This window comes from Magnolia sinica, chromosome 16, assembly GCF_029962835.1.
Source record: "Magnolia sinica isolate HGM2019 chromosome 16, MsV1, whole genome shotgun sequence".
Lineage (NCBI taxonomy): Eukaryota > Viridiplantae > Streptophyta > Magnoliopsida > Magnoliales > Magnoliaceae > Magnolia > Magnolia sinica.
The window spans coordinates 28,379,281-28,451,369 of record NC_080588.1 but is presented as its reverse complement, the minus strand read 5'-3'; the positions used below and the strand labels follow the sequence as shown (position 1 = coordinate 28,451,369).

Below are 72,089 nucleotides of genomic sequence, written 5' to 3'. Positions count from 1 at the left end.
TTACAGTCTATTTATCATACATGACCTTTTTGTCGATCTTTCTATTTTTTAACTGGTTCTTTTCATCTTTTTTAGGTGGATAAAATTCTCCAGACTTAATTCTCAATATCTATCAATGATACACGTGCTAACAATCAGAAATTCTAGCACTACTCACAAAAAGTAAATTGAATGTGTCTTGTGATTTAGATCAACATGATCTTCAAACTTCCTCTTAATCAATTAAATGAAAGAACTTAAGTGATAGTCTACTTAATTGATTAAACTCCAACAATTCAAAATTCAATTTTCATCTTATCATCATGCTTAAAACATTCTTAAGTGCAAGACCTATCGCTTTCCAAATAGGTTTTTAATTTAAAATTTGAAAATTTCTAAAATTTTGCTCAAAGACTAAGAAAATACTAATTAGCTTACCTAATCCACACCCCCAACCTAAAATCTACATTATCCCTAATGTAAAGAGATAAGCATGTAATGCATATGAGGCAATGAAAGGGAAAAGGGAAGTGATGGTAAGATACTACCTGAAATGGAAATTTGAAGCTTTTCCAAAGTTCTAAACATGTAAATGGGTTAGTACAAAGACTAAATAAATTGAAATCAAACTATCATAATCCTAAATCATATGAAAGCAATAAACCTAACTACACCTCCATTAGACTAGGAGGTCAATCCTGGTACACAGGATCAATCAGAGGTATGGACATATCCTCTGAGTCAAACTTCTTAACAAATGGCTTGAGATGATTTCCGTTTACTTTGAAGACATTTCCATTTGTCAGATTCTTTATCTCGACGACCCCATAAGGGTAGATGTTCGTAACAGTATAAGGGCCGGTCTAACAAAACCTAAGTTTATCCGAAAAAAGATGTAACCGAGAATTGTAAAGAAGGATTTTTTGGCCGGTTATGAATGATTTCCGAAGGATGTTCCGATCATGGAACACCTTCATATTGTCCTTGTAAATTCTCAAGTTCTCGTATGCATCGTTTTGGATTTCTTCGAGTTCATTCAATAGAAGCTTGCGTAACGAGCCTGCATTGTCTAAGTTAAAGTTTAGAGTTTTGATAGCCCAGTAGGCCCTATGTTCTAACTCCACAAGCAAGTAGCTAGCTTTCTCATAGACGATTTTAAAGAGAGACATTCCAATGGGTCTTAAAAGTTATACAGTGAGCCCATAAAGCATCAGTTAAGAGGACTGACCAATCCTTACAGTCTGAGTTAACCGTTTTTTTCCAGAATTTATTTAATTTCCTTGTTGAAAATCTCAGCTTGCCCGGTTGTTTGCGGGTGGTATGGAGTGCTCACCTTATGAGAGATATCATATTTCTTCATTAAGTTCTTGAATGGCCTATTGCAAAAGCGTAACCCTCCATCACTAATGATAGCTCGAGGTGTTCCGAACCGGGAAGGGATATTTTCTTTTAAGAATCTAGTGACCATTTGATGATCATTGTTCCAGCATAGGATCGCTTCTACCCACTTAGTAACACAGTCTACTGCTAACAAAATGTAAATATTTCTAAAGGATTGGGGAAATGGCCCCATGAAATTGATGCCCCAGCAATCAAAAGCTTTAATAATTAGAATGGGGTTTAATGGTATCATATTTTAATAGAACAATCCGTCCAATTTCTGACAATGCTCATAAGTTTCGCAAAAGCCATGAGTATCTCTGAACATAGTGGGCCAATAAAAGTTATACTGTAGAATTTTAGTCATGGTCTTTTTAGCAGAAAATTGACCACTACAGGCTTGAGAGTGATAAAAGGAGATAACATTCTGATGTTCATTGTCTAGCACACATCTCCTTAGAATTTGGTCTGGGCAATATTTAAACAGATAAGAATCATCCCAGAAAAACTTACAATTCTCGGCAAAGAATTTTTTCTTATCTCGCACAGTCCAATGTGTCAGTGTGAAACCTGTGGCAAGATAATTTGTAATGTCAGCAAACCAAGGTAATTCGGAAAGTTTAAACAATTGTTCGTCAGGGAACATATCATTTATCGGTGTCGGCTCAAGGGAATCGAGGAGATCAAGTCTAAAGAGATGGTTAGCTACTACATTTTATACTCCATTTTTGTCTTGTATTTTTATGTCAAATTCCCGAAGTAGAAAGATCCATCTAATCAGGCGAGGCTTGACATCATTCTTAGAAAGAAGGTACTTCAGTGCCGCATGGTCTATATAAATAATGATCTTGGATCCGATCAGGTAGGATTTAAATTTGTCATAGTGAACTACTCATATTTGACACTCATATTTTCATAAAACCAAACATTGTTATTTTCATAAAACCAGTTAAGCATTGTTATTTTCACCTCGCAATACAAACATGCAATATTTGACACTCATATTTCCTCCTGTTTATATCTTGGTTTTATAAAAATAACAATGTTTAATTGGTATATTTTATACATGTTTGTATTGTGAGGTGAATATGAGAGCTTGGATTGAAAAGAATATCAAAAGCTGGATTTAATGCTTAAGAATCACCAAAGCAAGGAGTGAATATTAGGAGACCAAGATTGAAGATTTCATGACCTCAAGATCTGGGAAAACTAAGTACAAATGATGAAGAAAGACCGGAGAAGATTACAAAGTCCACAGCAAAAAAACAGGCCAGTTCAATCCAACCTAAGTCAACTTCGGTCCGACCGAAATCGCACAAAACAGCCCAGCAAGAAATTGTGACTTTCATAATTAATTTAGCTCGACTCGGTCGAACCGAAACCAAATTCGGTTCGACCTGAGCCAACTTCAGTCCAACCTAGGTTTGACAGATTTTCGGCACAAAATTTTTAGACTTAATTCGGTCTGACAGAAATTGTGCAGAATCATCCAGTAAGAAAGTACGATTTTCAACCTTAATTCGGTCCAACCGAAGCGTAACTTTTTACGAAAATTTGAGGCGGTTTCAAAGTCAATCCAAGAAAATACTATAAATATGAGTTTCTTAATTATTTCTAAGCACGAATTAGGGTTGGAAGAGTGAAGAAAAGTGTTGGAGAACTTCAAGGAGTCCTTTCCTTCTTCTCTAATCTTCTTCTTCTAGTTAGTTTTTATATTTTCTTTAAGAGTTTTGATTTCAATCATGTCATTGGTCGGCTAATATCTTTACTAGCTAGGTCTAAGAGGTGAAGCTTGTAGCATGTTGGGATGTTTATCTTGCTTTGATTCTTATTTATATTGAACTTCATTGATTTGTAGTTTGAATTTAAGGAATATTTTCAGTTTTCTATGGTTTATTGTGACACAAATTACAATAAATGTTGCGATAGCTTTGAATATCTTCTTTTCAGTTTTGAGATTGTGAGATTAGTAAAATTCGTGATTCACTATTGTCTCTTGGGTAGGGCGGATGGATGAATTCCCTTCCAATCATCACAATACTCCTTCATGTGTGAAATAATTCAATGAGAAGTTCAGCTTGTGCTTTAATTGCTTATCTTCCAACTGGACAAGATAGGATTTCAATTCCAATCGTGTTTATTGAATCAAATGAGGTAGTATCCTGATAGCTACAAGTGGATCCTTGGCGCTCTAGTGTTCTTTTTCTTATTGATAGTTTATTCACAAGTAATCTTTCTGATTCCATATTTTAGTTTACATTCTTATTCTAGTTTTAGTTTTAATTTATTTCAGAATACGTACTAGTTTAGTCCTTGTGGATTCGACCTCGGTCTCACCGAGTTATTACTACATTGTGACCCTACACTTGGGGTTATGAAGGGAAATAGCTAAATTCAGAAGTGGCCAAAGTTAGGTCGTCCACCCTAAGATTAGTCGAAAAATAGTCTATGTACTTATAAAGTGAGCCAATTAAATTATGTATTCAAAATGACCTATCTTATGGTCAATTTAGGGTCATTCATACCTTGTAAGCAATATACGAACATTGAATCTTCTTTTGCTTCAATTGATAGTTGTTCTTTAAAGTTCACGAAGCTTGAGATCTTGACATATGATGAAGCTTGAACTTGAGACTTTTGAAGCTTGAATTTGACTAACATTGAAGCTTGATCTTGAAGTTCAAAATAAAGAACTTTGTCTTGACTTGGACGAAGCTTTGAAAACTTAAACTATTGAAGTTTGAAAGATTGAATTAACACTTGGTGTTATACTTGAACATGAACATGTAATCTTGCATTTGAAGTTCTTGAGGTAAAGACCTTTGTTTTTGTACATGAGATGCATAGTCTTGAATATGTAGATGCGCTATACAAGACACAGATTCTAAGAGGTTTTGGGGCACTATAAAATTTGACAATCATAGGAACTACAAACTATAACACTTACAATCTCCCCCTTTGTCAAATTAGTGACAAAACACACTTCATTAAAATAACATAAGCATTATACGCACAATAAAGAATCATGCACTAGTTATCAATATAAACCAGTTACAACCTGGTTAAAGAATCATGCATCAGTTATAAACAGGTCAAAACAAATCACATCTACTCCCCAACAATACTTACCATCACCACATCAATATCAAAAAAATGGAAATATGGCTCATCAATATAAAAAAAATGGAAATATAGCCAAGCAAGATAAAATTCTCCCCCTTTTTGTCACAATATCACAAAGGAAAGAATCATTAAATGAGAATGGAAGTAGATAAATAAGGAAGTAAATAGAAGAGTAATGAAAAAGAAGTTCATATAAGATCAAGATTACCAAGTAATTAGAACCATAAGAAAGCATGTTCAAGCATGTCCAACCACATAATCCAAAAGTAGTTCAAGTATCTTAAAAGTTATTATAAACCACATATTCAAATACTAATCTGAACCCGATGAAGGAGCAGGTATGGTAGGATCAATCTAATGAAGTCTCTTGTTAATGAGCTTTAGATACTTATGCATATATTTAAATTGTAAGTCATAGGACACATTCATATTTTCAACCTTCTTCTCAAGTGAGCGCAAACGCGTATTAAAGTTAGATGGCTGATAATCAGGATCATCCGCTAAATCAAATTTGATCTCATCAAAAATATCATCCATATTGATGTCATGTGGAGGCAAATCACCCTCCTCTTCATTTGCGGCATTAGCTCCACTAGCACCCACATTGACTTGGCCTGGGGCCAGCTTCAAATTCATCTTGTTAATATTGGAGTTGTTGAATGGTAGGTGGTGAATAGGAGCTTCTCCAATAGGCATAGCCACTAAACTATGGGTGGCCAACACAGTCATAAGATAAGCGAAGGGAATGTCACTGTGTCCTGGATGGAGACAGAACTGAATGATGCAAAGACAATTCAAGGAAGAAAGACATATATAAAGGTACCAGAGATGATGGAATGAAAATGTGAACCATGAACGTAGTGAGTTTGGTTTTATTACCAGAACAAGGATAGACATTCAAAATGAATATCCTATGAAGGATTCTGTATCTGGGTAACAAAAACTTTGAGCAAGCGCATTTCCAGCAGTATTCTATTCCGCATCTATATTGCATAAATCTCTAGTAAGCATTCGCTTCTCAGTTTCAGATGGTTTTGCCACTAGAGTACTAATGGGAATACCTTCATCATTGACAGGAAAATCCATTAATCCAGAGATAAGGTGACAGTCCACATCAATTGGACCTTCTCTGGTTGAGATAGTGAATATCAGATTTTGAGTAGAAAAATCAATAATGCAAGCATACATAGCCTGCGCAATGGAGCGGTATGCCGGCCCACCCCAATGTAGTATGTTATCCCATCCTACAGACTGAAGGAGAGGAAGGAGATCAAACGGAGCCAAATGATCAACATTCACGGGTCGTTCTACTATAACATTGCGCAACCGAATATCCCACACATAAGAGGGATCATCTTCGGGCGACCGAAGGTGGCGCACTGTGATAGGAGTCGACCTAGAAGTTGAGGGACCACGAGATCCTTTCTTTCTAGTTCTACCTTCCATTTGCAATAAAGAAAGCAATGAATAAAGAAATTGCAAAAGAGGTAGAGTGGGTTTCCAATAAATCAGAATTTTGAGAAGAAAACCTCAAAAACTACTATAAATTAATAAATAAATCACACAAATGATAAAAAGGGAGTGCAAAGGACTTAAATCTACAAGAAAAACGAAAACAATGCACTAACCTTGAAGAAATAGAGGATGGGTTCGACCGATCGACCTAGGAGTCGTTGGAGAAGATAACTAAAATGAGGAAAAAGGGATTTTGTCCCCTAAATAAAGCATCAAACCCGCGATTCACGGCTAGTCAAGTACATGCTCGACCAGTCGTGCCACGACTGGTCGAGTATGTACTCGACTGGTCGTACACAGCCCAAAATGTGCAATTTTACACAAAATTCAAAATTTAAACATTTAAAATAATAATTATATACATTATGATATAAAAATGTATGAATAATCAATTCATATTACACATACCAAGATCAAATTTCAATTTCGCAAACCTGCTTTTGTCGAGCAGTTTTGTGAATATATTCCAAAGAAATTAATTCTCGGTTGGAATATATTTCAAAGAAATTGTCTTTTCTTCTACTAATTCACGAATGTAGTGATATCTAATGTCAATATGTTTGGTTCGTGAATGATGGATTGAATTTTTAGATATATTAATTGCACTGGAATTATCACAATATAAAACCATAGAATCTTGCGCAATTCTGTAATCGCTTAGCATTCTTTTCATCCATATAAGCTAAGTACATGCATTACCTGCCACAATGTATTCAACCTCAGTAGTTAAGAGCGATACAAAACTTTGTTTCTTACTTTGCCAAGAAACTAAACAGTTCCCTACATAAAAATAATCACCACTGTTGATTTTCGGTCATCAATGTTACCAGCCCAATCAACATCCATGTAATCAACTAATTGCACACTAGTATCATGTGGATACTAGAGACCAAGATTTGTTGAACTAGCGACATATCGCATGATCCGCTTAACAGCAATTAAATATGACTCTTTAGGGTTAGATTGATATTTAGTGCATATTCCTATACTAAATGTAATATCAGGTCGGCTCGCGGTTAAATAGAGCAAACTTCCTATCATACTGCGATATAGTTTAGGATCCACACTCTTACTTGTAGAGTCCTTTGAGAGTTTTAAAGTAGTACTCATTGGAGTATCAAAGTTTTTTCCACTCTCAAATCCAAACTTTTTAACTAAGTTCAGAGCATATTTAGTTTGAGAGATAAAGAAACCATCAGGTAGCTGTTTAACTTGCAACCCTAGGAAATAATTCAATTCTCCAACCATGCTCATTTCGAACTTAGACTTCATATGATCTACAAACTCAATAGTCATGTTAGCACAAGTAGATCTATAGATAATATCATCAACATAAATTTGTACTATTAAAATGTGATCATTATGTTTCTTTACAAATAATGTCTTATCAACACTTCCCATTATAAAGTTATTACTTAGTAGAAACTTAGTCAATTTTCCGTATCATGCCCTGGGAGCTTGTTTCAAACCTAGAGTGTCTTTTTTAAGTGATAGACATGATCAGCATTCTTTGGGTCTTCAAAACCCGTTGGTTGTTCAACATATACTTTTTCATGCAAATCACTATTTAAGAATGCATTCTTTACATCTATTTGATATATTTTGAACTTTCTAAAGCATGTAATGGATATAAATAGTCTGATTAATTCAAGACGAGCTACTGGGGCAAAGGTCTCATCATAATCGATGCCTTCAATTTGAGTGTACTCTTGTATAACCAACCTAGCCTTGTTTTTAATAATATTACCAAGTTCATCAAACTTATTTTTGAAAATCCATTTTGTTCCGATAATGTGTTTATCTTTCGGTCTTGGAACTAAGTACCAAACATCATTTTTGACAAATTGATTGAGCTCTTCTTGCATTGCAATAATCCAGTTTTCATCAGAAAAGGCTTCTTTAATGTTAGCCGATTCTATCTAAGATGTAAAGCATATATAATTACACATATTTTCTAGTTGTTTACGAGTGCGCACACCAGTCAGAAGGTTTCCAAGAATCTGATTAGTTGGATGGTCTTTAACAGTCCTTAATTCATAGTTGTTTTGACTTAATGAAATATCCGGTTTATCAAATAGAAGTACTTCATCATTTTCTGAACTTGAGACGGGTGTATTCAAGTGATCGTCAATAACCACATTAATGGACTCTTGAATTACACCGGTTCTCTTATTAAGAACCCGATATACTCGACTATTTAAAGCATACCTAAAAATATTCCTTCATCACTTTTGGTGTCAAACTTACCTAGATTTTCTCGGTCACATAAAATATATCACTTGCTGTCAAAAACTCGAAAGTATTTGACAGTAGGCTTCTTATCGAACCACATTTCATAAGCCATTTTACCATTTGATTCTCTAGTATAAACGCGGTTAATTATATAACATGCAATATTTACAGCTTCGGCCCAAAGATTTTTAGGGAGCTTCATACTATTTAGCATTACATTTTTCATTTCTTGAAGCACTCTATTTTTTCTTTCTACTATACCATTTTGTTGTGGTGTTTTGGGCGTAGAGAATTCATGTAATATTCTCTGATCATTGCAAAACTTTTCAAAACTGCTATTCTCAAATTCTGATCCATGATCACTACGGACCTTACAAACTTGAGATCTTATTTTCGTTTGGATACGTTTAAGTACCCTCTTTACTTCATCTAGAGTTTCTGATTTGTCCCTTAAGAAGACTATCCAAGTATATCTGGTAAAGTCATCAACAATTACCAGTATGTACTTCTTGCCACCTCGACTCTCCATTCTGGTTGGTCCAATAAGATCCACGTGGAGAAGATCGAGTGGTTTAGATGTGGTATTCGAGTTCACCTTTTTGTGAATACTCCTGATTTGTTTGTCAATCTGACATTCGCTACATATTTTGTCTACTTTCTGTAATTTAGGTAGACCTCTTACCAACTCTTTTTTGCTCAATCTATACAAGTTACAATAGTGTACATGTCCGAGGCGTTTATGCCATAATTCAGTCTCATTGGTATGGACCATGTAGCATGATAGATTAGATAAGCTTGAATCACTCACAATGTAGCAGTTTTCAGAAGTTCTGTGACCAGTTAATATTATAGAACTATTTTTATTTAGGATTTCACAACCTTGGTTAGTAAATTTTACACTATGATTATTATCGCATATTTGAGAGATGCTTAATAAGTTGTGTTTTAACCCTTCTGCATATAAAATATTCTCAAATAGAGGGAGGTTAAAGAGTTGAACCGTACCTTGGCCAACAATTCTACAGTTGCTACCATCACCGAATGTAACTAAACCATCAGTCATGTCTTTAAAATTGGTGAACAGACCTTTGTCACCAATCATGTGTCTGGAGTATCCACTGTTTAGGTACCACTTTGAATGGCTTGAAGCTTTAAAAGCACTGTGGGCAACCAAGCAAGTAACCTTAGGAACCCATTTCATTATAGTCTTGGGTTTAGGAGTATAGTTAGTCTTCATATGTTTGTAGTTGTTATAAAACCGACCTATTGAGTTAGATTTTAGAGCTCCTTAAGTAAATCAATAAGTTTCTTAGCTAAAGGATTACGATTCTGATTTTTATAGTTGATATGGTTGCTTTTAGGTTTTAAGGTTTGAAAAGTCTTAGCATTTTTAGAATAATTTTGATTCAGACTTTTCCCTTTTGAGTTTGAAGACTTCCCTTTCACAAATTTGAGTGGAGTATTCTTATGTTTGGAATGAATGCTTTTATCGTAGCCCAACCCAGATCAATCACCACATTTTCTGGATCTGGATAAGAATTTTTCTAACTTAGGATTACCTTGGGCATACCTCCATGTGTCTTTGAAACTCAGAAGTGAAGAGACTTCAAGTTTTAGCTTTTTATTTTCAGATTTTAAGTTTTTAACTTGAGAGTTTTTGAAATCTAAGTCGTACTTAGTTTTTTCAAAACAATCTGAAATGTAAGATTTTTCTAAAATAAGATTATCAAAAATTTCTTTAAGTTTTGAAAACTTTTCTTTCCGAAGTTTTAGTTTTACAACAATTTTGCAACTTTCCTTGTATAGGGCATTATAAACATCTTGAAGATCTTCTTCATTTTTATGATCACTATTCAGATTTTCTTCAATAGTTAAATCATCATTATCTGAAAAAGTGAACTTGGCTAGAGTTATAAGAGCTTTAACTTCATTACCCGACTCGGTTTCAGAATCTTCTGATTCAGAAGAGGCTTCAGAGCAAGAAGATTCATCCCAAGTAGCCAACATACCTTTCTTTTTTCGGTTTGTCCTTTTTAAGACACTTGTTTGCTAAATGCTCATATTCATGGCAGTTGTAACATTAAATGTCTTTTAAAGATTTCCAGGTTTTAGATTTAGATCTTTTCTTTTCATTAGGTTTTTGTAAATCAAAACTCTTTTTACTTTTGAAAATCTTATAAAACTTTTTAGCTAAAAGGGTCATATCATCTTCAGAATTTTCTAAATCAGAATTATTATTTTCTTGAGAAATACTTTTAAAAGATTTAAGGGTGATGGATTTACCTTCAGGAGCTTTAAAGTTTAACTCATAGGTCTGTAATAATCCAACTAATTCTTCTACCCTCATATTATCCGTATCACGAAGTTCCTGGATCGCAGTCGTCTTTGAATGGAATCGTTCAGGCAGTGAGCGAAGTATCTTTACACAGACTTTACTTTCTGGGATTCTATCACCGAGACCTCACATAAAGTTGACAATGTCATTTAATCTTGTATACAAGTCTATGAAAGTTTTACTTTCTTCCATACGTATTTCCTCAAATTTAGTTGTGAGGATTTGGACTTTAGATTTCTTGACAATTGTTGTTTCCTCGTGTGTCATTTCTAAAATATCTCAGGCTTACTTTGTAATATCACAGGATATAATTTTCTTGAATTCATCTAGTGATAGTGTGCACGTGATTGCATTTAGAGCATTTACATTGACACTACTCTCACTTTTCTGAAGAGTGGTCCAAGAAAAATAAGGTGTGACTTTCATAAATTTGGATCCATCGATACCAGTTACTTCAGTGGTAGGAGGGGTCCAGTTAGTCACTGTAGCTTGCCACACGCTTTCATCCATGGATTTTAAGAAAATCCTCATTCTGGCTTTCCAATAGGCATAATTGGAGCCTTCAAATGGTGGAGGCCTGGTGACTGAAAGGCTATCAAAATTTAACATCTTAAAAAGCTCAGATCGATTAGCTGAGGAAATAAATCCAAAGAAAATAATTAAAGCGAGCTATTAGGCTTTGATACCACTTAAAAAGGCTGAGCTAAGAGTCCTAGAGGGGAGAGGGGAGGAGTGAATAGGATTATGCTAAATTAAAAATAAACTGCTGAATTTAAACAAATATAAATAAAGATAGCACTAAACAATCGCACAATGCAGAAATGTAAAACATCCTCAAGTGTATAAGTATTAAGAGGTTGATACAGATGTTGTTCTAAGGACAACCTTACGCCAAAAACCAATGGCTTATGGTAGGACAACTCGATTCCTAGAACGGTCCGTGTGTCAAAAACTCAAACTGATATAGAGGAATAAAGAAATAAATAGCAAAGAAAGAAACTAAGGTATTACAACATTTCCACACTTGCATAAAAGAAATTACAACATTCTCCACAAATGCATAAAGAGAAATTACAACATCCATAAAATAAAATAATTAATCAATCACCACAAGACCAGAAATTATAGTGATTCACTTGTGTGTATACCAACTGTTTAGAAAAACAACCACACAACTACTCCACTCCTAATATCCTCACACAGTGGATATTAGCGTTCACTATGAAATAGATTTTTCAAGGTTCACCTAAAACCCTCACAATTGTGTCTTTCAAGTGGGCTTACACAATTCAAAAACCCCACACTCTGAGTTTTCTGGCTCACCTCAGACAAACAAAAAGAAAGAGATTTTTCTGGCACAATCTCAAAGAAATCAAAAGAATGAATTTACAAAAACTATAAAATGCTCATCTGGATATTCTTCTTTTGATGCAGCCCGGTAGAACCAATCCAGAGTAGAAGTTCAACGTCTATGTTTAATTTCACACTCTCTTAAGAAATGGTTCTAGGTTCTAAATAGATTTTAAATTAAATCACCTTGGGCTAGCTTAATTTGATTTTGATTCCAAGAAATGGAAAAACTTCAATCCTTCTTTCAAATAAAATTGGAATGCAGAATACAAAATCAAATGCAGAAAGATAATTAAATAGATTATAAAATGAGCACTAAATAGCTTAAGAATATCATTAACTTATCTCTCAGAGTGGTGTCTTAATCTTACTTGAATTGAATATTAAACTCTGAAATTTGTACTCTATTTATAAGTGCAGAAATCGCACCTTCAACTGGTCCAGAGGTCGGCTCGACTGGTCGAAGGACTAACAAACTTTTGAAAATTTGGGCGCGATAAGATCAGACCGTTCCACGACTAGTCGAAGGACCTACTCGACCGGTTGAGTGGCCTCCACGACCGGTCGAGTCTTGTCCACGACTGGTCATGTGGGACAATTTTTAGTTGCTAGACTTTGAGTCGAGCCTGTAGGACTGGTCGAGTACTGTTCACACGACTGGTCGAGCAGTCTCTAGCACTGGTCGAGGCAATAACAAAAAATCCTGAAAATAAATAACAAACTTAGAACTGGTCGAGGATTTCTTGGACTGGTCGAGCCAGTACTAAGACTAGTCGAATATAGTCTAAGACTAGTCAAAAAACAGTCTATACACTTATAAAGTGACCCAATTAAATTATGTATTCCAAATGACCTATCTTATGGTCAATCTAGGGTCATTCATACCTTGTAAGCAATATATGAACATTGAATCTTCTTTTGCTTCAGTTGATAGTTGTTCTTTAAAGTTCCCGAATCTTGAGATCTTGACATATGATGAAGCTTGAACTTGAGACTTTTAAAACTTGAATTTTACTAACATTGAAGCTTGAGCTTGAGGTTCAAAATAAAGAACTTTGTCTTGACTTGGACGAAGCTTTAAAAACTTGAACTATTGAAGTTTGAAAGATTGAATTAACACTTGGTGTTATACTTGAACATGAACATGTAATCTTGTATTTGAAGTTCATGAAGTAAAGACCTTTATTCTTGTACATGAGATGCACAATCTTAAATATGTAAATGCGCTACACAAGACATAGATTCCAAAAGGTTTTGTCACTACAAAATTTGAAAATCATAGGAGCTAGAAACCATAGCCCTTACAAATGTTGTCATGGGTAATATTCCTAAAAACCACATAATTATTAGTAGAGTGGGAATGAGTTCCATGTCACTTATAGTATTAAGTCTTTTTAACTCTTCGACCATGTGTATTTTATGGTTAATATGATTTTTAATGAAATTTTCAGCCAACATGATATCAAAGATTTCGTCAACCCGGGTAATATCGAAGCTATATATTCTATGAGTTTTCTATGTGATTGACACAGTTGCTTCTGTTCTAACAAATGCCAAACACACAAATGACTTCTTGGCCACTACCTTGACTGTAACCACCTTGTAGTTAGGATCACAGTAGTATGTTCCAACTAATGAGTTCTTTTTCATTGCTCTTTGAAGAAGGGCTTCATATCAGGATACTTTCCCAATCAAATTACATAAGTCTACAAACTCCGTCCTGATAAAATTTTTATGGAGTCTATATTCCAAATTATCTTAGGTGAGTAGCACAAAATCGACCTCAGTTGTTACTACATTGCATCAGCCTTTTACTCTCTTGAACATGGCAATATAATTTTTGATCGATTCACCAGGCAATTGTCGGAAACCCGAAAGACTGGCCGTAGACATTTCCCATTCGTTATGGAAGAATTGGGTGTGAAATTTATCATCCATCTCTTGCCAGGTTTGGATGAAGTTTAGCAACAAATTAGAATACTAAGTGAAGGCAACTGCAGTTAAGGAATGTCTAAACAATTGTAACTTATGATAATCATTGTTAGCCAATTCACCACATTATATTGTAAATTGGCCTATGTACTCTATGATTGATAGACCAATGTCACCGATGAAAAGTACAAAGTTTAGTTGATAATTCTTGAGCAATGGATATTGTTAATTGATCCATTTAGGATAAAGTTTGTAATATATTTGAGTAGTAGTATGGCTAAGAATTTGCCCCGCCACTTCTTGGACCAATTGCAAAATCTAATCTCAATATAGTTGCTGAGGATTGGCAATTGGTGGCAGATCTAGACATACCGGGTATGGTCTCAGGTTGTAAGGCGGGTTTCTAGAGAAAGGGTGCCCCTATGTACTCTTTGATTTCTAACTTAAGGAATGAAGTTTCTGGCCTCTTACTCAGGTTGCCTGAATTCAGAAGGCAGATGTGTATTCCACAAACCATATGTTGGAGCTGGATGCGTATTCCGTTGTGGGAGTGGTGATCAATTCCGTTGTGGGGGTGGTGATCAATCCAAGACAACAATCCTAAATGCAAGGCCACGATGTAGTTTTAATTCAATGAGACCTATATCGAATCTTCCATGACTTATATTTGTGCATTTCTAAACACACTCCAGAATTGGAACTAAACTTAGGATTAAATATTAGGTAGATCCAAAGCTCAATTGGACCCCACCCTAGAAAAGTGGGACAGTGACACTCACTGTTGAAACCTTCTTAGGGCCCACTGTGTTGTTTATTTGACATCCAACCTGTTAATAAGTAAATCAAGACATGGGTGAAGGGAAAACACAAATACTGACTTGATCCAAAACTTCAGTAGCCCTCAAAAAAGTTTTTAATGGTAGGTATTCAATCCCCACTGTTCCCTGTGCGGGGGTACACATGAGCTTGGGATCTGCCTCATTCTTTGGCTCATGCCATAAAATGGTCTCTCCAAATGGATGGACGGTGCGGATACAACACATAGATCATGGTGGGGCCCACAGAAACCTGGTGACATCTACCGATTCTCTCCTCGCGAGATTCGCTATAGCATTCATCGAAGACTTACGGCACGACTTGGACTCATATTCTCCTTCACTCAAAATCACGGCTGTGTAAAAAGGAACTCCAGAACTCCAAACGCTAGCTTTTGCTTCAGCAATGGCGGAAACCCTAATCTTCAAAACCCTAATCTCTCTCCTCATCTTCTTCCCAATCCTCAGCAACGCCTTCTCTCCAGAGAACCCCACCGATCAACGGCTCCTGGTCCTCCTCGACGATCTCGCCATCAAATCGTCCCACTCGATCTTCTTCAACTCCCTAAGATCCCGAGGATTCGATCTGGATTTCAAGCTCGCAGAAGATCCGAAACTCTCCTTGAAGAGATATGGGCAGTTTCTGTACGATGGACTCATCCTTTTCTCGCCATCCATCAAACGTAAGAACTGCAAGCAATGCTTTTCTACTGTTTTGATTTTTACAAGCCCCCGAAATTGTTATTTACGCCCCCAAAAGCGCATTTTGATCACTGCAGTTATCGTTCAAAATGCATGGGTGAAAGCTTTTCATAATAAAATTGTCACTTTAGGGGGTGGGATTTTCAAAATTTAAGGCGTGAGATGTCATTGTCTTGGTTGAATTCTTGCTATTGAAGGTTTTGTTGGCATTGTTCCAAAGTGCTCGACACTTACGCATCCGTATCTAGGCAAGCATTTGGTCGGTCTGGATCACTGTGACGAGCAACTGGTGGGCCCCACAGGAAATTGAAATTGTAGTGCACAGGACCCTCCATTGACCGTTCATGTGATGGGCCACCAAGATCCCACATTTGGATCCCCATTTGTTGGCAAGGGTTGACCATCCAATCAGTCTTGTCTTTTTTCTTTTTTAGTTAAATATCATCTGCTAACCACAATATGGTCCACTACATGGATGGTTCTGATCACGGAGGGTGGGTGCCATGCATTATGGATGGAGCTGCGGACGGCAAATCTCAGAAGCCTTCTCGACTATCTCCTTTCTCCTATTGTTGTATGGCTTTTAAAGTTTTAAAAATTCTCAGGTTTTGGGGGTTCGTTGGACTTGGCTGCTGTTCTGGAATTCGTTGATTCCGGGCATGATCTGATCATCGCGGCAGATTCTTCTGCATCTGATTTGATCCGTGACATCGCTGCCGAATGTGGTGTTGACTTTGACGAGGCAAGTAGCTCAGTTGATTTTGGAATGTCTATTTATTTTTATTTTTTAAATTTCTTATTTTAAGTTTTTGCATTTGTTGTTGAGTACAGGATGCTTCTGCTGTGGTTATTGATCATACTAGCTATGCAGTGTCGGTTGAAGAAGGTGATCATACTTTGATTGCAAGTGATGATTTCATTCACTCAAATGTGATGTTGGGGGACAAAAATATGGAGGCAAGTGTTGATCTATCTTTATTCTTTGCTGCTTCTTTTTTGGTGCGTTAAAAATAATAACAATAAGAATTGGAATATTGCCGTTTCATCATCAATGTAGTGTAACTGGAGAAGGGCTGTCAGCTGTGAAAAGCATGCATTGTGTTGTGACAGAAAATGCACACAATGAAGGATGGCAATTAGTGTGTATGGTTTTGGGATGATGGGATAATCGATGGTGGAATTAGACTGGACAATTGCCAGTTTTGTAGAAAATAAAGACCTTAAACATTCATATATTCCTGGTCTTATTGAAATCTAGCAAATAAGTGAGTTGACGATGTTTGATGTGAGTAACGGCATGCTTCATCCTCGTTGAAACACGAATCATTGATCTTGAGGTTTCTATGGAAATACCTAACAGTGCCATACTTCAGAGGATCTTGTCAACCTTGCATGTATAGCTTTCAACTTGTCGACCTTGCATGTCAATTGCACAAATGGCTGCCAATTGTATTTTGGATGAAAGTAGGACTGCAGGATCAGGTTAAATGGAAGAATAGTGGTGCAGGATTCTTGTAGTAATAACTGATCATCATTCACCACTTATAAACCATGCAGGTTGATTCTATTGACTGATAAGGGTATTTATTTTCCCGAGCCTTTTCAGCCCCCCATTGTCATCTGTAGCCTTGAATTTATTTTATTTATTTTTTTATCAAAGATTAATCTGGATTTGATGTGTTAGGCTTATGACATATTTTCTGGCTAGTTTGTTTGGTTACGTATATCTGAATAGACTTTCAAATATTACCAGGACCTATTTTACCTAATGAGCTCGGCAGTGCTATGAACTGCATATTGGTTTGTTTCATTCTGGCTGCAATTCATAATGAATAATTAAGGATGCAAATCACTAGTATCATCATCATCTAAGCCTTATTCTAAGTAATTGAGTTGGCTACACAAACTTTTCCACCATTCCACCCAATCAAGGACAACATCCTCAGTTAAACCATAAGTCATAAAGTATTTTCTTACTACTTCCACCCACATCCTTTTATGCCTTCCCCTTGCCCTTTTTGAGCCTTTAACTTGAACCAATTCTCTCCTACTAGAAGTTGCACAAGATTTGATCTGTATCAATATCAAGGTATTCAAAATCGGTTACATTAACTATAGCAGTCATAACCATTACATGTTATAGGGTCGAAATTGCCGTTACAGAAAAAATAGGCCATAGCGATGCTATAATGGTCCCGTAACAGCTTTGTAACGGTTCCATAACAGTTTTTTTTTTTTTTTTTAAAATTTTATTTTTAATTTTTATTTTTCAAAAAAAAAAAAAAAAAGAGGCATAACGTCCGATACAGGAGCTGTAACGGCTGTCACGGCCCGTATCATAACAGTAACAGTTGTGGCCGTTACCATTACAGAACACCTTGATCAATATCAAGCATTTTTAAGGAATAGCATGCAGATGCTAAGACATGTGAGGATGTCCTTGTAGTAGGGAAATTCAGGATATGGTTTGAAATTGACTAGTGTAATTCTTAAGAATAGCGTCATTGCCATCAACTCTGAAAAAGAAAAAGAAATGGTCTGGTCTTTTCTGTGGGAAATTGTGAGACATACCTACTTCTCAGTCTTATGGAAGTTATGAATATACCCAATATCCATATATTTTTTAATTGATAACAATACCCATAACTTTTATTGATTTAGACCAGTGAAGATTAGGGCTATACACGAACCGAGTTAGCTCGCTTGACTCGACTCGAAAAAGCTTGATTCGACTTGGTTCGAAATTGAGTTTGAGCTGAGTCGAGCTGATTTTTTGAGCTCGAAAAAATTTCGAATCGAGTTTGAGCTTGCCCAAGCTCGACTCGACTTGGATTGAACCCAACTCGAATTGAACTCGGATTGAACCAGTTCGGTGACTCGGTTACTTTGATATTGATGTTGCTCACCAAGTGTTTGATGAAATGACTCAACAAAGTGTCGGCTGGTGGCAAGGCAGGTATGTTTCATCAAACAAATCCCCTTTTTTTCTTGATTTTGATGTTGCCTACAAGGTGTTTGATGAAATACCTGTAAAACTGCTACTAGTGCTTTACATTCAGTGAGAATTTAAAGATGCAGTCCATGTGTTTGTGAAAATGCTGAATAGGCGAACTCGGCTTGATCTTGGCTCAAACTCGGCTCGAACTGGCCCGAGCTACTGACCGAACGAGCTGAGCTGGCTAGTCAGGCTCGAGGACCGAGTCGAGCCAAGTTCGAGCTGAGATGAGCTAGCGGCCGAGTTGAGTCGAGCTATGCCAAGCTCAACTTGGTTCGACTTGTGTACACCTCTAGTGAAGATGATCATAGATGCCTACACCTAGTGAACCGTGTTCATTCAAATATAGGAACCGTGAACCACCAATTGGTTATCTGAACCAGCTTACTTGGGCCAAGACTTAAAGTAAAGCATATATTTGGTGCTGTAGGTCGGATGGTTTGTAAATGAATCATGTTACATTGAGAATTTATTTTGAGACCAGCTATTGAATTTTGCCATTTTTTTTTTAATTTTTATTTTTGTCTTTCAAGAGGCAGGGAGGGTGTGAAGGGATTTGATCCATTTCCCTCATTGTGATACATTTTATTTTCTTGTGTGACTTGTGAGTCTGACATTTTATTGCACAACGTTGACTGTGAATGTTTCCAGCTGTGCCTTTAGATGATTTCATCTCTTGCTATGGTAGAATAATCAACATACTGATTAATGTTTGTAATTATTTTAAAATAAAATGACACAGGCCCCTGTACTTTTTCGAGGAATTGGTCATTCCTTAAATGCTGCAAATAGCCTGGTAAGATTTTCAAGTAATTTATTTGTCTTCCTCTTGTAAGATTTTTTTGGGCTTCCATTTGTATCAGAACTGCAATTTCTTTATCTTGATGTATTCTTTTGCTTCCTTAGAATGAAATAGTTCTCAAAAAAATAAAAAATAAAAAAAAATAAAAAAATGCAAGAAATATTTTACATAGGCTGATTTTTCAGCCAAACTATCTGAAAGCTACAAAAATCAGTGTGCTGTCTTCAACTTCACTTGTTTCGTAGGATTCATGTTCTTTTATTGCTTGCTCATGATTTGCACACTATTTAATAGGTTTTGAAGGTTCTCTCAGCCTCTCCTTCAGGATATTCTGCAAATCCAGAGACTAAGTTGTCAAAGCCTCCATCCCTCACTGGATCTGCAATTTCATTAGTTTCTGTTGTGCAGGTAATTTGATGCTCTGTTGAGTTTGATCTAACTATACACGCACCACTTCTCTATGTATGCAGTTTGTTTGTTTCTAATGCTTTTTTTTTTTTCTTTTTTTTTTCTTTTTCTTTTTATATCATTGCTGGTTTTTGTTGGACAAATCCTTCCATATGTTCCAAGTAACCATTATTTAATTGGACAAATGCTTCCCTTCATTCCAAGTAACCATTATCTACGTATATTTTAAGTTCCTATTCTACCTCCTTAGATCTTCCATTATTGTGGCTTGTAGTCAGATTATAGGCCATTTGACATAATAGCAATACCTTTACTTAACTGATCCTTTTTTGTCCTGTCTGACATAACGCTTCTTTACATCCCCTGTACACAAGTGGTTTCTAGGTTACTAGCACACATGGGACCATTACATTTTTGCCACCAACTTACAACCCAGCTTCTAGACTGACTTCTTTATAAAGATGCCAATATGTGTCTATTACTTTGCATAGGTCTGTTAGTTTCTGTAAGCTACTACTTTTGTTGCTCTGTTATTAGTTTGCAAATGGCTACGATTTTTGCTGTCTCTATAAACCAATCTTAATATGCTTATTAGAGTTGTTTTTTTTTTTTTTCTTTACCTTTTCTTCTTCTTTCTGTTATCAGGCAAGAAATAATGCACGTATCTTGATCTCTGGCTCGTTAGATTTGTTTAGTAATAGGTATGCTGTATTTTTCAGTTATTCTAGATTTCAGTTTTTCCTGTTTTTTCTCTGCCATTTACTCCTTTCCTCTTACAAACCATAGCATTGCAATTCAGATTGTTCAGATCAGGTGTGCAGAAGGCTGGAAGCTCAACCAAGTGAGTTGGAGTGTTTTTTTTTTTTTTTTTAATAAATATTTTCTTAATTTGTGGATATACTTGGTCTTGCTTTGGTAGCTAGAACTTTATATTCTTTGCCTTGGTTTTCATCCATTGATGTTGGTGGCCAGAAAGCGTCTACAGCCAATACGATTGCTATTGTTCAAGAGAAGTATTGGTAAGGGGTTCCCTGTGATACGGAGTGTTACCAGTATTACCTAGATCACCAATCCCTCCTATATATTATGTATTCTGGATTGTGCAATCTGGATTTTGGGCCATTTGTTATCTGGATTTTTTTTAAACCTTTTTTTTTAAAAGATAACATAAATTTTATTTATCAAAAGAGCTTAGCTAAGGGAATAGAGTTTCCCATACAAAGGGCTGATTGGCCAACACTCTCCTTAGAATCCTTAGCCAAGCCATTGGTGCGAAATTGGCCTCTCCCTGCACTGAACGAAATGTTTAGCCTGGTGATGAGAGAGATATTTTTGAATATAAAACACGTCTCTTCTTTTGCCCATTTTATGACATTTGAAGAGTCACCTTTGACAATAATCTTTTCGGTCAACTCTCTAACTTAAAATGCAAAGAGTTTCTCTTAAGGCCAAGGCTTTTGAGCTGCACCTTGTGGATGGGACCCAAGAAAGCCAACATGATATGTCCTCTATCATCCCTTGGATGCCCCCTATACCCAAATGCCCTTTATCATCTGGATTTGCTATTTCTACTGATTTGAAATTATGGTCTATACTCTTATTGTTGATTAGGTTCTACTGAATTTATATCTAGAACGTATAGACCGATACTCTGATTTATGCAATTGTAGGAAAGCAGAGTGCTATGCATGCATGATCTCCTAGCACTGTAGCGGACTGCGATCCAGGTTACCTTGCTGTGTAGTGGCTTATCTCTGAATGATCTTCTCTCCAATGCAATCTATTGTTAGCCCACCAGTCATAGTCCTTGATTATTGGCTCACCTCTTTGTATCATGTGTAGATCTACACAGGGTAGCATCTATCCTGCTGTACTTTGTCTCCATTGAGCTGTTGCTCTTAGGGCCCATTTGGTGTTGCTTCTAGCAAGGGAAAAATTCATTCCAAATGAACAATTCTTTGGGATTGTTTATTTAGAATATTCTTATGCAAAATTGATTCCTAGTAAACTTGTTTGGGTAAGTGATTAGTGGCCTGTATGAGTTTTTGGATTAGGCTGATTTTTGGAGTGGCCCTTCATCTTGGTGAGGCACATGCAAGGTGTATTAAGGCTTTAATGGCTGTTACATAATGGTATTCGCAGTGTTCGAAGTATCGGTATCACTACCAGTTTCGTTGGCCGGGGATACAGAAACAATATCGATATTGCTGATAATATCGTTGATAACCAAAAATGCAGGGAAACATGGGGAAAATGGTAGAATTTTCAGTGAAACTTTAAGAGATACACATATTTGCTGATAATATCGTTATTGCTAATAATATCGATATTGTTGATAATATCGATATTGCTGATAATATCGTTGATAACCAAAAATGCTAAAATACTCATATTTGCTTATTTAGGAATAAAAAATTGCAAAAAGAATGCATATATAATAAGTTTCCATTTAATTGGGGCCTCAAAACATGTGTAGTAAGAAATTAGTCCAACCATCCCATCTAACCATCCAACCATCCATCCAACCTTCCATTAAACATCCATCGATGTTTCAAAATATCGACAACACATGATATTTTGCTAATAAATCATCAATAACTGGAAATGAAACAAAAGATTGTGGTCTTGATATCGCGCATGTTGCCATAACGATAATATCGAGATATTATCAATATTATCATTGACAAATTGAACACTACATACAAGCATGTGCTCACAAAAAAATTGAAATGATTTTTTTTCTTTTTTAAATAAACAAATTTTGTGATATCAATACGTTGGTGATATTATTGAAATATCGCCGATACAATTGTGATACAAGCGACACCTAGAATTTACACAGTCGAAAATATTGGTGATGCATTGCCGATGTCGGTACATTGGCTATCTAGCAACTCCTAGAATTTACGCAATTGAAAATATTGGCAATACACAAGCGATACTTAGCGATACATTGCTGATACCTGAAATTTCTGATACTACTTGTGTTATCGGTCTTGCCGAGCTGGAAATAAAGATAATATTGGGGATATTTTGATAATAATGTATATACTTCGAACAATGGGTATTGGTCATACCCTTTATGCATTACGGTCTAGCATGGCGACCCTTTTTTCCAAAAAAGAAAAGAAAAAGCATACCTCTTCTCCTTCTTTGGCATGTAGCCAATCCATAGGGTGGCCCATTGGTTCAATAGTCCCGATGATGAGAAATGATCGCCACATGTACGGTGAGGATGGAACTGAATAATATACAAGGAAATGTGAAATGAGAGAGGAAAAACTCTTCTTTTTCTTATTCTTCTTCTCTTTTCTCCTTTCTTCTTCTCTGCTGCTCTGCAGTCTCTCTTCCTCTCCCTCTTGTCATTCTAAAAATGAAAAAAAAAGGGATTTAGAGGGGTGACATGGCTTAATACTAGCCAAGCGTTTAAAAGGACTTGTATGATACCCTTGTGGTGTATGATGCTTGATACACTTTCCCTCAGAAACGGCACACGTGGCACTTATTAAATCAAACTAAACTGATTAAAATATGGGACCCGTTTTTACCAAGGTGTCCCGTATCGATATTTTCGAGATCATTTTAGAGCACCCAAAAATGAATTATATCGAGAGATCATCTAGACCACACCAAAAATAGCGGGATAATGATTTTCACTAAATAATGTACAGGTAATGTTTATTTTCCATCTAATCGATTCCACAGTGGGCCCCACCATAATATATATGTTTTATCCATATCGTCCATCCATTTTGCCACGTCATTTTAAGTCAGGATTCAAAAAATTAGTAATATCCAAATCTCAGGTGGACCACACCATAGGAAATAGTGGTTATAGAATGCTCACCATTAAAAATTTCCTAAAATCCACTGTAATGTTTATTTTCAATCTAACATATTAATTGGGTCATATTGACGTGGATGAAGGGAAAACACACATGCCAGCTTGATCTAAAACTTTTCTAGCCCCCAATAAATTTTTAACGGTGAATGTTTAATTATTATTGTTTCTTACGGTGCAATTCACCCGAGCTTTGGATGTGCCTCATTTTTGGGCTCATGCCCTAAAATTATTTGGCAAAATGGATGGATGGTGTAGATATAACACATTCATCACGGGTGAGGCCCAAAAAACTTTGACACGTGTGCTGCACTTTACATCCAAGTCCCTCCTAATTCAAGCCTTAAAAAATTGTACACGAGACATATATTAACTTGAAATTTGACAATTAAATTATGGACTGCAATTGCTAACTCACAATGCCAAAATCAAATTATTTGAATAGTTTTAATTGTTAATTTGTGAACTTTTATTTTTTAAAATAGGGCCTTTTGATTTTGATTTTTTATTTTTTATGATTCACTATCCAATAAATGTCCACCAATTTATAAGTGGGATAATGACAATAAATTGCATGAATTTGAGGCTGATTTGGAGAATAAATTGGTCGTCCAAGTCAGCCCCAAATTAGCAACGCCATCTACCTGAATTTAATTTCATTTTTTTAAAGAACTATTGGGAGAAATGATATCAAGATGTTAAGTATATAAATTACATATTTAAAAAATTAAATATATGAATTTTGTAGTCATATTCAAATTACCTAGTTAAAAAATTAATCAGACAGTCCGATACAACTTCTCACCAAAGAGTGGACCGTTACACCACCATAAACATGTTCCAATTTATAAATGAATGCATATTTGGAATGCTTAGAATATTCTGGATTTAATCCATATTTTTTCATATTTTTTTGGCAAAAAAAAAAAATTGCGCCGTTACGGGCCGTTACGCCCCCGTATCGCCGTTACGCCCCCGTATCCGTATCGGTTTCGGAGGGCACCGTTACGCCAACCGATATCGATATGGGACACCTTGTCTAGCATGGTGACCCTTTTTTCCAAAAAAGAAAAGAAAAAGCATACCTCTTCTCCTTCTTTGGCATGTAGCCAATCCACAGGGTGGCCCATTGGTTCAATAGTCCTGATGATGAGAAATGATCGCCACGTGTACGGTGAGGATGGAACTGAATAATGTACAAGGAAATGCGAAATGAGAGACGAAAAACTCTTCTTCTCTTTTCTCCTTTCTTCTTCTCTGCTGCTTTGCAGTCTCTCTTCCTCTCCCTCTTGTCATTCTAAAAATGAAAAAAAAGGGGATTTAGAGGGGTGACATGGCTTAATACCAGCCAAGCGTTTAAAAGGACTTGTATGATACCCTTATGGTGTACGATGCTTGATACACTTTCCCTCAGAAACGGCACATGTGGCACTTATTAAATCAAACTAAACTGATTAAAATATGGGACCCGTTTTTACCAAGGTGTCCCGTATCGATATCGGTTGGTGTAACGGTGCCCTTCGAAACCGATACGGATACGGGGGCGTAACGGCCCGTAACGGTGCAAATTTTTTTTTGCCTCCAAAAAAATGAAAAAATATGGATTAAATCCGGAATATTCTAAGCATTCCAAATATGCATTCATTTATAAATTGGAACATGTTTATGGTGGTGTAATGGTCAACTCTTTAGTGAGAAGTTGTATCGGACTGTCTGATGAATTTATGAACCAGATAACTTGAATTTGACTACAAAATTCATATATTTAATTTTCTAACTATCTACTATCAATGATAAATATATTAGAATGAATGTAATATGAAAATATCTTACATTAGGTGTTTGCAATTATTTTTGAGGAATTTCTCGAACATATCTGTGCACGTGACTGTGATTCCTGTCTATGACTTGTCATCCTCAAGTCAAAAATATTAAAAAAAAATTTAGTAGTGTCTGATATACTCCCCTGCAACTTAATTAAGGATTACTTGATTGGTTGTCAGGGGAACTATTTTAAATACAAGTTCGGCAGTGTCAAGTGTCTACCCGGCTTCTTACAATAATACTGTTGTGAGCTGTTTGCTACAAATACTTACCTTAATACAAATATATACTCACAATCACAAGTCACCACCAAAATGAAAATCTGCTTTTTTGTGGTTGCTCGACCTCCACATCATTGTCATCGTCACCATCAGGCGGAGGCTGTCCAATAGGTTTAGGTGCTGTATATCCATAATATCTAGTGCCAGAAGAAAATACTAGATCAACGAAACCAGAGGATGACTAATCTTGACTAGGCAACGACTCTGATCCCGAGTAAGGATATCCACCAGTGCCCGTCGAATAACCATACTGGTGCCCATACTCAGGCTGTTGAGAATCTTGAGATTGAGAGTGCGTCTGCTGTGATGAGTAACTTGGATTTGGATCTGGATATCTATAATCATATGGATATTGATCGGGAGGACTACTTCAACATGAATGTGATGGAACAGGCTCAGTATAACCACCATAATCATAATCCAATTGACTATAAGAATATCCATCATAATAACCAAGATCATGAGCCTGGTGATGTTCCGGACCTCCCGGACCTGGTGCACCACTAGATGTACCCTCCTCCTGCTGGCTATATCGTGACTCAGTACACTCATAAGTCCGACCTTGTGTACTACCTCGTCGATGTTCATCGGTATCGCGATCTGTAGACGACTATATAGGGTGCTGAGCAATACCAGAAGTGCCAGCACCAGGGGCAGGGGGGTCATCATCACCATCATTCGACACGGTCACGCTACCACTGCTCGTACTCTTTTGTTGATCTTGAGCTGTACCCTACTTGGCATAAACGATGCCCCTCTTATTGGGTCCAACACATCTGCACGACTCTCTTGTTGCGCTCTACGTATTTCTGGGTCATCAATTTCCAATTTTTCACTATCCTCTTCAATTTGCTTTTCTCTTATTTCCAACCAAGGTAGAAGCGGGTCATCCTCATCATAAATATTGTCCAAGTTTATTGGACAGTACTCTCTGTCATCGACAGCTGTAATGCTCCTATGATGTCGTCGCATTCTTAGTTTTATATTGTAGTGCATGAAGGCAAGTCTATCTGATGTTCTAGTCTGTAATCTATTGCTATTCTTTGAATGAATAAGCGCAAAACAACTCCAATTCCTTTCACAGCTAGATGAAGATGTTGTCTGGCTTAAAACTTTTACTGCAATTTTTTGAAGAGCCTTTGTACTCTCTCCGAAATTAATCCACCATTTGACCGGTTGCAACCTAGATAGTGCATGCTGTGCAAGAACATCTCCAAAGTACCAAGATGATTTCCAAATGTATCTAATTCATTCAACGCCTTTATTTACAGATCTAAGTTAGGGTCTAATCTCTTTATCACATTTTTTAGCCCGACATGAACTTCATCATCCTTAACGAATGATTAGGCATATCTATTCCTAGGATTTAGATAGTAACTTGCTGCATAAAGATTGTGATGGAGTTGTCTTGTCCATCTCCTGTCGATCATCCTCCAATAAGATTCCCAGCTTCCACAATTACGTTGAATTGCCAACTTTGCCTTATCCATGACATTGTATAGGAAGCCCATGGTAGGTGCTTCGTCGGTTTCAATAAGACGGAGTACCCTCATTAGTGGCTCCATCACCTTTAGGATCGACTTGACCTTCTTCCAATATTTATTGTCCCGTATGGTGTTCACAACTTCAACCGGTGTCTCTGATGTCTTCTGCTCATGTTTTGTGTTAAGCCATTCTCAGGAAGCGAACATCTCACTCAACTCTTCCCTATGCTGGAATAAACTCCCTAATGCTATATAAAGTTTGTTGCAAATTTAGTCGCCGCAGGCCTCAACAACTCTCATCCTTTTGTGAACTTTCTCATTATTGTGACTACTTGATTATGATTGTAAATAAACGTCGTCACTTCTCTTGTCCTTTCGACCATTTTCTTAACATTCTTCTTCTTCCTAATATCTTCCAATATAAGATCAATACAATGGGCAACATATGGTGACCAAAAAAGATGATTTCTCTTATTCATCAACATATGTCCTGCAAGCTTATATGATGCTTCATTATCTGTCACAATCTGTACTATATTCCCCAATCTTGTCCACAACTTTATCCATTAGTCCATTAATATAAGTAGAATTTTTTGTTGCCTCTGAGGCATCAATTGACTTGTGGTGTATAGTTACTAAGTGGCAGTACACCATGAAGTTGATCATGCTGCGTCTGGTTGGGCCAGTCCAACCATCACACATGATCGTGCATCCTCTAGCTTGCCATACGGGTTTAAAGGTAGCCACGAATGCTTTCCAGTGTTCGAGTTGTCGGTATCGCTACAAGTTTCGCTGGCTAGAGATAAAGATATAATATCGTTATCGCCGATAATATCGCCGATAACTGGAAATGCAGGAAAAAGGGGGAAACATGGAGAAAATGGTGGAATTTTTCAGTGAAACTTCAGGACTTACTTAATACACATATTTACATATTCAGGAATAAAAAAAAATTGCAAAAAAAATACATTACATAATAAGTTTTCATTTAATGGGACAAAAAAAGCATGCGATGCCATAAAAAATCACTTTAATAACAACCAAAATGAGTTTATATATTACAAATGCAGCTGGCATACAGTAATTAAGACATGTAAAAGTGAATGAATTCAAAGATGCTAAATCAAGGATGGATTGGATTATCCAATCAGTGTGGTTTTTGCATGATAGAGATGTACGTCACAAATCTACTCCTACCATCTGTTTTGAAAGGCCACAATAGGACTCTAAAAGTTAGGCAGATCCAAAAATCTGGTGGTGGACCATACCACTGTTTTTAATGGTGGGCATTTAATCACCACTGTTTCCCTTAGTGTGGTCCACCTGAGATGCAAATATGTCTCATTTTGGACTCATGCCTTAAAATTATCTATCAAAATAAATGGACGACATTGATAAAATATTTATCATTATGATGGCCACACAGAGCATCGACCCATCAATCCAAAGATACAAATAAGTGACACATGCGCACCGTATAAATAAGCATGCTTATCATACCGAGTCAACTATGTGGGGCCCATTGTGATTTATGTATTTTATCCACACCATCCATCCATTTTACAAGATAATTTTAAGGCTTAATCCCAAAGATGAAGCATATCCAATGCTCAAATGGACCACACCATAGGAAACAATGTGAATTGAACATGCCTACCGTTGAAAAATCATTAGGGGCCACAAAAGTTTTGGATCCATGTCATTTTTGTAATTTAACTTCATCCATCTCGGTGTGATCTTATGAACAACTTGGATGACAAATAAATACCACTGTGGCCCATAGCTCCTTGGAAGGTTTCAACTTGGAAGACAAATAAACCTCCCTAGTCCACCACGATGTTTATATACATTCAAATAGTTCATGGTCTCATTCCTGCTGGGATGAATTGAAAATAATAATAATAATAAATAAATAAATAAATAAAAATAGCCCTGGCCTACTGACTCCCACCCACTTAGTGGTGTAGGGGAATAGAGTGGATTATGTGCAACCTTAGCCTTCAGTAAGACAGTACAACACTTATGGTGGGGCCCACCTTGATACATTTATTGTATATCCATCCTGTTCATCTATTTTTAAAAATCAATTTTGGGTATAATCTAAAAAATGAAGTAGATTCAAATCTTTGGTGGACCTTTACATAAGAAATAGTGGTGATTGACCATTAAAACCTTCTCATGGGTTACAAAAGTTTTGGACCAACCTGATATTTGTTCTTTTCCATATAAAGGTTTCCGTGACCTTATCAAAGGGTTGGATGACAAATAAATGTTACAAAAATATAAAAACATTAATATAGGCTCAAAGAAGTTTTTAATGGTGGAGGTTCAACCACCACTCTTTCTTAAAATATGGCCCAGCTTAGATTTCGATCTGCTTCATTTTTTGGGCTAGTGTCTTATAATGATCTGGAAAAACCTATGGGCGGCGTGGATAAAAAATAAATACATCAATGTGGGCCCCGCCGTGAGAGACGCACCACTGTTTGTAAAGCCGTAATTGCACCGAGTTCATTCTCTCAAAAGGGAGCTTTCATCTTGGCTGGTGTACCAAGTAGCTGGGTGTATTGACGTAAGTTCTGTGGGTCCCATCATGAGGTATGTGTTATATCCAAACCGTCCATTCATTTTATGAGCTCGTATTAAGGCTTGAGTTGAAAAATAAGACAGATATAAAGATCAAGTGGACCACACCGCAAAAAGCAGTGGGGGATTGAACGTATACCATTGAAACCCTTTTGGGGGTCACATAAGTTTTGGATCAATATTATACGTGTTTTTCCTCTTAATCCAGGTATTTTTGACCTTATGAACAGATTGGATTGAAAATAAACTTTATGGTGGGCCCTACGAATGTTTTAACGGTGAAAATCATTACCCACTGCTATTTCTGGTGTGGTCCATTTGAGCTTTGGCTATGATTTATTTTTTGACTCATGCTCTAAAATGATTTTGAAAAATGGATGAATGGTATGGATGTAATAAATACATCATTTTGGGGCCCATTTAACTTTGATCTCCTTTGAACCGTTCGTACAACTCGGAGCTCGAGGAGCTTCAGTGCTCGTCATCGCATGACATGTACCCATGCTGGTGTATACACCAGTCCACTTGCTTCCCTTTCGTCTCATCTTCAACGAAAAATCTTCAATCGTTTTTTCCACGTAAAAAAAATCCCAAATATCTTTCCCCAAATTTCTCTCTTTTTCAAATCCCAACCCAAATCCCCTTCAACCTCGCCGAAATTGGGTTTCTTTCAAACCTATTCTTTTCAAAGAAAAAAAAGAAGAAGAGATTTCTTACCTTTGAAAATCCGGCGCTGTAGACCGTGATTGGCCCACCAAATCCATCCGAAAGCCACTCCTGCAGGCAGATTTTGAGAAAAAAATGGTAAGAGATTTTTTTTTTTCTATATCTATTTTGTTTTCTTTAAATAATAGGGAGAGTTGTCGCTGATAATTATTTTTTTCCCGATAAAATCGAAAATATCGTCGATATTTCGTCGACATTAGGAAGAGAAACGAATTTTTGGTGTTTCGGTATCGTCGGTCCAGCGACACCAATAATATCGGCGATATTATCGATTTTTTGTCGACAATGAAAACACTGATGCTTTCACATCCGCATACTCTGCATCTGTCCATTTTCCCCTAATCTCCTTAGCCGTGGGAGCTTTTATTCCTTCATCTGCTTCTGCTGCTGCATCAATTATCACCTGCCAATATGGAGAATTGGCCGCGTTAGGAGGTATGTTGGCATGTATAAGTAACTTTGCTGCTGCTCTATCTAATTTCTCAACGGACGTTCTACTCCACATTTGTCTTATCTTCTTTTGTTTAGTTGATTCTTTCCTAAACAAGATTGGATCAATAGAGGGTCTCATAGGCTCATTTACTTCTTCATCCAAACGTATAGGGGCATCATGTGAAGATGTCTGCCAAACACACGTCGTAACCCACCAAACGTATAGGGGCTCATTTACCCTTTCGATGTGCCAAATGTTGTTTGAGATGGGTAATTCCACCAGTTACTATTTTATCACAATACTTGCACCTCATTTGGTGCCTAGTACCACCAACCCTCTCACAATGTTGTCATCCAATATCCTCACTCACTTGTTGTTGGCCAGACCCAGACATTTCTTTAGGTTTAGGTAGATACTAGATAATTAGATATAAATTAGATATGAGTATGACCTATGTCAATAAAGATGACTTTATGTTCTAACCAAACCCTAAGAAGCTTCAAAACCTGTCCAATATAAGCAAATAAAAATATAAAGTCATTAATTTGAAAATAGAAAAAAATATATAATGACACCACAAACCTGTAAAATGCACATTAATATGTTCTACTATGATTAACACATCATATTGTATGATTAAAACAACAAAACATACATTAAAAAATGATTTTTCGAATTTTTTTTAAAAAGGGCCATAATTATTGCATAAATAGAAAAAAAATATAAAATGACACCACAAATTTGTACAATACACATTAACATGTTCTACTATGATTAACACATCATATTGTATGATTAAAACAACAAAACATACATTAAAAAATGATTTTTCGAATTTAAAAAAAAAGGGCCATAATTATTGCGTAAATAGAAAAAATATAAAATGACACCACAAATCTATAAAATGCACATTAACATGTTCTACTATGATTAACACATCATATTGTATGATTAAAACAGCAAAACATACATTAAAAAATGATTTTTCGAATTTTAAAAAAAAGGGCCATAATTATTGCGTAAATAGAAAAAAATATAAAATGATACCACAAATCTGTACAATGTACATTAATATGTTCTACTATTGATTAACACATCATATTGTATTATTAAAACAGCAAAACATACATTAAAAAATGATTTTTTGAATTTTAAAAGAAAGGGCCATAATTATTGCATAAATAGAAAAAAATAGAAAAAAATATAAAATGACACCATAAATCTGCACAATGCACATTAACATGTTCTACTATGATTAACACATCATATTGTATGATTAAAACAACAAAACATACATTAAAAAATGATTTTTCGAATTTTTTTTAAAAAAGGGCCATAATTATTGCGTAAATAGAAAAAAATAGAAAAAAATATAAAATGACACCACAAATCTGTAAAATGCACATTAACATGTTCTACTATGATTAACACATCATATTGTATGATTAAAACAACAAAACATATATTAAAAAATGATTTTTCGAATTAAAAAAAAAGGCCCATAATTATTGCGTAAATAGAAAAAAAATATAAAATGACACCACAAATCTGTAAAATGCACATTAATATGTTCTACTATGATTAACACATCATATTGTATGATTAAAGCAGCAAAACATACAATAAAAAGTATAAATAACTATTTTTGACGAATTTCTGAAAAATGGCCCACCAAGCTTCGATTCAAGAAAATCTGTAAATATAATGTGTTTTTATCTCAAATACCAAGCCAAGGTTGGTCGAAAATAGTAGTAGAAGGATTGAGTGAGAGTTTGGAAGCAAATGGTTTCAAAAAAATGAAAAAACGAAGCTTAAAAAGGCAAAAAAAAAATATGACCGTTACGGGCTAGCCGTTACGAGTCAATAACGGCCGTTGCGCCCGTAACGGCCGTTACGGTAGCAAAATCGGGCCATCGCCCGTTACGCCCCCGTATCACGTAACGGATCCCACCGTTGCCGTTACATATCGGCCGTTACGGCCGATATGTAACCGATATGGGACAACCTGGTTTTTACTTAGTTATAGTCCCAAAATCAGATTGTTTAAATGATCCTACCCGTTGCTGTTTGTTGAAATAGGACTGCTAGGTATTTTTCATCCTTTATCGTCCAATAGATGTCCACTGATCTAATAGTTGGATGAAGAAATGATCATAAGCTGATTGCATGAGTGGGATGAGCACTTTAGATTTCATGAATTTTGGACTGATTTGGGGGCATTCGAGCTGTTCTCCAAATCGATGACACTATTCATCCGAATAATTCAATTTCTTTTTCTTATAATTACTTGAGGAGAATGATGTTAATGTTTAGGGATATGCATTAGTGGGATGGTGCCATGGAAGATGCAGATGTATGCCAATCACTGCTTTAAAAGGTGACATCTCCGTGGACCTTTTGGCTGAGTTATTATAGGCAAATTCATCAATGAGTGTTGCAAGGTCCTATGTAGTTATATGATTGTGGACAAGACACTGTAATAACTTGTTCAAGCTGTGGTTACTTGAGTGCTTCATTGTCAGATTATAATACAAATTCTTTGCTAATAAAATAGGGACGTCAGTGTCGTAGGGTCTAAACAACGGCATAGAAAAGTTATAAGTTGAGCATTGTTGCTTCGCATCGAAGAGATTTTTGGTGAAGGATGCTATTGGATGACCCTCCTGACTAAGGACCTCACTAATGTCAATGTTGGAAGTGTCGCAGTTCAACTCAAACACCTCAAAGTCTAGAAGGTGCAAAATTGGAGCTTTTATCATCGTATGTTTGATCCTATCAAAGGCTCTTGTTGTTGCACTTGACCATTGAAACTCTCTTTACTTCATGTAATCAGTGATCAGAGTCATGACGCTACTATAGTTCTGCATAAAGCGTCTATGAAATGTGGCGATGACATGAAAACTATGAACTTCAAAGATAGTGGTAGGTATTGGCCAACAAACAATGCTTTTTACTTTGGTGGGGCCCACTTCTACACCTTGTAATGAGGCAATGTACCCTAAGAAAATTAGATGTACTCATGAAGGTTGACTTTTTAAGGTTGATGTAGAAGCACTTGTGGCGAAAGACTTTAAAGACGACCCAATTGATCAAAGTGCTCCTCGACTGACTGTAGACAAGAATGTCATCAAAGTAGATAACGGCAAACTTGTCAATAAAAGGGTGCAACAATTAGGTCATAACTTATAACGCGCATGAAAGTGTTAGGTGTGTTTGTGAGATAGTATATTATAACCATCCACTCGTAGAGACTGTCCTTCGTTTTAAAAGTCGTCTTCCATTAGTCACAAGATCGGATGCAAATCTGGTGATATCCACTATGAAGATTAAGATTAGAAAAAACACCAACACTTGTCGTCAAGTCTAGCATATCTATCAAGCCAAGGAATGGGGAAGCAATACTTAACTATGATTTTATTAATAGTTTGGTTGTCCACACATATTCGCTAACTCCCATCCTTCTCGAGGGTAGGGAGGGCTGACACAATGCATGAGTTATTTCCATCTTGATTTGCTCGTCGCAATACTCAAGGTTGTCATGGTAGTAGGGGTCATCCTCATTATTGCAGTAATAATAGAAGTTCCTGGCTTGAGAACACTATTAGAGAAGTGCCCTCTCTCGCCATAGCCGTGTAGTCAACATCTTGCCAATTTTGCTTGAGGGGTGGGTGTTCCGTATCCATTATGATATGACGGTAAAGGTTGATACGTATAGGCAATGTCTGTGACTGTTACACGATATAGGAGTGAAATGGGATAGTTGATTTTTTTTTAACTGTGTCAGCTGTTACGGGGCATAACGACCATTACCCTCGTAACAGTTGAAAAATAACCACTTCTTTTTTCTATATAAATCCATTTTTCCTTTTTTTTTTCCCTCCAACTTTTCTCATTCCAAAAACTTTCCTACATTTTACAATAGATTTCGACCACTCATAATATAGCTTTTAGGATTAAAATAGTAAATTGAAGTGATTTGGGTTAATAGAAGCTCTGAGGGCCATTTTTTCAAAAAATTGAAAAAGTGGTATGCATTTTTTTCTTCTAATTTCTATTTTTAATGCTTGATTGTGATGTGTAAATATTAGAGATACATAACTATGTTCATAAATTCATCAGACAATCCAATACAACACTCTCACCAAAGAGTGGACCGTTACACTACCATAAACATGTTTAAATTAAAAAATAAAATAAATACAGATTTGAAATATTTACATTATTTTGGATTTTCTAGATATTTTTCTAAATTTTTTTGAACTGTTATGGTGGTCGTAACGGTCGTTGTGCTCCCGCATCAGTCATTATGATCAATACTCGTATCGGTAACGGTGGTGACTGTTACGACCACCGTTATCGATACAAAATACCTTGTCATTTGGATTTGGAGCTCACCCTTTGGTGTCATGCCCTTGCAGCGTTGGCAGCCTTTGTCATGAATTCTATGGTGGACAACATTGGAAGGTTTGTGGTTGTGTTATTGGCAAAGTTTGCATTTGTGGGCATGACAAAAAAAGGGTAAGGAAGTGGTCAACAACCTTGCATTGGAGTCTAGTTAAAATATGGATTTGGACCTTTCCTCACAGAAGGCTCCCTGGCTGGACAGCCAAAACATTAGAGAGTTTGCTACCACAATTATTACTCAACTTGTCGAGCCTTCTGATGAACATTGTTGACCGATTCGAAATCATGCACGACCATCTCAATATGTAACCCGACCGATAGTGGTTAGCCATTACACGGTTGGTCCCTGCAATCTTACAATGAACAATAAGCTTATTCAACTTCTCGGTGCAGCCATCCACATATAAAGTTTCTTGTTTGAATGCGAGGAGCTCCTGGAGAAGGGTATCAATGTAATTTGAAGGCAAATACCTACTTTCCAGCATTCTAGGCGACAGGCGACACCCAGATCCATAGCTCAACTAGCAGACTAAGTGGAGATACCTCGTTTCAACACTTGAGGTCTTGGTATCTATCCCTAGTGGGGGTGGCTAACATGGAGTGTGTGTATTGACATGGGTGTGTACTAAGAAGCTAACCATATTTAAATAAAATAAAAGAAAAGAAAAACCACACCTTGCGATAGCAGTGCGTTTCATGATGAGATTGTTGTTGTTGATGCTTCACCACTAGATTCTTGTTGTGTGCTTCAGCTTGAATTTGACAAGGGCCACTTTTTGAACATTGTCTATGTCGTATCATGCAAAATAATGCTCAAGCGTTGTAATCCAATCGACAAAAGCCTTTGCATCAAGACGACATATGAAGTCCGAAACTTTCTTGGTGATATCATCTTTCTAGGGTGTTTCTATCAAGTTGTCATGAGCCTTCTTTGCAAAGAGTTGCATGAAGTCATAAATAGACTTTGAGGACCAGTACAATTTTGATTCACCGAAGGTTCTAGCTAAAACGTGGTTGTAGATTTAGGTTACCATGAGGATCTTTGGTGGGGTCAGGTTGCTCTACATGTTGTTCTCTTCATAACTGGTTAATAACAGATTTCAAGTAGGCTATCCTTGCGAATAGCTCGCTTATACAGTTGTCTTGCTATTGATTGGTAAGCTTTACTCGATAGATGTGACCACTACAGGTAGACATCATATCAGGGGAGCAACGAATGCAAAACAATGGATGGAATACCTGGGCTAATTATTAGCTTTTAATTGGTTGGAGTAAGTAATGGACAGAAATATGGTGGTTTTTGGGCTAGAATAGAGGACTGTTAGTGAGTTGGGATTTTGGCTTTTAATGGATTGGAATAGGGGAAGAATTTGGACTGTTAATGGGCTGTATTCTGGCCTTTAATGGGCTGGAATAGGGGGTTGGATTTGGACTTGTTAATGGGCTGGATTTATGGGCTTTTAATGGGCTATAATAGGGGTTGGATTTGGACCATTAATGGGCTAGATTTCCAGGCTTTTAATGGGGTGGAATAGGGGCTTGATTGGACTGTTAATGGTCTGGATTTTTTGGCCATTAATTGGCTGGAATAAGGCTGGATTTCTGGGCTTTTAATGAGCTGGAATAGGGGTTGGATTTGGACGGTTAATGGGCTGGAGTTGGACTGTCAATGGGCTGAAATAGGGGCTGGAGTTGGACTATTAATGGGCTGGATTTCATGTCTCTTAATGGGTTGGAATAGGGGATGGAGTCGGACTGTTAATGGAGTGAATGAGAAGAAGTTTAGGACTGGTTTAAGAAGGTAAATGGCAAGTAAAGGTAAAGATTGCACTAAGAAATGTAAATGACTGGTAAAGATAAGGACTATAATAAGGAATGTAAATGGCTGATAATTGAAAAGATGGTTAAAAAAATGGTTTGGTTTGGTATGTGACGATTTTTTCTACTAACTTCATTATTTATAGCATTAGATCGAACACCTGGATTCTTCCCATGTTCTGACAATTGCTAAAACCGCTTTAGCAATACTTGCTTTTCAATTGGACATGTGGGCTTTGTAAAAGAAGAAAAGGTGAAGGAGGTAGGAGTATAGATGCAATGCAAAAAAAGAAAAAAGAGAGTAAAGGAAAAGCTGCAGATTTTATGATTCAACAATCTAGCAGCAGAATAATGTGATCTGAATGCAAATTCAGGTAGAACTAATAGAAACTAATGATTGGATCAAGAAAAAAAGGGATGATCGAATCACCGTTGTTGATCTTGAACTTCAATTTAGCTGTCAAAACCCGCTTTGATACCAATTTAGCATAGCCTAACGCAACCGATTGAATGGGGAAGGAACTGCCCAATGTAGGCTCCTTCAAGCTAAGCTTAATGCAAAAATCACAACTAAATCTAGAATTCATTGAATTCAAAAATGCCTTGAGAATACTCATGTGAGGCCCTTAAATAAGCTTCTTCGACGTATAAGAAATGAAAGTTTCTTAGTGTCATTGACAACTAAGGATTTATTACAAAAATAGAAGATTAATCAAACAAAGATGCTAGATAGATAAGAAATATCTAATGGGACAACTAAGTATTTATTACAAAAATAGAAGATTAATCAAACAAAGATGCTAGATAGATAAGAAATATCTAATGGGATTCTATTGCATGGCTGGGTGATTGGATTATGTTGCCTGATTAGGAGGTTTGTGCTTCCTTTCTGATGGGCCAATTGTGGGGCTCGTGCTTGGGCCTAATGGACAAGCTTGGCCTCTCCCATGGGTCCTGGGTCCAGTTGATGTGGTTCGACCTGCATCACAAATCACGACGTCATTCATCTAAATTTAATTTCAAGATTTTCTTATAATTACTTGGTAAAATGATGTCAAATCCCAGGGGACATGTGTTAGTGGAATGAGTCTCATAGAGTGCATGAGTTTCGGGCTGATTTAGGGGCATTTGAGTGGTCCTCCAAGTCTGCGACACTATTTATCTCAATTTAATTTCAGTTTTTTATAAAATTACTTAAGGGAATGATTTCAAATGCTTAGGGATGTGCATTAGTGGGACGACTGACCAAGTTAATAAAATCTTCAGACAGGCCGAGACAACATTCTTAACAAAGAGTGAACCGTTACACGATCATAAACATGTTCAAAATCACAAAAGAACACATATTTGAAATCTCTCAATATTTCAGATTTTCCAACATTTGTTTTGGTTTTTTTTTTTCAAAGTGTAATGGGCTTTTACGCACTAGGCCATTATGCCCACCGTTGCCATTACAGAATACCTTGGGCACGCACAATGAATTGGTTCAATGGAATATACACACCATGGTGGGCCCGAGACCTAAACCTGCAATTGGTGTCCCCTCCCCATTGTTTCCAGTGGTGTGGCCAAATTGACTTGTGGAACAGGACGTTTTTTGGCCCTAAGACCTAACATCAGGCTGTTGTCCTAATGGTTGGGGTGGATGACAAACACTTTTTTATTGATGAGCTGTGTTGTACACCATCATGGATCAGAATTCTCTACATGTACGCAGTGGGCAAAACACCTGATCTCATGGGGCCCACTGTATTGTATGTCTAGCTCACAAATAAATCAACTTAAGCCATCCAAATTATGGGCTCCAGATTAGATGTATCATGAACTAAGAAATGTGTTTATCAGATTATCTGGTTACCTGATTGGTAGACATATATTGGACGGTTGATAATGAATGGTGGTCCTATTTCTACAACACAAAGGTGAGGACAATGGGTTCTATAATTGTAGACAATTTACTTTGCATTAATGTATGTCAAGTGTACCATTTCAAAGTGCTTGCTATCAAGCATCATATGCTGCCAGGTACCAAATTCCTCTGGCCTTTTGGTTGATCAAATTGGAGAAGAACATCCAAGTAACAATATATGTGAGGTAGTTTTGCATGAGAACTGAGCAATTCATCAGGCAGGGTACAACGTAAAGATGCCATGGACAAAAAATAATGTTGGTTGGATGGTCAGGAAGATCAAGCTTTGTATAAGAAAAAAATGAGCTTTTAGAGAAAAGTCCCACAATCCAAATTCAATGTACATGTGTGGCTTACTTGATGAGTGTGATAACCTGATTTTTTTTTTATATGGCATGTTTCTGCACCTTACCCGATGATTGGCCCAGCTCTTTGACACGTTGTACGCACATAGATCTAACACATGTTCAACCTCCCTCAGATTCTATCTGCCCTTTAGTGCATAAAGGGTCTTGGAAATGTCTCCAAGTTGTTTCTGGAAATAGCTCTATTTTCATCAGGGATTTTGGATAAGCAATTAATTAATTATTCTAACCAAACACATCTAAGTCATATAAAATTGATTCTGGGAATTAGAGACACCTAAAAATGCTTAAAATAGTAATGCCAGACAGGTCCTTAGTTTATTTTGATATGTATTTCATTTTATGAGATAGTAAATGGCTAATTGGGATAATGATTGTTTTATTCAATGTTAGTTAGCCATTAGTCAGCTATGTTGCATATGTGTGTTATATCTTATCATTTCATCTTAGTATGGTGGTTCAACACACTATTCATTGACCTTAACATATATCTAGATGGTATTTTTTTGTTGAGAACTGAAAAAGAAAAGTTTTGCATCTGTTATAGCCAAGGTATTAAAAAACGGTTATGTAATGGCCATTATGTAACGGTAAGGTGGGAACTGTTATGTCTTATGGGGCTGTAACGACCATTACAGAAAAATGGCCCGTAACAGTTGTTACGGGGTTGATACAGGGTCTATGCAGTTTTTTATTTTTTTAAAAAAATGGCCATAACACCGTGATAATATCTTGGTTATAACCATGATCAAAGTCTATGATGTATCAGATGTGATTGGGAAATTATCATTGAAGTTCTCATCAAAAGGCCATTATTGGTTAGATATTGCTATCAAGATATTAAACTATAAATTGTTGTAAACATCCTTGTAGAAATATCTGAAAGGTGAACAATCGTTGGGACGTGGGAGTGAGATGAAGGGGATTGGTAGAGATTCCCTTCGAAATTATGTAACTCTAAAATTTCAATTCTCCTGGAAGGAATCATGGTGATCAATTTGTTCAAAATTTTTACTGTGGGGATTATGAGGATTGACTCATACTAAGAGAGAATTCATGAGGTATGGGACTGTAGAGAAGTGAAAAGTGTGTGTATATATGTATTCCAGTGGTTAGGTGGAGTACCATATGCAGGGCCATTTGAGATTGGTGGAATCCTCTTTTCTACTGTGGAAATGAAATCATTTTCCTTAGATGTGAAACAAAATCAACTCTGGAAATCAATTTCCATTTCCACCATTTTCCACTTCCTAAAAATAGGATTTTTTCCATTTCACTTATCATTAGTGCATATACAAAAAACTACCTACTTTAAAGTTTTTCCAAATAAATGCTCCCATTTTAGATATATGGTTGAAAAAGCAGCTACTTTGACTTTGATTGACGGATAGTTAATGAAATCAAGATTTTCTTATAATTACTTGGTAAAATGATGTCAAATCCCAGGGGATATGTGTTAGTGGGATGAGTCTCATAGAGTGCATGAGTTTCGGGCTGATTTAGGGGCATTTGAGTGGTCCTCCAAGTCTGCGACACTATTTATCTCAATTTAATTTCAGTTTTTTATAAAATTACTTAAGGGAATGATTTCAAATGCTTAGGGATGTGCATTAGTGGGACGACTGCCGTAACAACCTAATTTGGGGTCAATCGAAGCCTACCAAGTTAATAAAATCTTCAGACAGGCCGAGACAACATTCTTAACAAAGAGTGAACCGTTACACGATCATAAACATGTTCAAAATCACAAAAGAACACATATTTGAAATCTCTCAATATTTCAGATTTGCCAACATTTGTTTTGGTTTTTTTTTTTCAAAGTGTAATGGGCTTTTACGCACTAGGCCATTATGCCCACCGTTGCCATTACGGAATACCTTGGGCACGCACGATGAATTGGTTCAATGGAATATACACACCATGGTGGGCCCGAGACATAACCTACAATTGGTGTCCCCTCCCCATTGTTTCCAGTGGTGTGGCCAAATTCACTTGTGGAACAGGACGTTTTTTGGCCCTAAGACCTAACATCAGGCTGTTGTCCTAATGGTTGGGGTGGATGACAAACACTTTTTATTGATGAGCTGTGTTGTACACCATCATGGACCAGAATTCTCTACATGTACGCAGTGGGCAAAACACCTGATCTCATGGGGCCCACTGTATTGTATGTCTAGCTCACAAATAAATCAACTTAAGCCATCCAAATTATGGGCTCCTGATTAGATGTATCATGAACTAAGAAATGCGTTTATCAGATTATCTGGTTACCTGATTGGTAGACATATATTGGACGGTTGATAATGAATGGTGGTCCTATTTCTACAACACAAAGGTGAGGACAATGGGTTCTATAATTGTAGACAATTTACTTTGCATTAATGTATGTCAAGTGTACCATTTCAAAGTGCTTGCTATCAAGCATCATATGCTGCCAGGTACCAAATTCCTCTGGCCTTTTGGTTGATCAAATTGGAGAAGAACATCCAAGTAACAATATATGTGAGGTAGTTTTGCATGAGAACTGAGCAATTCATCAGGCAGGGTACAACGTAAAGATGCCATGGACCAAAAATAATGTTGGTCTGATGGTCCGGAAGATCAAGCTTTGTATAAGAAAAAAATGAGCTTTTAGAGAAAAGTCCCACAATCCAAATTCAATGTACATGTGTGGCTTACTTGATGAGTGTGATAACCTGATTTTTTTTTATTTTTTTATTTTTATTTTTTTTTTATGGCATGTTTCTGCACCTTACCCGATGATTGGCCCAGCTCTTTGACACATTATACGCACATAGATCTAACACATGTTCAACCTCCCTCAGATTCTATCTGCCCTTTAGTGCATAAAGGGTCTTGGAAATGTCTCCAAGTTGTTTCTGGAAATAGCTCTATTTTCATCAGGGATTTTGGATAAGCAATTAATTAATTACTCTAACCAAACACATCTAAGTCATATAAAATTGATTCTGGGAATTAGAGACGCCTAAAAATGCTTAAAGTAATGCCAGACAGGTCCTTAGTTTATTTTGATATGTATTTCATTTTATGGGATAGTAAATGGCTAATTGGGATAATGATTGTTTTATTCAATGTTAGTTAGCCATTACTCAGCTATGTTGCATGTGTGTGTTATATCTTATCATTTCATCTTAGTATGGTGGTTCGACACACTATTCATTGACCTTAACATATATCTAGATGGTATTTTTTTGTTGAGAAATGAAAAAGAAAAGTTTTGCATCTGTTATAGCCAAGGTATTAAAAAACGGTTATGTAATGGCCATTATGTAACAGTAAGGTGGGAACTGTTATGTCTTATGGGGCTGTAACGACCATTACAGAAAAATGGCCCGTAACAGTTGTTACGGGGTTGATACAGGGTCTATGCAGTTTTTTATTTTTTTTTAAAAAATGGCCGTAACACCATAATAATATCTTGGTTATAACCATGATCAAAGTCTATGATGTATCAGATGTGATTGGGAAATTATCATTGAAGTTCTCATCAAAAGGCCATTATTGGTTAGATATTGCTATCAAGATATTAAACTATAAATTGTTGTAAACATCCTTGTAGAAATATCTGAAAGGTGAACAATCATTGGGACGTGGGAGTGAGATGAAGGGGATTGGTAGAGATTCCCTTCGAAATTATGTAACTCTAAAATTTCAATTCTCCTGGAAGGAATCACGGTGATCAATTTGTTCAAAATTTTTACTGTGGGGATTATGAGGATTGACTCATACTAAGAGAGAATTCATGAGGTATGGGACTGTAGAGAAGTGAAAAGTGTGTGTATATATGTATTCCAGTGGTTAGGTGGAGTACCATATGCAGGGCCATTTGAGATTGATGGAATCCTCTTTTCTACTGTGGAAATGAAATCATTTTCCTTAGATGTGACGTTCTCTGCTGAAAACAAAATCAACTTTGGAAATCAATTTCCATTTCCACCATTTTCCACTTCCTAAAAATAGGATTTTTTCCATTTCACTTATCATTAGTGCATATACAAAAAACTACCTACTTTTAAAGTTTTTCCAAATAAATGCTCCCATTTTAGATATATGGTTGAAAAAGCAGCTACTTTGACTTTGATTGACGGATAGTTAATGAAAAGAGCTTTTAGTAGCCTAAAAAATGGTTTTGCCCATTTTGAACATAGTTTCCACTATTTTACCATTGTTTCACTTGGTGGACACGAGCTTGGGTAAGCCAAAGTTTGGTGGGGCCCATTGTAATGTCCTTCTCACATCAACTCTGCCCACAAGTTTCTCGAGCTCATGATATGACATGAGCCTAAAAACCAGGCAAATCCAAAACTTAGTAAGCCACATCGTAGGAAATAGTGGGATTGAAAGCATACCATTGAAACTTTATTTGGGCCCACAAAAGTTTCAAATGGGCTTATATTTGTGTTTTCCTTTCATCCCTGTGGGCATCACCTAATGAATGGTTGGATGCAACATAGAGATGGTGGGTCCCATGAAGGTATCAACAATGGGCGTTTCCATCCCCTACTTTGTCCTTTGGTATGGCCCACCTTAGTTTTGGATCTACCTAGTTTTTCTTACCATGAGCTCATGAAACTAATGGACAAAGTGGACGTCACAAAGAAATCACCATGGACCTTGTGAAGGTAACGGTGGGTGTTTCCATCTACCAACCGTTTCTTGTGGTGTGGCCCACTTGAACTTTGGATCTGCCTAGGTTTGGGCTCACGTCCTACCATGAGTTGGCAAAACTAATGGATGGAGTGGATGGCGCAAGGAACTCACACTGTGCCCCACAGAGCTTTGGGTTAGATGTTGTCCATGTAACATGCAACATGTGTGGTTGTGGTAGATGACATTTAACAAAGAGTTTGCTAGGTAGGGTTAGTTGAAAGGGCTTTTAGCATGGTCTTTTTAGTCATTTAAAAAAAGTACCATGCTTTATATTTGTGGATTTCTAACGATGAGCACTTCACTAACAACTTAAAGGTGATCATTTATTTGGAAAAACTTTAAAAATAGGTGGTTTTTTGTATATACACTAAATGATAGGCGGTAATATGGAAAAATTCCCCCCAACAAAAAGAAAAGAAAAGAAAACCTAGGAAATGGAGATTTCCATGTTTTTTTGAAGAGAAACCTCACTTTTAACTTTGACCTTTACTCATTTCCAACTCACGTGTGCTAAAAGAAATAGGTTTAGTTGGATTCTTTTCAACATATTCCCTTTGATGTGACGTTTACCTCTCCCAAATCTACCTTTTGGATTCCACTAATCCAAACTAGTCTTAATAAAAGTGTGGAGAGGAGGGCGTGGAAAACAGATGCATGCATATGCTTATTCACTTATTTCTCTACCGTGATGAAGTTGGAAGGGGAGAAGGTGATTGAGTAGGAAAACATGGAGACTATTGCAGACAAACATTTGGGCAAAATAAGCCAAGTACGGTATGCAATGTAGGAGGGGGTAAAGCTAGGAGCAGGCACAAAGCTATATCAGAATACAACCCATGGACAACAGTGTTGCAGAGGATGATGGAAACATGGTACAATGGAGGAAGGTGATATAGCATAAGAACCAAAAGTTGAAGTGAGCAAAGATGTGAAGAAGAGCACTGAGGTAAGAAATTTGGGAAGCAAAGCAGCTTAGGAGACATTGTAGTCATTTGAAATTTGGACAATTTGGTGGAAGAAGATTGTTGGGTGGGAATGCTCCTAGACACGGTTTAGTCAAAGGAAGCAGCGAATGTGAAGAAATGGGTGTTTACTGCACTCTATGGTCCAAACAATTTAGGGGTGAAACAACTTTTAGGTTGAGTTGGATGGTGTGGGAAACAGAACGACAATACAGCGGCGAGGGGATTTTATCGACATTCATTTCTTGATGGATTATTATTATTATTATTATTTTTTTTTTGGGGGGGTGGGGGTGGTTTCGACTCTATATCATCGTCTAATGAGCTCATTGACTGCCTGTTGAGTAGAGTGAAATTCAGTTAGTTTAATAACTAAACCAATCCAGTTTCAACTAGACTAGATAGGTTTTTGGTGATGGTGGATTGGGAAGAGTAAGGATTTCTCAGCAAGGATTGGCAAGGCCCAGTGTAGAGCACTATCCAATCTTGCTTGTGTCTAAAGTTGTGTCTTGGGGGCCAATCCCATTTCGCTTCAAGTTAATGTGGCTTGAAAAGAAATATTTCATTGAACCTCTCAAAAAAATTGTGAATAAATTAAGAGAATCGTGGGGTTTGTTCAGAGTGGAAGGTTGGGTGGGCCGTTGTCTTATGATAAAATTCAAGTTGTGATAAATGAAATTGAAACAATCATATAAAAGAGTCTTTTTGAAGTGTTAGAGGAAGGAAAAGCTATGATACTGGAGAAGATTCAAGATATTGACGAGGGAACATAGAAACAATGGGTTGCCAGGGATGTGGCTCTGGAGATTTGGGATGGAAGTAGATATAACCTTTTGAAGAAAGTTATGGCATGCAAATATGGCAGGAGGATGGTATATACTAAATCATCATCTCAATATATAGAGTTCAGTGCTGTGGAAGACAGTGCTCAAAATAGATGATTTCTCTAAAGTGGTTGTCGGGAAGTTAGGTGATCGAAATTGCCTAGTTTTTCGGAAGGCGTATTCTGTAAGAATGTTCCTCTCATGCATTTATAGATTGTTTCGTGGTTGAACAAGAGTCAATGATGGCTCAGGTTTGCTCTTTGGGAAGTTGTGAAGTTGTGTGGCATCCAACATGTAGGAGGGCTCTCAACGATGAAGAGATCGAAGAATGCATGCCTTGTGGAAGTAGATATTATCCAACCTTGGAAGTAAAAGATGAGCAGCAATGGTGTGTAGAAAGTGGGAGTTCATCTGTCACTATTCAATGGTGTTAGGATCATAGGAAGGCAGGAGAAGGCTCTGACTACGTGTAAAGGGTATTAGCCAGGTTGGTGGATAGGGACAAGATCTGAACCATTAAATTTGCAAGGAGCATAAATTTGATCATCAACAATATTTGTATTATTTGCCTTAGTAACAAGGTGGCAGTTGATCATTTATTTCTCCGTTCTGAGTTTGTTGGATGTTTTGGGTGGGGGGAGCATTTGGCTTGTGTTAAACTGGGTGATGCCAGCCTGACATAATTTCTTTTAGTTATGGGGTGGGTTGCATGGAGGGATCCGAAAAAAGAGTACTGCAGTACTTTGGACAATTTGGAAGGAAAGAAATTTACAAAATCTTTTGTGAGGTACCTCGAAAGAGGATGCTTTGTAAGGGTTTGGGAAAGAATTGTAGGTCCGGCAAGGGGCTAAAGAATTGGGGGTTGCCTCGGTGCCTTGCCTGTTTGATGTTTTATCTCTCATTTGTTCATTTTTTTTCCCCCTTTTAATACATATTAGTTAGGAAATTCGTTATAGTGTGTTTGAATCTGTAGAAAATGGTGATTTTCACTGAAAGTTCTGAAAGTTTTTGCTGGATGTATTCGTTTTCCATTTGTAGGCTCCTGGGGGGCTGATGCTGCCCTCTTTTAGGATGATATCTCATTCTCATCATCCATTTTTGTTTGGTTTGTAAAGCTGTTTTTGCTCCTTTGGTTTCTTTCTTTAATAAATATTCAGTTTCCATTTAAAAAAAAATTGCAATTAGAAAATGAATTGAACTGCCTGTTTGCTTTGGTAAATGAATTGGCAGCCACTGTAAGTTAAGTTTTGTTGATGGCTGGAAATTAAGAGAATCTACCTTGTGATTGCAGGCACGAGAAATCTGGCAATGAGCAATTTGTGACTGAACTTAGCAAATGGATCTTCCATGAAAGGGGTCATCTTAAGGTGACTCAATCTAACCTTCTACAATATTACAATGCTCAGATTCACAAGCAACTTGGCAAGGCAATTAATTGAGATTCGTGAAGAATTTAGTAAAATTGGGAATTTTCCTCTAACAATAGAACTATAATATTTTTTTCTTTAGTTTCTTTGAATTATCTTTTTATTATTGTCTATATAATGTGTGTATTATATGGCCACAAATCGCAAATTACTTATGAATTATTCAATAATTCTCGAATCAGTTTGGGATACTTCTTCATCTTTTATTTTGGAATAGTTTGCTAACAATTCATGATTTCTTTTCTCAAGAAACCTTCCATTTCATATCATTAAAACCAGATGTGACGTCGAAAGCATAGATTTATTATTGTTAGTTTTTGGACAAAAAGATGCATTCCAGTTATTATTAGAATTAATTGGAATTTCTGCAGCTGTAGCATGTGATTTCTGCGCTTGTTTTTGAGAAACTGAAACTATTTCAAACTCGTAACATTGTGGTGATAACTATTGTTTTCAATGTCTAGGCTGTTAATGTCAAGCACCACAAGGCAGGAGAAACTGCAGAACCAGCCATGTACAGGATCAATGATGATTTGGTAAGTGACTCACAGTAAATTACAAACAATTGTCAAAGGCTGTTTTGTAAACCAATAAAATGAAACTAAGTATATGTTTAATCCATGGTTCTATAGCCTAGTTTCTGAGTGAAACTGAGACTGTCTTGGTTGAGTGAAGGCTTAAAGTGGCCTGATAATAACTGAAATACACAGAGTTGGGATGAAACTGACTTGGCTTGTTCAGGACTGGAACTGAGATGACTTGGACAAGTCAACTTGGTTTCATCAATATTTGAAACCATTTTTTAATGTAATGTATCGTTGACCTCCTGATTCATTTCATCTGGATCTACTGCTGATACATAAAGTAAATATCATCAACATTTTACTACCTAAAGAATAGTAGAAAAAGTGGTTGAGTACTGAAGGTAGATGGAATCTGAGAGAGAAGAGGGAAAGTTTGATATATAGATTTTCTTCTTTATTTTGAAATGAAAATGATAAGTTTTGATAATTGCATATTATGAAAAATAACGACAAATGCCAATACTGTGACAAGAGTGTTATTGTCTTTGTTTAATATAATCGTTGCTCCAAAATCTGTCATACACTGGCTAATACATACTATGATAGAAAGAAAAATGAAAAACTTATTTGTTTCTTGCTTATGGCTTAAATCTTGCTGAAGGAATACTCTGTTGAAATCTACGAGTGGTCTGGAAAAAGCTGGAAACCATACGTGGCTGATGATGTCCAAGTTCAGTTCTATATGATGAGCCCCTACGTATTGAAAACCTTATCCAATGATCAAAAGGTATATTCTATCCCAATGTTTGCAATTTGTAACTGCATGTGAACTTTCTGGTCTTTGTATATATAAACTGTTTTGCATGCTTATGTTGTTGCAGGGCCTGTATTCTACTGCATTCAGGGTTCCTGATGTTTATGGTGTCTTCCAATTCAAGGTTGAGTACCAAAGGCTTGGATACACGGGCTTATCTCTTTCTAAGCAGGTACATTTCCTTGTAATTTTGCTTTTATGTGAGCTAAAGAATGGTAATCTTTGACGACTCAGAGAAGTCAATTTGGCAAAGTCAATGAAAGACACTCCCATTATTTGAGCGGAGCTAATTTCTGACAAAGTTGGTTGAGTAAATGCTTGCTAATTTTTTAATGAACTGAAATCATAGTTTTAAAATTCAAAAACCCAACTCAACTTGAAACTATATCTACATTGTAATATTTAATAATTTAAAATTTAAAAATATTGTAGATTCTTTGCGAGTTGAGTCGAGTTTTCAGGAGTTGAGTCAACATTTTTAATTCAGTCATATCAATTGAGTTTTTTTCCGACTCTTGTAAAGTCTGATTGAATCAAGTTCGAGTCATTTTTTAAAATTGTTTTTTGTTTTTGGTTTTTTGAGTTTTCAAACATAGCTGGAAATGGATATTTCAATTTCCAATTGGAACAAAAATTTGTGAGTCCATAAAAATCAGCTGAGTTGAATTGTAAATCAATCATTATATTTGCTTGAAATGGCTGGGTCAACGAAAAGCTTGCCAATTTTATTGAAGAACCAGTTAAAGGCACTCAGGCAAGTGAATCGAGTCTGGCTCAGCACCATGTCTGAATAACTGTGGGTTGATCATATTTCAACTTGATCTATAACATATCCTTGTAGAACATCTTTTTTTGGTTCTGTTTTTCTATTCATTTATTTTCTTCCATACTTACCATTCGAGGCCCTTTTAATGTTTGTTCTACTAACGAATATTCAAAATGCAGATTCCTGTCCGGCCTTTCAGACACAATGAGTATGAGAGGTTCATAACGGCAGCTTTTCCATACTATGGAGCATCATTTAGCACGGTGAGGATGCCTTTTTATTAGTTCAAAAAAAAACAAACATTTCCATTACCTATTATATATATCCACAAATATTTTTTTTTCTCTCTCTAACATTTAATTAACCATGGATGATTGCATTGCAGATGGCAGGGTTCTTTATTTTCACCATTGCCTATCTATACAACAAACAATCGTAAGCTAGTTAGTATTTTCTTTTTTGAGAATGCCTGTTGAGCATTGTTTTTGAATGTTTTGACTAATGAAATCACAACCAGTTATCAATGCAATTTCAAAGACGGGTTCTTAATCAAATGTCTTCATCCTTCATTTCATCTTCAGTCCTGTATTTCTCATCGTATCCAGCCTCATTGCTTGATCCTTCTAGTTGGTTTTGGTTCTCTTTAACCTTATGGCATATCTTCCAAATTTCTCAATGAGAGCTGGTAAGGTGTCTGAATGATGTTGTTTGATTTGCAAGTAAAGCGAAGTCAGTTTTGGACAGGGTGTTTATTTTGGGTTTTATGTGCGAAATGTTGAGGTGGGCTGTATAACATCTGTTTGTCTGCCTTTGTTGATCATTTGATTGGAAGGTACTTGTCTTTTCATCACCAGGGGTGCAGCTTTGCTGCATTCAAGGGATTCAGGTGGAGGAATGGGTAAGAAACACTTGGAATAGGAATATGTTACTTGATGAGGTATCTGTTGCAAATAGAAAGCTGTGTGAATGTTGATAATGAAGAAGAAAAACAGCGCTGCCTTGGGGAAAATTAAGTGTTGCTTTGACCATCGCTTGGATGGAGGTTTGTGGTTATGTAATGAACAAAATGCCCGTTTGCTTCCAGAAGTGCAATTAAGCAACCATGAATTTGTGGTCATGTAATTGACTAGAATGCCCTTTTGTATTTTTTAACTAGTGTACTGAAAACTGTTGTTGAGCAATCTGCAAAAAAATTGCAAGTTATGCTGAAGTCCATGCACTTGCATGTGTGGTCAATACGGCATCCCGCCAATACATGGGGTGGACTCTCTGCCATGTAGAGAACCTATAGTCTAAAGATTAGCTAGTTGATACCAGGGTTAGGTTGGGCTGGGTTGGGTTGGGTTAACTTGAAGAATCTATTGAGTCTATTTGGGTCCACTTGGTATTTAATAACTAAATTATTAATAATATTTAAAATAGAGGCCTCAAGTCCAACTGATTGGACCATAACTTACTATCCATCCAAATAATAATAATAATAATAACTGTCCGCCCATCAGGTAAGTTACAACCTTTAATATGCATGTGGTATCCAACCGGTCCTTCAGGTTTTAATATAATGAGGATTGCCTTGTAAAAGTATCTGCCACACATCCACTAGACCAAACTTGTATTTGGTTATTTATTAATGGCTAGACTTTTTGTATCGTTTGGCCCATCTGATGAGTGGGGGGTGGGGGTTGTGACTTTTGAAAATTTTGAACCTCATGGTGGGGTCCACCTATTAGAAGGTTATTTTGCACCAGCATGATAGGTTAGAAGTTACTCACCAGGTGGACTATAAATTGTAGTCTTAACTGGTTGGACTTAGAGCTTCTCATTTAAATAGTCATAAACATTTATCAATATGAGGCTTGCTTGTGATTAAGCAACCGATTTTTGGGCCAGGTCATGTAGGTAGTGGAGCCTGCCTGATATACACAGCCTGGATGTGGTAGCTTGTTGGGGAGGTGCCTATGGGCTTTTCAAAGCCTTGTGTGAAAGGCCACGGAGTTTCCTGTTATTTTTCGTGGGTTGATAATGTAGTCTTTAACTTCTGGGGGCCGTGGGTCCACGGGATATTAGGAAGATGGTTGCATTAAAAAGGCAGATGATTATAAGTTTAAGAAAATAAAGAAAAAGAAGAAGAAGAAGCTGCGACCAAATCAAAAGCAGATTTTCAAGTCCCCACACCGGAAAACTGGACGAAGGCCGACCTCCTCCCCCATCGAATCAAATGAAATTGTCACTGACAAACACATTTACAAAAATGAACCGATCTGTAGGTTGAGCACCTTTTTCAAGGAAATATCGAGTTTGATTGCGTGCTTGTGACAACGGACACTGAATCAGATGTAGTATCAGAGCTGTGAAGATTGACCTCATTGGTGGGACCTGTGAATGTTGACCTCATTGTTTAGCCACTAATGTCTAACAACGATTCAATTTCATTTAGAAATGGAGGGTTGTTCCTTCTAAATGAGATCTTTCTGACCTGAGCTAATGACTCTTTTTTCTTTTTTTTTTCTTTCTTTCAATCATGATCGTGAGTCTTAGGTTTTTCAGTAATGCAATAGTGATCAATTAAACTTAAAAATATAAAGGTTGATCGTTGATTTTATTTATTTATAATAAAAGTATAATCAACGAGAACATAAAATAAGCAGAGAAAAACAAAAGATAAAACTTGTGATCACTTGTGCCAACAAATAATTGAGGTGGATGGCCAGCAAGATGTGATTGGTGTGGTCTTCCAAGTATGGAATTGGTTGATCGGGATCAGACGATTGTGGGTCATGGATATTTACAATACTCTTAGGTGTACTGCAACAATGATGCTAGACAATAGTGATTAAGCTATGCTAAACTTCAAATTTTCTGCAGCAGGGCTGGACAAAAGTGGAGTGACTAAGGCTAAAACTAAAGATAGACCGTATTGCGTTGTGAGAGAGGTCGTGCGATGGCTTGGTTGGTGTCTCAAGCTCTTCGTCAATGTTCCTTATATAGACTAGGAGGGGCGGCGACTATATTGCGTTTCCTTACTAGTCCACATTTGATCTTTGAAGGTTAAGGGACCGTATCCCAGTCGAACTCAAATTCCTCATTGCATCCCTTGATTTCTTTCGAATCCAGGCAATATTTGCCTCTAGCCTTCGTAGTCGTTGTGAAAGCACCGATCATTGCTGGGAAGTTTTCCGTTTATGCATGATTGTATAAGACAGTCTTGTCGATCGTATCTGGATTGCGATGTATTTTTTATCTCGATGAGTTTTTATACAACCTGTTGAGCATGCTACTCGACTACATATGCCACCTGTGTGAGGGCTAGGTGTCCTTCTCAGTGTCTCACTTTTCTCGATCACAGACATGCGTACAACTTTGAGCCATTGTACTTTTGGCAAGTGATGTGTCGCCGAATGGAGTAGGGTAGAAAGATATCCTCGGGGTGCGAGTAGGATTTCATTTATCATTCATATGTAGTGTCGACATGTGGTGGCATTTCACTGGTCCGCATATGCATCATGTGGTATGATGAGGGTGCATTTCCCTCTAGGACCACAGGAGCTACAGGGAGAGGTGGTTGCTGTGCTGTCGAGAAGGTAGCTACTTTTCTGCTCTCTTGTGGATTTGTTGCTTGTGTGGCGACTCAGTTGTTGGCGTTGTAGCTTTGTGACCCTAGATTGGTTGTTCCGGATGCAGGAGTCCCCCATGGAATGAAGATTGGTCTGATGAAGCTTCTCCTCATAGCCGTCGGTTGTTCCTTAGTGGGCCTCTCAGGAGGCTGACAAGGTACGAGGGGGAGGGTTCCCCATGGCCTTCTTATTCCAGGAGGCGGAGTAGCTCCCTATAAGATTACTGTTTCAAACTTAGGGGGAGCTCCTTCGAGGACTACTGGCTCCCAATTCTGGTTGTTGTAGGGTGTCCCTTGTACAATGACTGGTTTAGGAGCTAGGGTGCCCCCATGTAGGATGACTGGCTCGTGATAGGAGGGAGCTCCTTCTAGGACCATGGGTTCGAATGTTGGGGAAGGAGCTGGAGGTGCCCTTTGCAAGCCCAAGGGTGTACTTATTTGGTCGTATGAGGTGGTGTTGATGGATTGTATGGGGGAGGAGTGGTCGGCAGCTTCATCTTCAATGTTGTTGATGACAGGGCCACTGGATGAGTTGGGGCCTACTTGGTGTTGAAGTAGGGGATTTTGGAGAATGTTTGTAGGATAGCTGAGCAGTCCCAGGAGCTGAGATAATGATCTTTTGGCTGTTAATGAGATCCTTAAACACATGTTTCAAAGAGAAGCATCAGTCTGTTGAATGATTGCGACCCTGGTGGTAGGTGTAGTACTTGTTCTCTCATAGTTTGGTGGCAGAGGATTTGGAGGTGGCCTAGGTTGTATGATAGAAAGAAATTGGTTCTACACCAACATTGTCATGATTTAGCTATATGTTTGTGTGAGCGGAGTGAACTTCCTGGGCTCCCTCACCATATGCTAGTTCTAGTAGGGATACTTAGCATTCCCTCTAGGCTCCTACTAACGTTGTTGTTGTGGTTGTGGAGGTGGTTGCAAGGGTAGTAGTGGATTTTTCTACGATGGTGGCGGTAGTGGTTGATATCTCTGTTGCTGATGTTGATGGTGATACTGTTAATATGGCTAGCATCCTTGTTGGGGAGCGTATTGATTGCCTTGGGTGATGGCGATGATGTTGTTAACTTCTGTTGGGCGTTGGGCGTTGGGCAGAGCTGTTGTCGTTGTTGTTCCCATATACGAGTCTTCCTTCAACTTTTTTTCGTTTAGTTGGAGTGGCCTGATGAGGCAATGGGGAAATCGTCCCTATACATATTCTTGCTTCGACTTGCTCTCTGGCGCGAATAAGCTTAGCGAAATTCACATAAGGATGTGAGATCAGGTACCTAGAGATGCATGACTTCGTTGAATGGACGATCATAGAGATCTGCTCCTCATCGTTGACTAGGGTGCCCAATTTTGGCGGCCATGACTCGCCACTGGCCTACATGAGTTGATAATGTTTCGTCACTCCTTTATCTGAGGGCTACCAAGTTCTGCTCATCTGGGGCGCATATTTAGATTGTATGTGAATCTATCGACAAAGGCTTGGGAAAGTTGTTCTAAAGTCTTGATGCAATGTCAATCCAAAGATGTATACCAATCCAGAGCATCATGCTTTAGAAATTTTTGGAATAGGCGGATGTGAGCTCCATCATTCCATGCCACTGCGTTTAGCTCCCCATAGAAAGCTTGAGATATGTTGTAGGGCAACCACTGTCATCGTATATCTTGAATTTGGGAACCTCAAAATTTTGAGGTACCTGCGCACATGTGAAAAGGTACATAGGTCCTTGAACTTTGTTGAGGGGATGTTGACGCTTGCTGACATTGAAGCTGGATTTGCATAACTTGTAGCCACTCTCGCAACTCCTCCATTTTTGTTCGACTTGTTTGAGAGACCGATGTCTCTTGTGATAAGGTATGTTCCGCTTCTTCTGCATAGTGGTCGACTCCTTTGACCCTATGGCTCCCATTAGGGGGAGCTTCTTAGAAGGTGACTGTTCCCAGCTGTTGCGGGAACTTGCTGAAATTGAAAAGCACTCTCAGTTGGGGGAGGCTGAGATGGTAGGAAGTGACCCCCTTGGTGGGTATTCGCCATTATCTGCTGATGGAATTGGACTTGCCATTGACCCCCGTTGTAGGCATCCACCAGTGTTGTCCCTAGGCTTCTGATCGAGGAAGTCATTGTTGGAAATTGATTTGAGATCCCTGCTGCGGGATGTGTTGGAAATTGATTAAAAACCCTGGTTGCGAGGCTGGCTAGAAATTGATTGAAAATCCCAACTGCGGGATTATTTCGAGATTGACTCCCAGTTGCGGGAGGATATTGGAAAGAATCCCCCGTGGTCGAGGGTTAAGATGGTTGGTGTCTGTAATCCTGTGCAGATTTCGATGGTTGTGCTTAATTTGAACTGAAGGCTGGAAAGAATCTTGGAGCCAGTAGTTGCTAGTATTGGACTAGCTTGGTTGCAGTGGTTTGTGCTTGCGTGAATAGAATGAGTATTTCTTACATTGCCTTCACTCCTTGTCCCAATTCTCGGATGCACGTGATTGGTATGCCTTCTGCTTGTTGTAGTTGTGCAGGCTGAGCTTCTGTCGAGTCGAGAGCAGGGAAGAATTGGTCGTCTTCCTCATGGTTTGCCATGACTATTTCGAATATGGTACGAATTATGTTATGGTAGGAGAGGTTTTTTCAAGGGCCTAATTCATAGAGGCACAATGGTTTAGGATTTTTATTTTTATTTTTTTTTTAATTATGAAGTTTTTAAGATTTTTTCTTGAATCAAAATGGATGCATATGCAAATTTAGATGTGCGAGAGCTGTTAACCCTTAGGAATTCGTGAGATCTTGTTTTTCAAGTCAGGTTGCGAGTAGTGTGACTAACAAGTCCCCAATAAACTCGCCATTCTGTGGATGCTGGATCTTGGGTGGATCACGTTCTTTCCACAGGTTGCCTCTTTTAAGGGCTTTGTGTTGGATGTTATATTAGTCTAGAGTTGCCACTAACCAATTACTTCATCTCTATAGTTGGCTAAACCCTAAACAAATGTTAGGAAAGAGAATTTAGGGATTCTTAATTCTAAGATGACTCATTGATCTACGACCAAAGATTCGGGTAAACGATTATAGAGAGAGGTGTTAGGCACCCACTCTGCCCGTTCCAACATACAATCTCTACTTCACAAGATCATACTAGTTCTTAAGGGTTAGGATTTAGTTCTCGTGATGTATATGCATCAGGGTGTGTGTGATGTTATGATAAATGCAGCAATTATGGCAAGCTTTGGTTCGAGCTAGATAAATCCACCCTAGTTTCTTCTTTTATCAAAGCGATAAACCAACCCATCCAAATTTCTGATGGGCGGGATCCAACTATGTTAGGCTAGACCCAGGCTAGGCTCTCTCTCCTGCTCTTTCCTCTCCGTGGTGGAGGGATGGAATGGCCAAAATGGCTTAAGGATAGATATGCAAAAGATTTGGGAACTTGTTGCCGTTTTATGGGGAGCGGAGGAGGCTAGTTATAGCCCTAAACCCAAATTTTTTGTAATTCCCTGGAAGTTCAGGGTTAAAATAGGGTTTGATGGCTAGGATTCCTGATCACCACATGGCACAATTTGGATGATTGGATTGGCTAGTAAAATAGTGAATTTAGGCTCTAAAAAGGGGTACAGAAGACCTTTTGCAGCCCTCACACACTTACTGGTTAGAAATGGGAGACTATGAATGCGTTGGAGACCTCCTGCTGAAGCAGGGGTGTGCCATGTGGCATGCAGCAAGTAACCCATCACCAAGGGCACGAGTTCACCCCCACTTAGGCAGGTGGTCTCCCACAAGCGTGTGGGAGCTCCGGTTGCCTTGAGGTTTGCTTGTTGTCTTGGCTCTGATCCTCTGTTGGGCATATGGGTTTGGGCTTAGACTTGGTTTTGAGCTTGGCTTGGATTTGGATTAACTAGGTGAGTTAATTGGGTTTGACTCATTGAGTTGACTCGGCAAGTCAGGTTTCAAAATTCTTAGGGTTTAGGCTTTTAAGGCTTAGGCTTTGGATTAGGGTTATGACTAGGGTTTTAGGATTTTAATTGGATTTAGAGTTTGGATTGTGGGGTTCAATCATCCATCGAGACAATCCAATTTCGATCAGCTTATCAATTTAGGGTTGGGTGTCTATGCCTTGCTAGTTCACGTTTGATCCTTGAAAGTTTTTTTTTTTTTGGTTAGTTTGTTAGTACACCCAATGTCAGTTCACACTTCACTGTTAGCCACCCCCACTAGGGAATTGATACCAAGACCTCGGTGTTGAAACATTTGATCCTTGAAAGTTACCGAATTGTATTCCAGTCGGACTCGAATTCCTCCTCACATTCCTTGATTTCTTTTTAATTCAGGAAACATCCATCTCTCAAACCTTAGCAGTCATCGTGAAAGCACTAATTGTCTACAGAAAGTTTTCCATTTAAGCATAATTGTATAAGACGGCTTTGCCAAGCATATCTGCATTATGATATATTTCTGATCTCGGCAAATCTTTATAAAATTTTTTGAGCACATTGCTCAACTACACGTGCCACCCGTATAAGAGCTCTGTCCTTCCCGTAGTGTTTCACTTTTCTCGAACACAGATGTGTATATGACTCACAATCATTCTACTTTTAACAGATGACATGTCCCCGAAAGAAGATGGCATGTCCCCAAAAGAAGTAGGATCGGAAGATATCCTCAATCATTCCATTGGTATGCATAGACGCGCTAAGATAGGTGCAAACAGGACTCACTATAAAGATCACCTGCCTCAAAATAGTCCCGAATCAATGAACAACTAGCAATTTGATCCAACATACACGTGTGGGCCATCTAACAAGTTGATAAGCCTGGCTTTCGAGATGAGCCATCTGCAAAACCATAAGCTTTGATAATTCGGCATGCGGTGGAAACATGCATGTACCAATCTGGCAGGCAAGTGTGGGGAACATCCAAGTCAGGCATCAGGTGGGCCCAATCATGCAAACAGGATGTCTTTTTTTTTCTAGGAATCCCAAGTATAGCTAGGAAGGATGTTAACCAACAAGTTGGGAAGTTGGTCCGTACTCCATAAGCTGTGAAATCCAAAATATCCATCAAGTGGGTTTTCCCTCATGCATATATGCCTGACCTGGAAATCAAGCCAATTCACTCATCAGAGTGGGCTAGAATGTACAATGTAAGTACATGGTACTGTTAATGTACATATCTTGTATCTTGTAGGTTATCTCATAGGGTTCTCTAGATATTGTACGTATCTCCATCTGTGGAACCCACGTGGTGTATGTATTAGATCCTACTATTGTGTGCCATATTTGCACAAGCTGTGGTGTGTAGATGTTCTTTATACACGCGTGTGAGCTTACGAAATCAATGTATAATGCTTTATCAGGTTTACTACTGTTGATGCTGTGGTTTGAAGTTCTCATTAGATCATTGTGCACCTACAAAGGCAAACAACAATGGAGATCCTGGCTACAGCAGGAGACCCTCCGATGCTAAAGTTAGGATAGAGAATCTAGGTCTAGTAGAACTTAGGGCTTTAGTGTCTATATTTGTGTGTACCTTTCACCTACAGGGTGATGCTCTTATTTATATTCTCTTTTGTGCCAATAACGTATATGGTAATGCCTCTGTATGGTAGATGTGTATTACGGAAGGGATCTCCCTCCGAACGTATCATAGTCGTCGTCGCGAGATCCTCGGATCTTTTGATAAGATCTTCAAGTGGTCAGGATCCGAGGTTGACCTCTAGGCTTGAGGGGGGGGGGGAGGGAAGTCGACCTCTAGGTTGGAGGGTCAAAGTTGACCTCCAGGTCGGAGGGTCAAGGTCAACTTCCTGGCAGAGGGTCGAGGTCCCACAGACCGAGCCGAACTATTGATTGTGCATGGGGGGGGGGGGGGGGTTTCTTCGAGGCAAGTCAGATCAATACTAATAGTTGTTAGTTGGTCACAACAGTGATTCTTTAGCCAGAGCTGAGGTCATTGTTTGTGGCAGGTGCGCGGGCTATTCATGGAGGACGTGCTCGATAGTTAGGGTCAAGCTCTTTTTTGACCTCCTTTACTTGCGCATTGTATTCTCTCTCATTATGGTTGTCTCGATCAGTCTATTTTTACCCATAACAGTAGCCCTTCTACTTATGAGTGCTCTTTGTAAGCTTAGAAAGTAAGTCGGTGTGTGCTGACTTTTATACAATGCCTTACGATGGAGAGGTTGGTAGGTCAGACTTACTCGTCATAATTACGTAAGAGAGAAAGGTAATTAGTGCGAAGATCGAGGGAGATCTCTTAATGATCGCAATGGGTTATATGAGGAGATGTGCACTGAAGCGGCGCCTGTTCGACTTTCGGTGTATAAAGTGGAGACACATGGTCCTTCCTCGGTAATCGAGTCTATTAACAAATAGGTAGATGCCACATGGAGGGAAGTGTGAGTTGGAGCACCTCTTCAGGTCGTGGCATTGAATGTGAGCAATCAATGCTCACAGCCGAGCAGGCTATAAAAAGGGGAGAGGGGGGGAGGGGGGGAGTCGACCTCTAGGTTGGAGGGTCGAAGTCGACCTCCAGGTCGGAGGGTCAAGGTCAACTTCCTGGCAGAGGGGTCAAGGTCCCACAGACCGAGCCGAACTGTTGATTGTGCATGTGTGTGTGTGTGGGGGGGGGGGGGGGGCTCTTCGAGGCAAGTCAGATCAATACTAATAGTTGTTAGTTGGTCACGACAGTGATTCTTTAGCCAGAGCTGAGGTCATTGTTTGTGGCAGGTGCACGGGCTATTCATGGAGGATGTGCTCGATAGTTAGGGTCGAGCTCTTATTTGACCTCCTTTACTTACGCATTATATTCTCTCTCATTATGGTTGTCTCGGTCAGTCTATTTTTACCCATAATAGTAGCCCTCCTACTTACGAGTGCTCTTTGTAAGCTCAGAAAGTAAGTCAGTGTGGACTGACTTTTATACAATGCCTTACGACGGAGAGGTTGATAGGTCAGACTTACTCGTCATAATTGCGTAAGAGAGAAAGGCAGTTAGTGCAAAGATCGAGGGAGATCTCTTAATGATCGCGATGGGTTATATGAGGAGATGTGCACTGGAGTGGCGCCTATTCAACTTTCGGCGTATAAAGTGGAGAACATGGTCCTTCCTCGGTAATCGAGTCTATTAACAAATAGGTAGACGCCACATGGAGGGAAGCGTGAGTTGGAGCACCTCTTCAAGTCGGGCATTGAATGCGAGCAATCAATGCTCACAGCCGAGCAGGCTATAAAAAGGGGAGAGGGTCGCTTGAAATCAGTTTCATTTTCTCTTCTTACTCCTGTTGCTCTTCCAAACCACCGGACTAGGCGATTTTCAGTAATTCAAAAATCTTTCCTCCAGTGCTCTTTTTCTTCTTCTCTGGCTGTTTGCTTCCATTCCCTTCTCCTTTTCATTACTTTTCTTCTCATTGGTCAGAATGTCGTCAGACATTTTCAATAGACAGTCGATATCGAGAGCGTTCCACAGTGACTCTAGCCGAAGAGTGTGGACTCCCGGCTAAGTGCCCCTTCTGAACCACTGTCTCCAGTGCCCTTAGGTTAGGAGGACGTATCAGAGTCTGCCCCAGTTGAAAGGGTATCAACTCAGCTTGCTGCAGAGTGGCCCTTGGACATCGGCCCTTTTAGGTCACAGTTGGGGAGCGCCGACCTAACCTAGATAAGGGCGAAGTACCAGATCCCAAATCGATGGTACTCTGAGTTTGGTGAAGTTCCTAGTCATCCCTAAACTAGTGAGGTGGCTATATATATTCAATCGCTCTCTAGTGTGGCCTCCGACTTCCTATTCACCCTATTGTACGGGAGGTCACTCGCCGCCTGAGGTTGGTCCCATGACAAATCATTCTGAATGCCTGGAGGGCCCTGTTCGTGACATATATCTTATGACATGTAACGCCCTGAAAATCGAGGGGTCGAGTAAAAGTCCGACTCCCGAGTTCCAATGCATCACTTATGCAACATATGTAATGATGATTAAATGTTGTCTGTATTAGTGCATAAAACATGAATAAGATTAAGCCAAATCAGTAAAACATAATCCAAGGACAGTTGTAATACATAAGCGAAAGACTGAAATGAATATATATAGGTTTACAAATTAGTATAAGTCCCCAAAGTATGTGTGCTCTACCAGGTCAATAATTACATTTATTGATTCAAAATACAAAATATCAAAACTGTAATAGTCCACTACAAGTATGACCCTGAAGCCCCGCCGATCAGAGCGGTATATGTAAACCTGCCTGAATACTGCATGTATGAGAATGCCTCCTCATCATCCTCGAAGTCTGGCTCCGCCTCATAGGTTACGCCACCGTCTGAACCTAAAACAGGGTCTGGTTAGTGTTTAAAACATTGTCCCGTAACGTGGGAGTGAGTGATTAACTCAGTGGAACAATAAAACAAAGGTTAACATGTTATCAATTCAGTCAAGCAGTAATGATAAAGCAATACAATCGAACATCCCTAAATACTCTGATTAATGCAGAATGGTATGAATAAATGATGCATGCTCTCGCCTGCACTCCCTCAGCGATCTTCATCTAATGGTCGCGCATGTCAATCACTTCCCCATGCTCTCTACACATTGCCAAATGGCACATGCAATGTGATGCATGAGCGTAATTACCAAGTTCTTATTAGTCCTTTTCATACAGCAGGATTGAGAAGCTAAGATACCTCCCTTATATCAATTCCCAAACGATGATCCATTCTAGGGTCGTCAGTCCTAGTAAGTCTCATACGATGTTACGGTTCTAGGTTACTGCAAAGGGCTCGTCACCTGATCAATGCAGGCCTAGTTTGTACTCTTATTGCTACAGAAAGGCTCGTCTCCTCTACGCAGTCTTAGAGTACGCTCAAGGTCACTACAAAGGGCTCGTCACCTAATCAGTGTAGGCCGACAGCTCGAACACAGTGTCCCATACCACCGTATTCAGCTCACGAGTCTAGGTTGCTCACTGGTTACTACGGGGAGGCTCGTCACCCCAACGTAGGCCGATAGCACGACCACAGTGTCCCATACCACCATGCTCGGCTCATGAGTCTTAGCGGATCGAGGTACCAAGGTTAAAAGGGTTTTCACTGGTGAGTTTGGTACCTTAGATTCAAGCAGTAGCGTCCATATATGGTGAACATACATCGGGTCAATCGAGTTACTTGACGAGCTCGACTAGTATGAGCGTATGTTGAATTGACCGACGTGAAGTGCGTAAGCACTCCGTGTGGCCTAACCACTGCCGACAACCAAGGTACGACTCATGTTCATCGAACATGTCCTATGTGGCGAGACAACCTCAGCCACCTATTCAGTGCCTGTTACCGATTGCCTGGACTATTCCGTAGTTCCAGACACATTCAATTATAGCAGATAATTATACAAGCTAATCAAAACAGTAATAGATTAACAATTCCAACCATACAAGCATGTGAGCATTTGATGGATTTCAACTAAAACATGAATTCACACACATGCAGTGTCTAAGTAAAGCAGATAAAGAATACAAATTACTTGGAGAAAATCATATACATTGTTAAGATAGTTGAGAATCTCTTCTCAACGCCCATATAAAGTACAATATATTACACACTTGTTCATTTAGACATTTCTACAAACACTTAGACTACATATTCCAACATACATGACGTATATTGGTTATAGCATGTATTAGCGTAAATCCTTTCATCAAGGAGTTGTCACACATACAGCTAGCATAAACACATGACAATTTATCATGGCAAACATACGTTCAAATTCCATACGTATACGATACTTTCTACATATACATGAAATACACTAAACTCAATATAGTTCATATATATCAGAAACAGGAAATACACATCGCATTTAGCATGTGAAATAACACCCACATCAATAATAAACCATTAACCAGCATTGAAAGCCTTGAAAACTATAACCTATACGTTTATAGTCCACACCTTTCGTCGGTAGACTCGTAACGAACTCAATTTTAAAGTTAAGTCTTTATCTACGGTAGATTGGCAACCTATAACATAAATTATGTTAGCTATTTCATAACTTACACTATCTGAAACCCTAAAACAAATTAAGGTTAGGTTTTCTTACCCAAGTACGTTGTCGAAAACGTCAGATTTGTGATATAGAGGGGGTGGCTAAGTATGTGGAGTAACGGAATCGAATCCCAGGAAGAACTTCCAACACTCGCTCTTACTTTCTCTCTTTTCCTCTCTCTTTTCTCTTCTCTCTCTCCTAGGTTTTCCTCAAATTCGTATGGGGTGAGAGAGAGAGGGTTTAAGGTCCTTATATAGGCCCAAGTTTGATGGAAATGGCCCCAGGGCCAAGGTATACTTAGGTTATATCCAAATACGAACTGTTCTAGTCCAACGGAGCACTTCTGGTGGCCCCTTTTCCATGTGCGGTCAGACTTAAGTTCCCTGACCATGGATCTAGGTCAGGCTGAGTTTTCATTATGATCGGATTCACAGATCGACCGTGGTGGACCAGTTTTAGTTCAACGGTCACGGTCACTCGATCAGGATCACAAGTACACCGACATGTGTGGAACATTTTCCTGATCCGAGGGTGTATTTGGGTCAGATTCTGACAGTCTGAATCCTTATATTTGGCCCGCAAGCGACACGACTCAAATTACTTGAATTTAAATTTTATTTCTAAATATTTTCACGTTTCTCATACACTTCGCTCCGGGCTCAAGTTGTGCATTTTTAGACACAATTAGGACTTGATTTCCGAGGGGATTGTCAAGTCCAGTCATACGGTCATAACTGTATAGTTTTACGGTTATCGGACTTTCGACGTGCGGTCCAGGTCTGATACGGAGTTTCAAGATGCTCCCGAGAGCAACTGGGTTTAAAGACGGATTCTAGATTTTAGGGTAATGTAGCGTCAATGATTATGCACGTTTTGGGTCTTGCAGATCATATTTAAAGTGATTAATACTAATTTCACAAGCACTCTAGTTGAGCACTTGCTAATATTAACCTAATTTCTAAAGGTTTTGGTCCTGGGTGATTTCTGTCTGAGGTGGCACTCGGGTCTTTGTACGGATTTTTTCGAGACGTTACAATCTACTCCCCTTAAAGAAAAATTTTGTCCTCGAAATTTATACCTTTTCGTACTCCTCTAGAATCTGAGGGTAGTTCTTTCAAACCTCGGCTTCTGCCTCCCAAGTAGTCTCGTCTTCCATGTGATGCGTCCATAGCACTTTCACAAGTGGAATAACTTTGTTGCGCAACACATGTTCCTTCCTATCCAGGATACGTGTCGGTTGCAGTACATAAGTAGCGTCTTCGCTCAACTGTACCAGCTCCCATTTGATAATGTGGGAAGGATCAGGAACGTATTTCTTTAACATAGAAACATGAAATATGTTATGCACACCCGCAAGTGGAGTGGGCAAAGCAAGGCGATATGCTACCGCCCCCACTCAATCAAGTATCTGGAATGGGCTAATGAATCGAGGCGTAAGCTTCCCCTTCTTGCCAAACCGAAGGACTCCCTTCATAGGGAAAACTCTGAGGAACACATGGTCTCCGACTTCGAACTCTAGCAGTCGCCGCCTCGTATCGGCGTAGCTCTTCTGTCTGCTCTGCGCCGTCAGAAGTCTGCGCCTGATAATGTCGACTTTCTCTGCAGTTACCTGACCTAACTCCTGGTCAATCAAGCTCTTCTCGCCAACCTCTGCCCAGCAATGTGGTGCCCTACACGGACGCCCATATAGTGCCTCGTAAGGAGCCATGCCAATACTCACCTGGAAGCTGTTGTTATAGGCGAACTCTGCATAGGGAAGACAGTCATCCCAACTGTCCTTGAAATCCAGCACACAGGCCTGCAACATGTCTTCCAGAATCTGATTCACCCGTTCCGTCTGCCCGTCAGTCTATGGGTGGAACGCGGTACTGAACTTCAGCTTCACACCCATCGCTTCCTGGATACAAGTCCAGAAGATAGATGTGAATCGCGTGTCTCGGTTCGACACGATCTCTAAGGGAACTCCATGCAGACGTATAATCTCCTTGATGTACAACCTGGTCAACTCGTCTACAGAGTTCGAAACTCTGATAGGGAGGAAATGGGCCGATTCCGTCAATCGGTCCATGATCACCCAAATGGAATCATAACCCTTCCTCATCTTCGACAGCCCTGAGATGAAATCCATAGAGATGAAGTCCCATTTCCATTCAGCTATGGGCATGGGCTGAAGTAAACCAAGAGGTCAGCGATGCTCTGCCTTAACCTGCTGGCACGTGAGACAACGGGATACATAATCTGCTAGTGAGCCTTCATATTGTCCCACCAGTACGACCTCTTCATGTCACGGTACATCTTCGTACTGCCTGGATGCATAGCCATCCTAGAATCATGAGCGGCCTCAAGAACTTCCTTCCTCAAGTCAGGGAGGTTCGGGATGCATAGGCGGTCACAGTAACATAAGCCCCCATCCGTACCAATGCTCCACTCTGAATCCTTATCTGCACTAACCTACCCTCTCATCTTCGCCAATAGCTCATCGTCTACCTAAGCCGCGATGATCCTGTCATCAATGAGGGGCTGTACTCGAATATGTGCAATGCCCTCATATGGCTCCTCCACCATGAGTTTCTACTCAAAGTCTCGCACAAATTCTACCATGTCCCACTCTTCTACCATTAATGGAGCCGCAAATGCCAATGCCTTCTTGTGGCTCAGTGCGTCTACCACAAGGTTGGCCTTGCCAGGATGGTAAGAGACTTCGAACTTGAAGTCCTTCAGTGTCTCCATCCATCGTCGCTACCTCATATTCAGGTCTCGCTGAGTGAATATGTATCTGAGGCTCTTGTGGTCGCAAAAGAGCTCGAATTCCTCTCCGTAGAGGTAATGCCTCCAGATCTTCAAAGCAAAGATAACGACAGCTAACTCCACGTCATGCATAAGGTAGTTTTCCTCGTGTTTCCTCAACTGTCGCGACAGGTAAGCAATAACCCTGTCCTTCTGCATCAAAACACCACCCAATCTGATGCGAGACACGTCCGTCTATATCGTATACTTGACCCCTTGCTCTGGTAATACTAGCACAGGGGCGGACGTCAACTTGTCCTTCAGCTCTTGAAAAGTTGCTTCCGCCTTTTCATTCCAGGCGAACTTCAGATCCTTCCATGTCAACTGAGACAGAGGCCTAGCTATCTTCGAGAAATTCCGAATGAATCGTTGATAATAACCTGCCAAACCAAGGAAACTCCTCACCTCAGTAACCGAACCGGGCTGCTTCTAGTCCTGAACTGTAGCTACCTTAGCAAGGTCCATAGCTATCCCTTCTCTGGACACCACGTGTCCTAGAAACTTGACTTCCTCTTTCTAGAAGTCACACTTCTTGTACTATGCAAACAGCTGGTTCTTCCTCAGAGTATCCAAGACTACTCGCAGGTGTTCCTCATGCTCTTCCCAACTCTTGGAGTATATAAGGATGTCATCAATAAACACGATGAGAATCGAAAAAGGAATGGTCGAAATACCCTGTTCATCAAGTCCATGAATACGACTGGTGCGTTCGTAAGGCTAAATGACATTATGAGAAACTCATAGTGTCCAAAAATGGTTCTGAAGGCCGTCTTCTGCACGTCCTCATCCATAACGCGCAACTGGTGATACCCTGACTGTAGATCGATCTTCGAAAAATACCTTGCCCCCTTCAACTAATCGAACAGATCATCTATCCTGGGTAAGTGATACTTATTCTTCACCGTCACTTGGTTCAATCTGCGATAATCAATACATAATCGCAGAGATCCATCCTTCTTCTTTACAAACAACACGGGCGCTCCCCAGGGAGACACATTAGGTCGTATAAAGCCCGTATCCAACAGATCATCGATCTATTTCCTCAGCTCCTCCATCTCGCACGGAGCCATGCGATAGGTCGAAAGAGATATAGGTGTTGTACCAGGCACTAGGTCGATGGTAAAATCAATTTCGAGTTGAAGGGGTAGTCCAGGTATCTTCCTGAACACGTCTGAGAACTCTCGGACCACAGGAGTGCCCTCAAGTGCTGGACCATGAGCGTCCTCCAGCATGGAAGCATAACAATCAATGCAATAGGGCCAACTGACCTACACCGAGAAAGTAAAGGTCGTGCCCTCTGGTCCATAAGCTGTCACCACTCTAGAATCGCAGTCGATCTCTGCCTTCACCTCTGTGAGCCAATCCATATCGAGAATGACATCGAAATGATGTAATGGGGTAACAATCAAGTCAAGGAGCGTTGTCCCGCTCCCTACATCTATCGAACACCTTACAGCTCTTGGTAGCGTCCGAGAAAGTCCCTGTGATAGTAAGGATTCTCACCCCAACCATAGGACTAGTTTCCAACCCTAGCCGCTTGACTGCTACGTATGATATGATAGAAACAGTGGACCCAGTGTCCACTAGTAAAAAGATTAGAGTACCTTGGATATGTGCCATAACATCAAAAGCCATAGGTGGCGTAGGTGCTACCTCTGATGCTTCGGCTGTAAGTGAGTGCACTCGAGCCAGTTGAAAACGGTTAGGCTGATGTACCATAGGCCGTTGAGGTGGCCTAGATCGAGGTACAGGTGGCCGGAATGATGGATGAGCTGGTGCCGAGCGTAGAGGTGGTGGTGATATAGTCTGGGGAAGCTGGCGGTTGATCCTCTAGGGTGGTGAAAAGCCGTTATCCCTCATCTTGGTGAAGCAAGTCACCTCTGTGTGGCCTGACCTCTTGCAGTAGGCACACCACACATCAGGTCACCTCACAGGGGCAGGTGGAGCCATCAGTCTAGGCGGTGAATCTACCCGTGGCCTCTTCCTGAGGAATGGTTTGCTCTGAATCTCAGGTCGCGGCCTAAGAGCCATCAATGCTCGCATACGGGACTACCTGTCCCTGTCCTACTCGGCCCTCATGGACATGCTCATAGCTCAGAATAGCTAGGTATGCTAGCGCAGTACATCTTCGACCGAATATCTGGTCTCAAGCCCTCAGAAAAATGCCGCATACGCATTGGCTCATCTACTAGAATCAACAGGGCGTACCTGCCCAACACCGTGAACCTATTCTCATACTCAGCCACTGTCATCCCTCCATGTCGTAGGTGAAGGAACTCACTCTCCTTCTTGTGGTGGTAGGTCACGGGGTAGTACTTCTCGTGGAAGTGTGCCTCAAAATCTGCCCACGTCCACATATGTCCAACCGCAACAGTACGGAGGACACTACCCCACCATAAGCTGGCCTCCTTCTCGAACATGAAGGTGACCAACTCCACCTGCTCGGGCTCTGTGCAGTGCAGCGGCTTTAACATCTTAGAGATGCGGTCAAGCCAATACTCGGCCTCCTCGGGTCTGTGAGTACCCGCAAGTGCTGGAATCGCTCAAAATGGCCGCTGACACCTGCATTCCCAGCAGGGGGTGTGAATGGAGTAGGCGAAGCCGCACCCATGATCTGGGCGAAAATCCCCTCCATGGTCGCCAAAAACTGTTGCTGCTGTGCGTACTGCTGCATCAACAACATCATCTGCTCCAACTTATCAGTAGGGGGAGCCGACTGAGATACAGGTAGCGTCGAGGAGGACGCACGGTTTTGCTCTGGAACCGGTGGTACAACAGGTGTAGGCCCGTTAGTGGGGCCGGCTGAGAGTCCGGCATGGTGTCAGAAGGAAACGGGCCCGAACTGGGGTCCGTATGGCTATTGCTTAGGGGAGATGCCCCGTCAAACGAATCGCTAAGGGTGAGACGTGCCGTACTCCGTGTGGTTTTAGGTGACATCTCCTATATACAACATAGGGTGCAACCCAGGTCAGATTCAGCATGCCCACAACCTTAATCACACAGCATTTACACACAGCTTAAAGAAACTTAATGCATTTCATTTACCAAAATTGTCATAATTACATGAGATACGTCATAACATGAATCATGACAGGAAACGCATATGAGCTATTGCAAATAAAGCTGCAAACATTGCGACAACCAACAAACACAAACACACTATTTACTTACGATACTACTAAGCCCTTAAACATTGAAACACAGACATTGTAAGACAACAACAAAGCAAACTATTGGGCAACAGCATGGATGACTAGACATCTGAGTCTGGCGATGGAGGAGGGGCGCCCTTATCCTGCAGACAACACAGGATAGCTTTCAAAGTGCAGGTCACCTTCTTGAACTTATGCTTCACAAGGGCCCGAGTATCAATAATCTCCTGTCGTAGGGCAGCCTGGCCCTCCTCAAGTCGAACTAGACGGGCTTCTCTAGCAGCCCGATCAAGGTCATGCTCCGTTGCCGTAGGTGGGGAGCTCTCATCTGTGTCCTGAGCCTCCTCTTCTTCTTCCTGTTCTTCTTCTATCTCTTCTCTACTTTCCTCCTCGCTATCATACTCTTCACTAGCCGTCTCGTCCTCACTCTCATCAAGGCGAGCTTGTTGTTGCCATGGCCCAATTTTCATCTGATTGAGAGTAGCCTCGTTGATGTAATGGGTCAGCACCGGCACTTTCGCCCCAAGTCTATAGCCAAACTCCCGTGCAATCTTGTATATGAGTCGGCCGAATGGAAGGGAATCAGACACTCTAGTGGAGCGCACAGTAAGAACTATCTGCGACAGAACGTACATAGGCACGCACAACTTCTCTCCCTTCCCTATTTGGTACAGGAAATCCACCATCAGACGGGTGCACTCGCTTCGGTTGCTCCCCCTAGGGTACACGTTGTACGTGAAGATGTGGTGGAGCAGGTAAAAGTCATCCGTCATATTGGTCGCTAGAAGACTGTTGTTCGGATTTCAGCGAGCCAGTTGTCCACAAAGGAATCGCGTGCGGTAATCCCTTTCACGTACACTCTTCAAATTCTTCTCGCTTGCATGCACTTCGCCAAGTGGCATCTTTATAAGCTGAAATATCAACCTAGCATCAATCGTGGCCTCCCGATCTCTACCAACGGGGATCTTGAATTGCAGGGGCTCCAACGTAGGCTCTCGAATGTGGGCATAGAAGGCTCGGACTGTGCCCACATTTGCACGGTACTCGCCCTCGAACACAAGACCCCACCCGACTTCGACTAGGCGGTCCATCACCAGATATTGCCCGAAGAGCCTCTCATCCACATGAGCTTCAAAGAGGACCCTGCGACCCTAAAATCTTTCATGAGACATATCCGTCAAGAGGATCCTTTCGAGGGGAGCCCAGGGATCAAGCTCCCACTTGGTCCGTATCTCCCGATCAATATTAACACTTGTAGCGGCGCGTCTAGGCCTTCTTGAACGAGTAGGGCGACTAGGCTCGATCTCATTCGTAGGCGTCCTCTTCTTCCCCATGAGAGAAAGAAGCGTGAAAATTGAGAAAATGGTCGTCACAAACTCGAACAAGGCCATAGATAAGAGAAGATAGGTGGAAAATGGAGGAGTTGTTGAACTTGATGGTATATGGGACATAAATGAGGGATTTGTGCTCTCAAATCAAAGGAAAATAGAAAGATAGGAGAGGATTTTGATGGAAAACGGTGGGAGGGTATGTGTGTTGAAGAAAAATGATGAAATGGGTGAATAGAGGAGAGATTTGAGAGAGAACCCAAGAGTTTTGAAGAGAAAGGGAAGCTTGGAGGGGTGGATTATGAAGGGGAGGCATGTTTGGAAGGTTTTAAATGGACCCAACATGCATCAGTGGGCCACACAGCGCCCTAGGGGCGTCGGCCCGAGCCAGCCCACCAGCCAGCGAGGCCTCGCGGAACCGGCGAGGCACTCACTGGTCTCTGGACAGTCCTGCGAGGGCTCGCCCTTTGGGCGAGGTCCTCCTGCCCCCTGGACTGTAAAAATATGTGGCGCCCACCCTGGGTCCCCCTGGAAGTATTTCGTTTGGCCCCCGACTCCATTTTGAGTCGTTTCGGGTCATTTCGAGTAACTTCTGATGTAATCATGTATTTTCTTGAGTGTTGAAGGCTGAGATTGGGTAAATTATGGTCTAAACCAGTGGATGGACGGTCTAAAAGTGGTCCGGGGTTGCCTCAAGCGATCAACCCGATCTCGGCGATTGTTTTCGGTAAATTTCGCCAATTGGCGAAACTGGGCAACCTAAGCTTGTTTCTACATTTTTCTCATACCCACCTAGGTCTAAATGTGTCAGTATAGGTCGTGTGACCATAACCCAGGTCCGGTTTAATCTAAATCATTCTCTGATACCAACTTGTAACGCCTTGAAAATCGGGGGGTCGAGTAAAAGTCTGACTCCCGAGTTCCAACGCATCACTTATGCAACATATGTAATGATGATTAAATGTTGTCTGTATTAGTGCATAAAACATAGATAAGATTAAGCCAAATCAATAAAACATAATCTAGGGACAGTTGTAATACGCAAGCAGAAGACTGAAACGAATATATATAGGTTTACAAATTAGTATAAGTCCCCAAAGTATGTATGCTCTACTAGGTCAATAATTACATTTATTAATTCAAAATACAAAATATCAAAAGTGTAATAGTCCACTACAAGTATGACCCTGAAGCCCCGCCAATCAGAGCGGTCTATGTAAACCTGCCTGAATACTGCATGTATGAGAATGCCTCCTCATCATCCTCGAAGTCTGGCTCCGCATCATAGGTTGCGCCACCGTCTGAACCTAAAACAGGGTCTGGTTAGTGTTTAAAACATTGTCCCATAACGTGGGAGTGAGTGATTAACTCAGTGGAATAAAAAAGTAAAGGTTAACATGTTATCAATTCAGTCAAGCAGTAATGATAAAACAATACAATCGAACATCCCTAAATACTCTGATTAATGCAGAATGGTATGAATAAATGATGCATGCTCTCGCCTGCACTCCCTCAGCGATCTTCATCTAATGGTCGTGCATGTCAATCACTTCCCCATGCTCTCTACACATTGCCAAATGGCACATGCAATGTGGTGCATGAGCGTAATTACCAAGTTCTTATTAGTCCTTTTCATACAACAGGATTGGGAAGCTAAGGTACCTCCCTTATATCAATTCCCAAACGATGATCCATTCTAGGGTCGTCAGTCCTAGTAAGTCTCATACGATGTTACGGTTCTAGGTTACTGCAAAGGGCTCGTCACCTGATCAATACAGGCCTAGTTTGTACTCTTATTGCTAAGGAAAGGCTCGTCTCCTTTACGCAGTCTTAGAGTACGCTCAAGGTCACTACAAATGGCTCGTCACCTAATCAGTGTAGGCCGACAGCTCGAATACAGTGTCCCATACCACCGTATTCAGCTCACGAGTCTAGGTTGCTCACTGGTCACTACGGGGAGGCTCGTCACCCCA

General features: G+C 39.2%; 1 protein-coding gene across 1 annotated transcript; it reads left to right on the top strand.

Moving 5' to 3' along the window:
- The first annotated feature begins 14,986 nt into the window (after positions 1-14,986).
- Positions 14,987-49,970, top strand: LOC131229881 (dolichyl-diphosphooligosaccharide--protein glycosyltransferase 48 kDa subunit). The gene is made up of 13 exons (XM_058225929.1): positions 14,987-15,344; positions 15,969-16,105; positions 16,195-16,320; positions 19,101-19,154; positions 19,455-19,568; positions 20,214-20,269; positions 20,368-20,409; positions 46,988-47,063; positions 47,588-47,659; positions 48,309-48,434; positions 48,529-48,633; positions 49,407-49,490; positions 49,613-49,970. The coding sequence occupies exons 1-13, from the start codon at positions 15,068-15,070 to the stop codon at positions 49,664-49,666; spliced, it is 1,323 nt and encodes a 440-aa protein (XP_058081912.1). The 5' UTR covers positions 14,987-15,067; the 3' UTR covers positions 49,667-49,970.
- Positions 49,971-72,089: the final 22,119 nt, after the last annotated feature.

Bases quoted from the DNA above. Each gene is read 5' to 3' on its own strand.
- LOC131229881 (XM_058225929.1), top strand. From the start codon at position 15,068: ATGGCGGAAACCCTAATCTTCAAAACCCTAATCTCTCTCCTCATCTTC. The intron at 16,106-16,194 runs GCAAGTAGCTCA...TGTTGAGTACAG, and splicing joins GTGGTGTTGACTTTGACGAG to GATGCTTCTGCTGTGGTTAT. The intron at 16,321-19,100 runs GCAAGTGTTGAT...AAAATGACACAG, and splicing joins TGGGGGACAAAAATATGGAG to GCCCCTGTACTTTTTCGAGG.